The sequence below is a fragment of the Salvelinus namaycush genome, chromosome 19 (assembly GCF_016432855.1).
Source record: "Salvelinus namaycush isolate Seneca chromosome 19, SaNama_1.0, whole genome shotgun sequence".
NCBI classification, from domain to species: Eukaryota; Metazoa; Chordata; class Actinopteri; order Salmoniformes; family Salmonidae; genus Salvelinus; species Salvelinus namaycush.
In genome coordinates this window covers 40,918,450-40,990,538 of record NC_052325.1, presented here as the reverse complement: position 1 = coordinate 40,990,538, position 72,089 = coordinate 40,918,450, and the positions used below count along the sequence as shown (strand labels likewise).

General features: G+C 42.3%; 2 protein-coding genes and 1 pseudogene across 3 annotated transcripts; 2 read left to right on the top strand and 1 right to left on the bottom strand.

The window, feature by feature from the left end:
• The first annotated feature begins 11,502 nt into the window (after positions 1–11,502).
• LOC120063847 (C-X-C chemokine receptor type 4-like) lies at positions 11,503–13,475 on the top strand. Of its 2 annotated transcripts, none has more exons than XM_039014162.1 (2): positions 11,503–11,574; positions 11,908–13,475. In XM_039014162.1, exons 1-2 carry the CDS (start codon positions 11,557–11,559, stop codon positions 12,964–12,966), a joined length of 1,077 nt encoding a protein of 358 aa, XP_038870090.1. In that variant the 5' UTR covers positions 11,503–11,556; the 3' UTR covers positions 12,967–13,475. The 2 variants fall into 2 exon arrangements, with proteins under 2 accessions (XP_038870090.1, XP_038870092.1); XM_039014164.1 differs by having other exon boundaries at positions 11,508–11,574; positions 11,911–13,475.
• Positions 13,476–24,768: 11,293 nt separating this feature from the next.
• On the top strand, positions 24,769–52,603 carry LOC120064423 (aspartate--tRNA ligase, cytoplasmic-like). Its single transcript, XM_039014997.1, has 18 exons — positions 24,769–24,932; positions 33,166–33,268; positions 33,480–33,509; positions 33,669–33,726; positions 34,380–34,472; positions 38,362–38,464; positions 41,703–41,805; positions 42,089–42,169; positions 45,133–45,192; positions 47,172–47,283; positions 49,178–49,312; positions 50,059–50,206; positions 50,437–50,583; positions 50,752–50,794; positions 51,421–51,501; positions 51,599–51,710; positions 51,864–51,935; positions 52,066–52,603. Exons 1-18 carry the CDS (start codon positions 24,910–24,912, stop codon positions 52,155–52,157), a joined length of 1,596 nt encoding a protein of 531 aa, XP_038870925.1. The 5' UTR covers positions 24,769–24,909; the 3' UTR covers positions 52,158–52,603.
• A 1,001-nt stretch (positions 52,604–53,604) lies between these two features.
• LOC120064025 lies at positions 53,605–57,403 on the bottom strand (annotated as a pseudogene).
• Positions 57,404–72,089: the final 14,686 nt, after the last annotated feature.

Genomic DNA, 72,089 nt, shown 5'->3' with positions numbered 1-72,089 from the left:
TTTATGTGCTTGTTTGGGCCAAGATTAAAGGGTACTTGGACGACTGTTGGAGCATGACCTGTACGTCAAGGCTGAGAAATGCCTGTTCTTTCACCAGGCTGTCTCCTTCCTAGGGTATCGCATTTCCACATTAGGGGTGGAGATGGAGAGTGACCGCATTTCAGCCGTGCGTAATTGGCCGACTCCCACCACGGTAAAGGAGGTGCAGCAATTTTTAGGGTTTTCCAATTACTACCGGAGATTTATCCGGGGTTTTGTCCAGGTGGCTGCTCCCATTACCTCACTGCTGAAGGGGGGTCCCGTACGGTTGTAGTGGTCGGCTGAGGCGGACAGGGCTTTTGGGCAGCTAAGAGCTCTGTTTACTTTGGCTCCCGTGCTGGCCCATCCGGATCCCTCTCTGGCGTTCATAGTGGAGGTGGACGCATCCGAGACTGGGATAGGAGCCGTGCTCTCACAGCGCTCGGGTACACCACCAAAACTCCGCCCCTGTGCTTTCTTCTCGAAGAAGCTCAGCCCAGCGGAGCGTAACTATGATGTGGGGGACCGGGAGCTGTTGGCTGTGGTTAAAGCGTTGAAGGTGTGAAGACATTGGTTTGAGAGGGCTAGACACCCTTTCCTTATCTGGACTGACCACCGCAACCTGGAGTACATCTGGGCAGCGAGGAGACTGAATCCTCGTCAGACAAGGTGTGCCATGTTCTTTACCCGTTTTGTATTTACCCTGTCCTACAGACCAGGTTCTCAGAATACGAAGGCAGACGCACTGTCCCTGCTGTATGACACAGAGGAGCGGCCCATGGATCAGACTCCCATACTCCCGGCCTCTTGCCTGGTAGCGCCGGTCGTGTGGGAGTTGGACGCGGACATTGAGCAGGTGTTGCGTACAGAACCCGCTCCCCTCCAGTGTCCAGTCGGGCGTATGTACGTTCCGTCTGCTGTCCGTGACCAGTTGATTTATTGGGCCCACACGTCACCCTCCTCTGGTCATCCGGGGATCGGTCGGACGGTGCGCTGTCTGACTGGGAAGTACTGGTGGCCCACCTTGGCTAAGGACTTGAGGATCTATGTTTCCTCCTGCTCGGTGTGTGCCCAGAGTAAGGCTCCGAGACACCTGCCAAGAGGTAAGCTACACCCCTTACCCGTTCCACAACGACCTTGGTCACACCTGTCTGTGGATTTTCACAACTGGTCATTGTGGATCATTTCTCTAAGTCCTTTCGTCTCCTCTCTCTGCCCGGTCTTCCTACGGCCCTACAGACTGCGGAAGCCCTGTTTACTCATGTCATCCGGCACTACGGGGTGCATGAGGATATAGTGTCTGATCCGGGTCCCCAGTTCATGTCGAGAGTCTGGAAGGCGTTCATGGAACGTCTGGGGGTCTCGATCAGCCTTACCTCGGGTTTTCACCCCGAGAGTAACGGGCAGGTAGAGAGAGTCAATCAGGATGTGGGCAGGTTTCTGCGGTCCTATTGCCAGGACCGGCCGGGGGAGTGGGCGGCGTTCGTGCCCTGGGCCGAGATGGCACAGAACTCGCTTCGCCACTCCTCCACTAACCTCTCCCCCTTTCAGTGCGTATTGGGGTACCAGCCGGTTCTGGCACCGTGGCATCAGGGTCAGACAGAGGCTCCTGCGGTGGACGACTGGTTCAGGCGCGCGGAGAAGACATGGGAGGCCGTACATGTACACCTCCAGCGAGCCGCGCTTCGCCAGAAAACCAGCACGGACTGTCACCGCAATGAGACCCCGGTGTTCGCACCGGGGGACCGGGTCTGGCTCTCGACCCGAAACCTGCCCCTCCGCCTGCCCTGCCGGAAGCTGGGTCCGCGGTTTGTGGGGCCCTTCAAAGTCCTGAGGAGGGTGAACGAGCTATGTTATAGATTACAGCTTCCCTCTGATTATCGTATTAACCCCTCGTTCCATGTGTCTCTCCTCAGGCCGGTGGTGGCTGGTCCGCTCCAGGAATCTGAGGTGCGGGAGGTCCCTCCGCCCCTTTTGGACATCGAGGGTGCCCCGGCATACATCGTTCGTTCCATCCTGGATTTGAGGCGTCCGGGCGGGGGGCCTTCAGTACCTCGTGGAGTGGGAGGGGTACGGTCCGGAGGAGAGGTGCTGGGTTCCGTTTGCGGATGTTTTGGATCCCGAACTGCTGCGGGAGTTTCACCGTCGTCGGCCGAATCGCCCTGCGCCTCGGCCCTCCGGGTCGTCCCCGAGGCCGGTGTCGGCGCGCCGCTGGAGCCGCGTTTCAAGGGAGGTGTACTGTCACGACTTCCGCCGAAGTCGGCTCCTCTCCTTGTTCGGGAGGCGTTCGGCGATCAACGTCACCGGCTTTCTAGCCATCGCCGCTCTATTTTTCATATGTCCATTTGTTTTGTCTTGTTCCATACACACCTGGTTTTCATTCCCCAATCAATCTACATGTATTTAGTCCTCTGTTCCCCATCATGTCTTTGTGTGTAATTGTTCATTGTTAATGGTGTATGTTCACGCACGATACTTTTATAGTTTATGTTCCGTGTTTTTGGGCACTTATGTCATTTTTTGTACCTATTGTTGAGTGGAATAAAAGTGTGCCTGTTTACTCTACTCTGCTCTCCTGCACCTGACTTCGCCTCCCTTACACAGCCATAACACTTCCTGGATTGGATTTTTTGGATTTTCTCCCTCTGAAATAAAGATGGACCTTGTGTTTGGATGGAATGAGATATTGCCGCACTGATCCTACATTAAACAACTAGAAGATCATTTTTGCAGCAGTAGAATAAGTTAAATAGTTGTCTGAGACCCAACATTACAGTATATAACTGACTGCAAAGTGTATTAATTTTATGATGTGACTTATTGTATTCATCTTACTCTCAGTTACAAAGGGAATATGCCATCACAATCCCTTTGGAGAGAATGCCCTGAAGTGGCCGGAGATAAATTATGATTTACTAAACAACCTTTCTTTTGCCTATTATGAAAACCTGCCCGTGGGCACTAAAAGTACCACATTCAATGAATCATGACTAAGAGAATAGCTTGGAAATGGGAGACTGTTGTCTTGAGGGAGAGGCACAGGCGGTGAGTCTGTGATTGAGTAACTCTTTTTGGACATTGTTAGGCGAGTAAGACTGATGTACTGACTGACATACTGGGGTGTTGGAGGTCACAGGAGAGGACACAAGCAAGTATTATTTGAAATACATAAAAGATCACCTTTGGATCATAATCACAATAATTTAATAACGTCTAAGGACTACTTGATATGCACTGAGAATCTCCACTAAGACACAGAAGACAGTTCTGATATATAAAATGAAATAATACAAAAATATTATTTCACCTTTATTTAAATAGGCAAGTCAGTTTAAAACACATTCTTATTTACGATTACAGCCTAGTGGGGAACAGTGGGTTAACTGCCTTGTTCAGGGGTAGAAGGACAGAGTTTTACCTAGTCAGCTCAGGGAGACGATCCACCAACCTTTCGGTTACTGGCCCAAAGCTCTAACCACTAGGCTACCTGTCGCCCCATATATCTTCTAATCACCTAATATTGTCAGATACATATGAAACCATATGGAAATATCCCAAGGGAGCGTGCTACCCCTGATAATTCAATTAGTCTATAGACACACGTGCCTCAGTCCCAGATATAAGCAGCTAGCTAGTGAACAGACATCACCCTGCAAGACAATACCCTGCAGATTGATCCTAACTAGCCCCTGAAGCAATGGGGCTCCATGATGGAACAGACATTGATTTGATTTGAAGGAAGAGTGAAAGCCGACGTCTGTGCCCTCTGTTGGAGAGGTGAACGATGATTGAATGATGAGTGTCCAGAGGTTTCACTGCAATACTGTAAGTTGGCAGGCAGCCTGTTCTGAACAATCACCTTTGATACAAATGAGTGTGAAATATAAAGGAATCTCTGCTTCATGAACATGGCTATAACTACATATGTACAATTTCTGTGCGATTCCTGACCAAACAGGACCCATTTGGATCATTGAGCTTAAAACAGGCACACAAATGTTTTTACATTACGTTTTGATACAAGATATTTCTACTATGGGAATGACACAGATGTATAGCGTATGTGGTAGCTACAGTATATTAATGTATTATAAAACAACCAAATATACAAGGCTTATCTTGATACAGGACCAAAGTAAACATATGACCACTGTAGACAAAGATAACTGAAGGACCCAATTCTTACAGCCATGTAGATGCAGCTGATAACCGAGAGTGTCTGCTGCTGACACTTGATAAGCCTGTGGTCTGCCTTAGATGCCTATAGCCCAAAACAAATATCAAAGTGTCCGGGTCCTTGACAGATGACAATCAGTCAAAACAGTATCAGTTTATACGTGGCTGCTAACAAGCTCTGTAAAATCCTTGATTATCTCGAGGTTGGAAGATAGAAAAAAGATTATTTAATTCTTGCCGTAAGCTCAGGAGTCTTATGAGAGAGTTCAACAAACATCTCTACAGAGACATATGGGACATTTCCAGACAGTCCTATTTTCCTTCTCAAAATACCTGCACGTCACATCTAATGAGTAAAAACAGACTTACTTCAGAAATACATTTCACACAAATATTGCCAATATAACTGAGCTGAGTTTTCAACAAATTGCACCTCGTGAAACAATTAACCAACCAAAGAAGAAGCTCTGACTCATTAAAGGGCTATGTTTGTGTTCCATAAAAAGAGATGTTGATGTTCAATGTTGCAGTAAACCATAATTTACCTCCTGTTTTAAATGGCCTAACATATCACTATTAAATAATCAAGAAGGTAGACAGGACACTGGTCAATGAGCAGTAAACTCAAATGTATTATTTACACCAGATCTATATTTAGTCAAAAACAATCCTCTAAGGATTCAGGGGAGAAAGAAAGGAAAATAAACCCTCCATATCAGCAAAGGGATCTTAAGTATTTAGCAAGAAAATATTTCTATTGTGCCTCAAACTCTGGGAAAATAAACCAAAAGCCAGCAGATTACAAAGCCCTCGGGCCCAGAGTGAGATCCTTTAGGATCTGTCCACAGAGACTACACAAGGAGGAAACTATACCACTGGGGGAGGGAGGGTTGTTTACTTTGCTTTAAAACCCACCAATTGTATTATTCTCATGGGAAACTACCTTAATCTTCCGGAATACAACAAAAAAGTGTTGTATCATACCACTGTGCATTTCTGCTAGTTTGAGTTCTAAAGAGGACGCCTAAATCAACTGTCGCATTCACGTCAAAAAAAAATTGAGTGAAATAATGAACATTACCAATAATCAGTGTGAGAAACTGCTTTTGTTCCTACTCAAACACAAACCCCAGCTGGCAACCCATTCATACTGGCTCCTTGGGAGCACCAGACGACTGAACGCACTATAATTAGGAGTACAGTTTCACTTGGGGGCTCATAAATATTGCTCACTTCCTGTGAAAGAGAGCAAAAACAAACCAGGTGCCTGTTTTACTTTCTATTACCCTTTCCTAGAGACAACAGGAAGATAAAAATAAAACAACTATTTGTTTTGTTCTCGCTTCAGGCAAGAAGGACCCTCTGTGTCGCCTTTTAGACTTCAAGGCACCAGAGCAGAAGTAAAAAGTGTCTCTCTAGCTGGGCTGATATCCATCCATTGGTTCTTTGTTTTCTAGTGTTTGGGACAGATCCATGCCATAACATAGTATATTCCAACTATCTACTCATTGAAAGGGTCATGCCTTGACAGGAATGATCATATATGTTGTATTTCCATCAGAGTTAAATAGTTAATGGGCTCGGTCCGACCGTGATGATTGGAGCTATAAATCAGGCCTAAAAGCAAATGCCAGAGGTGACAGATCTGATGTAACGTTGTGTCTTTGCAGAGAGGATGTTAAAAATGCTCCATCTACGTAACATTTATAAAGCTAATGAAGACCTCATCTTATTGTGAAACAATGTGCTAATAGTCAGATGTATCCATGCTCACCACATGATTCCCATGTTTTAAAGCTATTTTTGTTCTCATCCGAGAGAAAGGAAAGTGACAAGCAATTTTAAATCAAAACACTTTTTTAAATTAAAAATGTTCACTCTGCTATACTGAAATACATCTATTCCCTTTTCAATTAATAAAGCATAATTTGATATATTCTGTAACAATACACCAATTAATAATGAAGATATGAATGTGTTCAATAGTGAGGCTTATCCGCATGTTGATGTCTCACTGAGTGCTAATGCAGGGGATTTGAATTAAGTCTGGATTAACAGCAGGTTTATGACTTGATCTCCTCAGACTGTCTATAAACCTTATCTACTGTCATCTGGACTATTGTTCCTCTTATCTAAGTAGATCAGGGCAGTGCTGACCTGCCTATACATTGGATGGGGCCTTCCCTCTCCTCTAAAAGCTACCCGGGCCATATGGATGTCTCAGACCAGTGAAAGCTTGAAAGGCAACCTGTGGTGATCCCTTTCATTGCCTTCTGTCACAAATAGGTGCTGCAAAGAGCTCTCCTGCTGCCCATGGAAAGAGGAGCACTGAAGGAGAATCACTCAGACTGACGGGGAGCTATTGAATTATATGCTAAATCACCTGTCCTTCATTAAACATTGAAGCAGAAAAGAGTTATCTTCTAGAGCAGTGGTTCTCAATCCTGGTCCTGGGGACCCAGAGGGGTGCACATTTTTGTTTTTGCCCTAGCACAACAAACCTGATTCAAATCATCAAAGCCTCATGATGAGTTTTTAATTTGAATCAGCTGTGTAGGGCTAGGGCAAAAACAAAAATGTGCAGCCCCAGGACCAGGATTGAGAACCAGTGTTCTAGAGCACAAAAATAACTAAATTAGAATTATTTTATAAACCACTGAAATTAATGTTTACATTGAGAGGGGTAGGCCTAAATGCAGAATTCTTTGAGCTGCATGGTCTATTTTTGTAATATCAACTGTAGTATTTGAGATCTCACAAAAGAAGACTGGGTGTTTGTTAAGGCTATTGCACACCGCAAACCACAATTTAGCCGTTATAAACAAAGGAAAGGGAACCCGTGTTGCATTCATCATGGACACACATAAAAAACACCCTTCCCTTATACAACATAACACTACGTTTCTCAACCACTGCTGTGGCTTATACTTGGGCTCCAAGCCAGTTGGATATACACTTCCCCAACAGCCTCACGGAAAGTGTCACCTATTTCAATTTTATTGGCTCATGCCTTTTTTTCAAGCTTCTACTACTGAGTGAACCCATGTCAGGTCACACAGTGGCAGGATTTGTGTCATCAGGGTTTAGTTTATTAGGACCCATTAGCTACAACACATGCAGCAGCTACTCTTACTGGGGTTCACATAAAACGTACAAATACATTTCAAAGTACAGAACAGTAATAGACAAGAACAACATACGATATTACACAAAATTCAATAAAAAAATAAAAAAATAAGACTTAGGTATAGGAAAGATAGCAAGAGACAACAAAAATACTATTTACACAGTATTCATATACACATATTCATATTCTTATATACAGTACAGTTACATTAGATATTTAGAAAGAGGAGTGGCACTGTGATACAATATATTTTTTATTTGTTTTTTTAAACCTAAACTTGCTTTTTGCCTGAGTAACCTCTGGTGGCAGAGCATTCCACAATGACTTGGCTCTATACAGAACTGATAGATGTAGAGATAGGTAGAGGAAGAGATGTTCTGAAAACCTACCACTTCCTGTTTGACCCCACCTTCACAGAGGAAGTTGTGTTTGCTGACCTTACACAGGTCTCTTTATATTTCTGTATGAGAAGCGCTAAATGACCGCTTATAAGCATGAAGTGAAGGATGGACACAGTCATCACTTGTACTTTCACTGCCAGTTCTGATGTAGGCAACTGCTATCACAGCAAAATGCAATAACACAGTACTTTTCAACAGTGAGTTACGCCGACTGTGTTAGTTTATTCCCAATGAGCACTTTCACCAATATGTTGCATATTACTGATTTATAGATTTAAACAATGAATCAGAGCCAGTCTTTGATTTGAAGTAGACTGTCAACTCTGTGACAGGAACCATGCCAAACATCAGCTAAGAGTCTGTCTGGCTGTTCCTTGGCCAGAGCAACAACGAGCTGGCTTGTAAGAATTATATACTGTAGACAGGTCTCACCCTAAACAGGTGGTGAAACCAAAACCTCTTTGTTCAGACAAGTTTGGGTGCGTTCCTCCTGTCACAAATAGGCTGCTGTTCATAAAACAGCAGAATACAGCAGAATACATATTTTTTTCTAAAGAGAATCTGCTCTATTGATAAAACAGAACTTCACACGCAGAGTCTGTGATGTAGCTGTAAACACTCCCCAGCTCTAACCACACATATGCATCTCCCCACCGGAGACCAGGGTTCTTCTATCCTCATCCTCCCACTATTTCTCCCACCTGCCCGTCTCCCCCTCTTGTTTCACAACTGTCTGAAACATTCCAATTCATACCTAAGTTTTAAGTTGTTGTTTTTCTTCAACAGAACTTCAGAAATAAGTGATATTTCTGACAGACAGGTGATTCCTATACTGCAAAGGCCCTGCTGACCAGCGTATTGTGACCAATGATGTCAGTGGAGGAGCTTTCCTAAGGTCAATACAGTCACCCCACACCCAAGTAGGACGTTTCTGAAGGTGCCTTTCTCAGATAAGGACAACCTTTGTCCTTAAAGCGGGTCTATTGTTTACATAGTTAGGGCTTTCTATAAACACAAGCATTCAAACATGCATTCCGGAAGCTTTCTGAACAACAACAAAAAATCTACACAAGAAGAATGTAATCTTTAAGATTTTTCAAAGTGCCAATTTAATGAGGAATTACATTTTTTTGTTGGCACCCTCCTACATTAATTCCGATTAACTTCAGCTACTCATGTTTGTTTTTATGACTAATTGTCAACATCACCACTGTTCATATGGGTGAGGTGTCACCTACTCAGGTGTTATGTTCAATTCACCTCATCCCTCTTTACAGGAGACAAACTTTGCACAAAGGCACAGGGAGCAGGCCAAAACAAGCATGAGGGATCTCTCATCCCTACTACCTCCTACTGGATGGCAAACAGCTTCCCCTCCCCCAAGACTCCACAGACCATGAAGAACAGTAGTACCCCGATAAAATCACTTTAGATACTGGAGTTGTACATTCCAATATGAATACTGAGAATACCTTAATGTTCAGACATGTTGAAGCAAACAACAAAATAAACCAGAGTCTTTGACAGATATTTTACGTCGGTAAATCAACCTTTCGGCAAAGAGAACACAATAAACAGAGAGAAAATGAAAAGCTCTGTAAACCAGACTGTATTCCTAATTTTTCAGTATAGGATTCAAATGGGTATGCACTTGCATTCAAGACAAATATCCATAGAAGAACCATATTGTGTAATTAATCAAAACACTTTTATTGAAGACCCACCCATTTAAATATGCTGCAACCAGTTGGCATTCCTTACAGACAGATGAAAAGCATATTTCAAAAACACTTTATTTTGGGGGAAACCCAAAAGTCAAAAACATAGGGTGTATCTCATTTTCTATGTGGTAACAGAAATGTGAAGGTGATATTGGAGTGCTTCAATCATGATGAAAATGTTCTCTGCTAACTTGCTGTGGGCCATGGATGAGTTGTGACTGGAAAACAACCATTGTTGACTCAACCTCTACAAGACTCTGCTTATTCTTCTCTTTATCTCCCCTGCATTCTTACTTCATTTTAATACCCATTCTTGACTGAAGAGCCCTCTTACGGCTGTTCACACTTCTGATTTGTATTGTAAGTAGCTCATAGTTATTTGGTATTCTGAGTGCCGAATGCCATCTGCAATCTCCTGCAGTTTACACTGGGGTTTGCAGACCTGCAGACTTTTTCTGCAGTCATTTGGAAGAGAAAAACATTAGAGATTGTGCAAAAAAAGAAAAGTACATGCCAATGAAAACAACAAAGAGAGTGAAAATATCAAGTACATTTATATTTTTTAAATTATCTCCACAAACATTATATCTCTCAATCTAGCATTAGGGTCTCTAAAACCAAAGTGGGTTGATTTACATGCAAGGGTCACTAGAAACAATGTGGGCAAGACTAATGTATTTTACAGTAATTTCTGTGTTGTTCCATGCATGGTGGATTATCTACTAAAACAGGAGTGTACATAAAATGCAATGAATAGTTGGGTAAACATTTGTACTGAAGGTACAAAACGTGTTTGTAATGGTCTTCTTTACCTTCTATGAGCCCTAGAACAAGGTTTTCAAGTCTGCATTCACTTCCTCCCAAACTGTCAGATTCACTATTTTTGTCTGATGGTATGCTTTTGCAATAAAAATCTCTGCAATCTCTATTCGTCATTGCGTGTGGCGTGAAGTGGTTTTAGAGTGTGGGGTTCTATGTAGGAAGACACTACTTCTACATTTAATCCATCAGCACTTCTTCAACCACAGCTTTTGATTTCAAAGGGACAGAAAACAACTGTTTGCCAGTGGCTAGCTTTGATAAGGGCAGCACATCCATTCCCATACACTGGGCATTCTCTCTCTCTCCGGCCCTCTCCTCGGGTGTCCAGGACCTGCAGAAAACAGAGTGGAGCCAAAGTGCAAAGAAATAGTTAGAAGTGTTCCTAATAAAACTGCTTCCTCTTCTCCTCCTATCCACATCAACTGGTGGTCTGCACTCTGCACTATGTAGAGTATCTGATGGGATTAGTGTGGTGCATAAAAACACTTGCTTTACAACCCACATACATTGAACTGGTGAAGTGGGTGGAGTCATTCAATCAATAAATCATATCAAATTTCAAAGAGGATAACTTCGCTATACTCAGCTATTTGGTTACAGAGTGACCATTTTTTTTCACAAAAGATCGTAGTGACCTGCCCCCCTTGTCATCACCCAACCCTTGCTGGAGATTACTTCAACTGAAATAAGAGATGGTGAGAGTACTTTGTTTGAAAAAGGGCGAGAAGAATGGAGTTCGGGGTTATGATCTGTCTTGGGAATGAGTACATAAGGGAGAGAGGGATATTTCAAAAGCGTTGGGTCAATCAGCACTTGGAAAGTGTAGACACAACAGTAGCCTACTTAGAAAGTGACAACCTGTGGAAAGAGTCGCGGCTGGGTTTGGAGAAAACTGCTATCAGACAAATCACATCACAGCAAATGCGTGACAGCACTCCAAATCAATGTTGAGAGGAACGTCGTTGATTTATTGTGAGAAAAAATACATAGCTGCACCGTGCACGGAGATTCCAAACCCAATTTAGGCGTCATTCAAAATCATGCGTCGAATCGGTCCAGTGTAAAATACGGGCTACTTAGATTTCTCATAGACTACGCATTTAGGGGGCGTCGGCCACTTCTGTGATAACCCTAAAAACGGCATGGTGTCACACGCGACCAAGGGCTCCGCCTTTGGGAGGAGCGCAAGGGGGTATTGCAAGGGGAGTAGGCTATTTAGGCGCATTCGAATCTTCAGGTCACCAAAGTTGCTCATACACCCGCGGAGAAACAGTGCTCTCTTTCTGTCACGATGTCTACTTATTACGATGTGAGTTTACCATTTCAGTCATTCAAAAACGTAGCTAATACTCTCTATAGATGTAATATAGGGATAGGGCTATATATCGTTTTTCTGTAGAATCAATTAGACAATGTTTCTCAGATTATATCGTCAATAATTGACCACAATTTTTGTGTGTATTTAATTTTCTCCAAGTGAATTATGGAAGTTTCTCAAATAGAGCAGATGTAGCCCTATAATAGGCATACATTATTCCATGATAACTGTCTTCGTTTTATATTTTCACAAACAGCAATTTATTAGATTTAATATATATATTATAAACGATTATAAACTTATACTTTCTCCCTCCTTTTTTAGCAGACCATCATTTTTTACAACGACAACAGCTCGGAAGAATCAGGGGATTATGACTTGTGCTATGAGGAGCCGTGCAACAGAGTCAGTGGTGATGATTTTCAACGGATCTTCTTACCGACAGTTTACGGAATAATATTCCTGTTAGGAATCGTCGGGAATGGACTGGTATTGATAGTGATGGGCTACCAGAAAAAGGTCAAAACGATGACTGATAAATACAGGCTGCATCTCTCGGTGGCTGACCTCCTATTCGTCCTCACTCTACCTTTCTGGGCGGTGGATGCGGCCAGCAGTTGGTACTTTGGCGGTTTGCTCTGTACCAGTGTGCATGTGATTTACACCATCAACCTGTATAGCAGCGTCCTCATTCTGGCCTTTATCAGTGTGGACAGGTACCTGGCAGTGGTGCATGCCACCAATAGTCAAACCACCAGGAAGTTTCTTGCAGACAGAGTGATCTATGTAGCTGTATGGCTACCTGCTGTGATTCTCACTGTGCCTGACATAGTGTTTGCCACAGCTCAGAATAGAGTCTCCAGAACCATCTGTCAACGCATCTACCCCCAGGAAACTAGCTTCTACTGGATGGCGGGGTTCCGTTTCCAGCACATTCTGGTAGGCTTTGTCCTTCCCGGGTTGGTCATCCTCACCTGCTACTGCATCATCATCGCCAAGCTGTCCCAGGGGTCCAAGGGTCAGGTGTTGAAGAGAAAGGCTCTCAAGACCACTGTCATCCTCGTCCTGTGCTTCTTCAGCTGCTGGCTGCCTTACTGTGTGGGGATCTTCGTGGACACCCTGATGTTGCTCAATGTGATCTCCCATAGCTGTGCCCTGGAGCAGAGTCTGCAGACTTGGATCTCAATCACAGAGGCTCTGGCATACTTTCACTGCTGTCTCAACCCCATCCTTTATGCTTTCCTGGGTGTAAAGTTTAAGAAATCTGCCCGGAATGCACTGAATGTCAGCAGTAGATCAAGTCATAAGATACTGACAAAAAAGAGAGGACCCATTTCATCTGTGTCTACTGAATCTGAGTCTTCAAGTGCCCTGTCCAGTTAACAGTCACCAACCAATGACTTTTAACTTTCAGGTTAAAACCAAGCTATATTTTCAGGGACTAACTACATTTTGTACAGTTTTTAAAGATTTGTCTATTTGTAGTTGCCACTTGAGTTTTTGTTCTCGGTAAATCAAATTGTTGTATGTACATAGATGATTTAAATCTACAGGCAGAGCCTGGTGGCCATTGACTTGTCAAATGTATATATTACTCCTGCTACATTTCCTTGCAGATCATTATAAAGGATGCATTGTTCTAGCAATATGCTGGGACATACAATTCTTCTTCATACCTGCTATAGGATACTATCTGTTTTCTTTTAAAGATCTGTACATAGTTGTTTGCCTTTGTGTTCGCACTTAAGTTGTGCGATAAGAAGTTATTATTTATTGCTGTCGCTCATGCTGAACGTTTTTTAATATTTTTTTTGTATTTTGTTATTAAGTGTTTGTATCATTTCATTGCATTTTTGTTCAAGTATTCTAAAATAAAAATTTGAGAAAGGACATGTAATGGCTGTGTGGTGTTAATTTCTTCCCAAAAAATGTTCTTCCAAGTGGGTGATTGATGTCCCCTGGGGGGCAAGGAGAGGTCTGAGTAGAGGGGGGAGGTGTGTCAGGTCTCCAACACAAATGCCTCCACCTTATCTGACTGAGGAGGACTGACCAGAGAGCCTTGTAATTGCAAGGACATCTGTGCACTTTTACATCTTAATCAGCCGCGGCAGTACAAACGCTCTGAGGTTGAGTCAGAACGAGCACCCATGTGGCTTCTGCTGGAGTAAGAGAATAATGGGTGTTTAGTTTAGTTAGCCTAAAATGTTTTTATAAGACCGACTGCACCCCTCCCCCAATAATGTCCTGAGAGCGTAATGGCCCAGTGTGTTTCGACTCAATGATGTCATTTTTAAACTATCTGAGTTTATGATTAGAGATGCTGAACGATGTCCACCAACCAATCCCAGATTGGTGCTTTGTTGATGTTGACGAACAAAGATTGAGATTAATAATTGATTTCTTGAAATCTAAAGGCTAAAGAAAAATTGTGATAATAATACAATAGGAAACACACTGATTATTTTTCATGGACTTCATGCAGGCCCATAGAATTTGAAACGAATAAGCAGACAGACACGTTAATTGTTCCTAAGCCATTGGTGAATGGTGAATGTATTCATTTGTAATGATGAAAGGCTGATGATCAAGTTGGAGACTGGAGGCAGCCACAACAAAGGATGCCATGGCGAATTAAGTAGCTGTATGGCTTCAATGCATTGTGGTGTTCACAGTCATTTCACCAGAGTCCAACTAGGAGGCTTTACCATATCTTTACATTAAAAAAGGTATAAAGTACCCCCATCAGTCCCAGAAGTTTATGCTTATTTTTTGGTCTAGGTTCTTATAGTCTGCTCACAATAAAACAGGATGAAATAAGAAGTGCTTTTTCATTTGTTAATGTGTTGGAATGGTCCACCTATTAGCATAATGAGCTGAAGGAGACCTGTGCCATTCACACTCCATTGAGTTCAGATGGGCTCACCACTTCTGCCTCTTAACCTTCACCTGGAAACCTCTATATCAGTGGTTCCCAAACTGTGGGGCGAGGGGTGGACAGGAGGGCCCCCCCCCCCAACAAAAAAAAGATACATATTTTTTAAAGGAACTCAGTCTGGCTTTAAACTTACTCTTGAAAATTGTAATAGTGGAATGCACAAAGTGCAATTTCGAAATTGGGTAGTTTATCTTGTCATGTTAGCCATTGCATACCTTAGAGAGATATTTATAACTTGTCAGAAATGTCCAGATCAACTAGCCCATGTCAGCTAATGTTTTTATATTTAGGATTTTTAGCCCATAGATATTGCTGTCATTTTTTTGTCACTTAAATATCACATCAATTCACATTAGACATGGCAAAATGTAGAGAATTGCAGGAAATAAGCTTTAAACCTGCAACATTCTCTCCACCAACAAGAGGGGTGTGAACAGTTTGTGTCATGAACAGTGTTTCCCAATGCTGGAAGGGGAACCGAGTTAAAAAGTTTAGGAACCCCTGCTCTATATGACAGATGGGAGGCTTCCAGACTACTTTAGAGGATACCCCAACTTCATACCATTGTACAAAGCTTGTCACTGATCAAGCACTTCTGTTTATACACCATCTAAACATTTTGGTGATGGAATATCAATTCCTTTGATATGTGATCGAAAATGTATTGTATTGAAATGATACAGAAATGATTTGCTTATTTTGTCAGAAAAACAATTCAGTTTTAATGTGACCATCACAATCATCACTATCCTCTAATTTAGACGGAATAATTTAGATGTACCTTGATTACAACACAAATCAATGATTTGAAATTCAAATATTTTTTGTTTTAAGGTAAACATTTGACAAAATACTTTGAGTCAACATTTGGATAGGATGCTTTGCCCTTTTGAGGGGTTAAAGGCTGAAGCTGTTGACATGCACAGGACATTGTGTCTAACCTGGGTTCATTATCAATATGCATTCAACTGTTGATAGGTTCCAATCGATGGACATACTGTATAAAAATCTATTCCATTGCAAGATTTTATCCTTAGCTATGGTGAAACTTGTGGGATGACATTATTGGGGAATAGCAAGACCACCTTCATATTAACCTTATGGAAGTGTCACATAGTGTTGTGAGTTGGGGGCTTTGGTAAAACAAACAGACAAGGTACCTCTGGGGCGTTAACCTATTATTAAACGGTTACATTGTTTTAGTTGGGAAGTGACCAACAGGAAGACTGTTTCCTGCATCAGGAGCTCCTGTGGCCAACAGCCTGTGAAAATACTCATGCTCCCCCAGCAGGGGTGTCAAAGTAATTTAGTTGTCGAGGCCATTAATGTAAAAGAAAATATCAGCGGGGTCACACACTGGGGGAAAACAGTGCTGTGTACATCTTTGTGTATCGGACCTGGGTCAAACACATAAACTACTTGATACTAATTTATTTCAAATACTTGAGCTGTACCTGATTTAATAATATGACTGGTACAATAGATGTGTTAGCTGACAACGCCACAAAGACAATGTGCACCTTCAATGGGGCAGAAGTCCGTATGTTGTTGTGATTCTGGTTCGCCAGATAGCTACCAACAATGACAAAAAATGCAATGTAGGGAATCTTAAGTGAGTCGTTTCAGATAGTTTCATCTTGTTTTTGATTCCATGTCTTGTTTCCAGGTGTTTTGACTGATTTCATGTTAATGCTAATTTGGCTAAAATTTGCTAGCTAGCTAACTAATAACTGTAGTGATGTATTTGAGAGACAACAAGTGCTCATTGTGCAAATGTATTTGTTTTCAAAAAACATTGGAGATGAAATATATCCTGCATGACAATTGCGCATGGTGATCTTAGGCTTGTGTGCGGCTGATCGGCCATGTAAACCCATTTCATGAAGCTCCCTACGAACAGTTCTTGTGCAGACATTGCTTCCAGAGGCACTTTGGAACTTGGTAGTGTATTGCAACCGATGACAACCGATGACAGACTATTTTTACACACTAACACTACGCACTTTGCACTGCTTTGCTTTATCTTGGCCAGGTCACAGTTGTAAATGAGAACTTGTTCTCAACTGGCCTACCTGGTTAAATAAAGGTGGGGGGAAAAAAAGAAAAAAAAATTCAGAGGTCTCGTTCTGTGAGCTTGTGTGGCCTACTACTTAGTGGCTTAGTGTTGCTGCTCCTAAAAGTTTCCAGTTGACCGGGGCAGATCTGACAGGGCATAAATTATACTGTCAATGTTTGTCTATGAAGATTGCATGGCTGTGTGCTCGATTTTATACACCTGTCAGCAACGGGTGTGGCTGAAATAGTCGAATCCCAAAATTTGAAGGGGTGACCACATACTTTTGTATATATTGTGTGGATCACATGTTCAAATCAAATTGTACTGGTCACATACACATATTTAGCAGATGTTTGTGTTCCAAGCTCCAACAGTGCAGTAGTATCTAACAATTTACAACAATACACACAAATCTAAAAGTAAAATAATTACTTATTAAATATTAGGACGAGCAATGGCGGAGTGACATTGACTAAAATACAGTAGAATAGAATACAGCATAGTCGGAAGTTTACATACACTTATGTTGGAGTCATTAAAACTAGTTTTTCAACTACTCCACAAATTTCTTGTTAACAAACTATAGTTTTGGGAAGTCGGTTAGGACATCTACTTTGTGCATGACAAGTAATTTCCGGTCCGGTTCATCTTTGGGAGCAATTTCCAAACGCCTGAAGGTACCATGTTCATCTGTACAAACAATAGTACGCAAGTATAAACATCATGGGACCATGCAGCTGTCGTAACGCTCAGGAAGAAGACACGTTCTGTCTCCTAGAGATGAACGTACTTTGGTGCGAAAAGTGCAAATCAATCCCAGAACAACAGCAAAGGACCTCCTGAAGATGCTGGAGGAAACAGGTACAAAAGTATCTATATCCACAGTAAAACGAGTCTTATATCGACATAACCTGAAAGGCCGCTCAGCAAGGAAGAAGCCACTGCTTCAAAACCGCCATAAAAAAGCCAGACTACGGTTTTCAACTGCACATGTGGACAAAGAGCATACTTTTTGGAGAAATGTCCTCTGGTCTGATGAAACAAAAATAGAACTGTTTGGCCATAATGACCATCGTTCTGTTTGGAGGAAAAAAGGGGGAGGCTTGCAAGCCGAAGAATACCATCCCAACTGTGAAGCACGGGGGTGGCAGCATCATGTTGTGGGGGTGCTTTTCTGCAGGAGGGACTGGTGCACTTCACAAAATAGATGGCATCATGAGGAAGGAAAATTATGTGGATATATTGAAGCAACTTCAAGACATCAGTCTGGAAGATAAATCTTGGTCGCAATGTTAAAGCTTGGTCGTAGTATAGCTTGGTCGCTTGGACACAATGGTCGCAAATTCCAAATGGACAATGACCCCAAGCATACTTCCAAAGTTGTGGCAAAATGGCAGGACAACAAAGTCAAGGTATTGGAGTGGCCATCACAAAGCCCTGACCTCAACCCTATAGAACATTTGTGGGCAGAACTGAAAAAAACGTGTGCGAGCAAGGAGGCCTACAAACCTGACTCAGTTACACCAGCTCTGTCAGGAGGAAGGGGCCAAAATCGCCCAACTTATTGTGGGAAGCTTGTGGAAGGCTATCCGAAACATTTGACCCAAGTTAAACAATTTAAAGGCAATGCAACCAAATACTAATTGAGTGTATGTAGATTTCTGACCCACTGGGAATGTGATGAAAGAAATTCAAGCTGAAATTAATAATTTTCTCTACTGTTATTCTGACATTTCACATTCCCAAAATAAAGTGGTGATCCTAACTGACCTAAGACAGGGAATTTTTACTGGGATTAAATGTCAGGAATTTGGAAAAACTGAGTATAAATGTATTTGGCTAAGGTATATGTAAACTTCCGACTTCAACTCTACATATGAAATGAGTAAAGCAGTATGTAAACATTATTAAAGTGAGTAGTGTTCCATTATTAAAGTGACCAATGATTTCATGTCTATGTACATAGGGCAGCAGCCTCTAAGGTGCAGGTTTGAGTAACCGGGTGGTAGTCAGCTAGTGATGGCTATTTAACAGTCTGATGGCCTTAAGATAGAATTTTTTTTTCAGTCTCTCGGTCCCAGCTTTGATGCACCTGTACTGACCTCGCCTTCTGGATGGTAGCGGTGTGAACAGGCCGTGGTTAACAGTGGGGGTTAATATAAGCCGCACTGTCTGCCTGTCAGACCTCAGAAACAATGTTTAACTTTTGAATTTCAATCTCTGTAGTACCATACAGTGAATGGTGCCCAGACAAGATGAGACAACTTTTTCTGAGCCAGTCGAAATCACGCATCAATGTCATTATCATGGACATATCCAAGTGAATGCCAAAAGAAAAAAAGCTTAAACAAACAAAAATTCAGCTAGTGTACTGTCGTACTGTCATTCCATGTTCAATATTTGATATGACTGACTTAACTGAAGTTGGCTAGATAGCTAGCAAGTGACAAGAAGTTAACCAAACCTGCATAGCAACCATTTTGTTCAGAACAGACGAACGGTGCTTTTGCATAGCAACTAAGCCAAATGAATGAAAGACCGGGTTGGGTCTGTAGCAACATGACCAAAAGAACTAACAACCATCTTCTGGTGGAAGAATTAAATTGTATAAGTTGACTTAAAATAAATACGTGATAATGGGGCTATGCGTTCTATGGAAAATAATGAATGACATGGAAGGTGTGTTCCAAGAGGAACTGACCTTCCATGGAGTTGCATTATTTTCCAGAGAATACATATTACCCCAAGTTGATTATCCCTTTATACCATGCCTATAATTGAACACATTTGTACTAGAAATGTGTTCAATTGCAGGTAGAAATGTGTTCAACATCCATTGAAGTAGCTACCAAGTTTACTAGAGAGCTACAGTAGTTGCCATGGTAACCAAACAAACATAATTTCTAGTTTAGCTAAGCAAACCATCGGTCCTAGCTTGCCATTATGAAAATCAAATTCAACAATGCCAATAATGTTTTCAATTCAACTTTTGCTTTTAAAAGCAGCTCAAACGTCACCACAAATACCCTAGTTCGAATCCAGGCTGTATTATATAGGATGGCGCCGGAGGGGATGGCTGCCGTCTAATCGTCACTAAACCAACCATGCAATTTTGTTTGTTTTTTGCGTTGTTCATAGCTTGTTTTGTACATAATGTTGCTGCTACCGTCTCTTATGACCGAAAAGAGCTTATGTACATAGGAACTGCGATTATTTACCTCAGATTAGACAAAGAGTTTTTCTTCAATGAGTCGGGCGGGAAGGATATACTACAGACACCCGACCAGGGCCAGATCTGCGTCATTCGCTGGAGAAGGAAACGGAGATTTCGCGAAAAAAGATCAGGGTGCCTTGTGAGGATCAGGCGACGAGTGACTAATCTGCCTTTGCCTTCCGTCCTGCTAGCTAACGTTCAATCGCTGTAAAATAAATGGGACGAACTGAAAGCACATATATCCTACCAACGGGAACTTAAAAACTATAATATCTTATGTTTCACAGAGTTGTGGCTGAATGACGACATTACGAATATACAGCTGACGGGTTATACACTCTATCGGCAGGATAGAACAGTAGCTTCTGGTAAGACACGGGGCGGGGGCCTATGCATATAGGTAAAAACAGCTGGTGCACGATATCTAAGGAAGTCTCGAGGCTTTGCTCGCCTGAGGTAGAGTATCTCATCATAAGCTGTAGACCACACTATCTACCGGAAGTTTATAAGAAATCCCGCTATGCCCTCTGACGAACCATCAAACAGGCAAAGCCTCAATACAGGACTAAGATCGAATTGTACTACACTGGCTTCGACGCTTATCGGATGTGGCAGGGCTTGCAAACTATTACACACTACAAAGGGAAGCACAGCTGAGAGCTGCCTAGTGACACGAGCCTACCAGATGCCTCGCTTCGAGGCAAGTAACACTGAAACATGCATGAGAGCATCAGCTGTTCCGGACAACTGTGTGACCACGCTCTCCGCAGCCGATGTGAGTAAGACCTTTAAACAGGTCAACATTCACAAGGCCGTAAGGCCAGACGGGTTACCAGAACGTGTACTCCGTGCATACGCTGGCATGTGTCTTCACTGACATTTTCAACCTCTCTCTGTCTGAGTCTGTAATACCAACATGTCTCAAGCAGACCACCATAGTCCCTGTGCCCAACACTAAGGTAAACTGCCTAAATGATTACCGACCCGTAGAACTCACGTCTGTAGCCATGAAATGCTTTGAAAGGCTGGTCATGGCTCACATCAACACCATTATCCCAGAAACCCTAGACCCATTCCAATTTGCATACCGCACCAACAGATCCACAGATGATGCAATCTCTATTGCACTCCACACTGCCCTTTCATATCTGGACAAAAGGAACACCTACAGTTGAAGTCGGAAGTTTACATACACTTAGGTTGGAGTCATTAAAACTTGTTTTTCAACCACTCCACAAATTTCTTGTTAACAAACTATAGTTTTGGCAAGTCGGTTAGGACATCTACTTTGTGCATGACACAAGCAATTTTTCCAACAATTGTTTACAGACAGATTATTTCACTTATAATTCGCTGTATAACAATTCCAGTGCGTCAGAAGTTTACATACGCTAAGTTGACTGTGCCTTTAAACAGCTTGGAAAATTTCAGAAAATTATTTCATGGCTTTAGAAGCTTCTGATAGGATAATTGACATAATTTGAGTCAATTGGAGATGTACCTATGGATTTATTTCAAGGCCTGCCTTCAAACTCAGTGCCTCTTTGCTTGACATCATGGGAAAATCAAAAGAAATCAGCCAAGACCTCAGAAAAAAAATTGTAGACCTCCACAAGTCTGGTTCATCCTTGGGAGCAATTTACAAACGCCTGAAGGTTCCACGTTCATCTTTACAAACAATAGTATGCAAGTGTAAACACCATGGGACCACGCAGCCATCATAACGCCAGGAAGAAGACACATTCTGTCTCCTAGAGATGAACGTACTTTGGTGCGTAAAGGGAAGCATCATGCTATGGGGGTGCTTTGCTGCAGGAGGGACTGGTGCACTTCACAAAATAGATGGCATCATGAGGTAGGAAAATTATGTGGATATATTGAAGCAACATCTCAAGACATCAGTCAGGAAGTTAAAGCTTGGTCGCAAATGGGTCTTCCAAATGGACAATGACCCCAGGCATACTTCCAAAGTTGTGGCAAAGTCACGGTATTAGAGTGGCCATCACAAAGCCCTGACCTCAAACCTATAGAAAATTTGTGGGCAGAACTGAAAAAGTGTGTGCGAGCAAGGAGGCCAATAAACCTGACTCAGTTACACAGAGCTCTGTCAGGAGGAATGAGCCAAAATGTGATGAAAGAAATAAAGGCTTGTCACGCCCTGGCCTTAGTATTCTTTGTTTTCTTAATTATTTTAGTTAGGTCAGGGTGTGACATGGGGAATGTATGTGTTTTTTGTAGTGTCTAGGGTGGTTGTAAGGTTTAGGGGGTTTATTAGAGTAGTTGGGTTTATGTTTAGTATAGTAGTCTAGCTGTGTCTATGGTTGAGTGTAGGTATCTAGGAAAGTCTATGGTTGCCTGAATTGGGTCTCAATTAGAGACAGCTGGTTATTGTTGTCTCTGATTGGGAGCCATATTTAAGGCAACCATAGGCTTTAGCTGTTTGTGGGGAATTGTCTATGTCGAAGTGTTTTGTGTCAGCACTTATGTTTGATAGCTTCACGTTTGTTTGTTGTTTTGTTTTTTCCTTCTTGAAATAAAAAGAAGATGTACTTTCCACGCGCTGCGCCTTGGTCCTCTCTCAGTCCCGTTGACGATCGTGACAAGGCTGAAATAAATAATTCTCTCTACTATTATTCTGACATTTCACATTCTTAAAATAAAGTGGTGATCCGAATGGACCTTAAGCAGGGAATTTTTACTAGGATTAAATGTCAGGAATTTAAATATATTTGGCTAAGGTTTATGTAATCTTCCGACTTCAACTGTATGTAAGAATGCTGTTAATTGACGACAGCTCAGCATTCAACACCATAGTACCCTCCAAGCTCATTATCAAGCTGGAGGCCCTGGGTCTCAACCCCGCCCTGTGCAATTGGGTCCTAGACTTTCTGACGGCCGCCCCCAGGTGGTGAAGGTTGGAAACAACATCTCCACTTCGCTGACCCTCAACACTGGAGCCCCACAAGGGCGCGTGCTCAGCCCCCTCCTGTACTCCCTGTTCACCCACGACTGCGTGGCCATGCACGTCTCCAACTCAATTATCAAGTTTGCAGATGACACAACAGTAGTGGGCTTGATAACCAACAACTACGAGACAGCCTACAGGGAGGAGGTGAGGGCACTCGGAGTGTGGTGTCAGGAAAACAACCTCTCACTCAACGTCAACAAAACAAAGGAGATGATCGTGGACTTCAGGAAACAGCCGAGGGATCAACCCCCTATCCACATTGAAGGGACAGCAGTGGAGAAGGTGGAACGTTTTAAGTTCCTCGGCGTACACATCACAGACAAACTGAAATGGTCCACTCACACAGACAGTGTGGTGAAGGAGGTTGGAGAAATGTGGCTTGCCACCCAAAACCCTGACAAACTCAAACGCAAGGCTCTCCAGAGGGTGGTGCGGTCTGCACAACGCATCACCAGGGGCAAACTACCTGCCCTCCAGGACACCTACAGCACCCGATGTCACAGGAAGGTCAAAAAGGACATCAACCACCCGAGCCACTGCCTGTTCACACCGCTACCATCCAGAAGGCGAGGTCAGTACAGGTGCATCAAAGCTGGGACCGAGAGACTGAAAAACAGCTTCTATCTCAAGGCCATCACACTGCTAAGCAGAAATCACTATCTCAGAGAGGCTGCTGCCTACATTGAGACCCAATCACTGGCCACTTTAATAAATGGATCACTAGTCACTTTATACAATGCACTCTAAATAATTTCACTTTAATAATGTTTACATATCTTACATTACTCATATAACATGTATACATTGTATTTTATACCATCTATTGCACCATGCCTATGCTGCTCGGCCAGCGTTCATCCATATACTTACATGTACTGTACATATTCTCATTCACCCTTTTATTATTGTGTGTATTAGGTAGTTGTTGGGGAATTGTTAGATTACTTGTTAGATATTAGTGCACTGTCGGAACTAGAAGCACAAGCATTTCGCTACACTCGCATTAACATCTGCTAACCATGTGTATGTGACAAAATAAAATTTGATTTGATTTGAAATACACTGTGTGTTATAGGGAAATATATGATTATAAACTGGGTGTTTCGAGCCCTGAATGCTAAAAGCCGTGGAATTTCAGACCGTATATACCATGGGTATGACAAAACATTTATTTTTACTGCTCTAATTACATTGGTAACCAGTTCATAATAGCAATAAGGCCCCTCGGGGGTTTGTGGTATATGACCAATATACCACGGCTAAGGGCTGTATCCAGACACTCTGCGTTGAGTCGTGCATAAGAACAGCCCTTAGCCGTGGTATATTTTCCATATACCACACCCCCTCTGGCCTTATTGCTTAAATATACCACAAGTATGACAAAACATTTATTTGTATTAATATAATTATGTTGTTAAGCAGTTTATAATAGCATGATGGGTGTTTATGGTATATTGTCATTATACCATGGCTAAGGGCTGTATCCAGGCACTCCGCGTTGTAGTGTGCGTAAGAACAGCCCTTAGACGTGGTATATTGGCATTTTCATATGACCTATAGCCATTGAATTCTATCGTGCAAATATACTGTGTGTTATATGGAAATAATGCACGCTCCAGAATGACCTTCAAGCCAATCAGAAACAACTATTCAACAATGCCATGGTATAACGTTAATTAAAATATGTAAATCATTGTTATTTAAATATGTTGGTAACAGTTTAAAACAAGCAATAGGGCATGTGAGGCAGTGCTATCATGAATACAGTCACAGGTCAATTGGTTGACTGGCCCTCACAGGTAAATGGGTTGACTGCTCTGGCGCGACAATGCCATTTACCTGTGACTGTATTTATGATATAGCACTGCCTCTCGTGCCTTATTGCTTAAATAAAAAGTGTAAACATCCATATTATCGATCTTTCATTATCATTTAAAAAAAAAGAAGAGATTTCCACAGCTCTGGCGGAACTATTGTTCTTTGCCACAGTTTCTACCCGGATTGAGTGAAACTCCTTTCCTGTGCATCAGGTCTTTCTACTACCACCAATGCATGCTCTGTGAACAGATGATGTGGTGACTCTGTCAGTGAATAATAGTCAAGAAACGTTTGATATCTAGCCACCTTAACTTCCCAAAATAACGATAAGTGTCATGACTAAAGACGCTGTCCAAGGGTAAGAGAAAATGATCAGCGTTCTCATTTCTCAATGTGTTTACGTTAATTGCTAACGTTAGCATCTGGCTTGCTAATGCAGGTGATTTCTAAAGCAATTGAATTGATCCGTTTTCTACCAATAAATAAACTGACGTTAGTTTGCTAGCTAGGCAATTGAAAACATATAACTGGCCATTTTTACATAGAAAAAGTCAAGAATAGCAGCTACAGTTAAAGTTTGACAGCTAGCTAACGTTAGCAGCTAACGACAGTGAACTAACTTGTTAGTAGGAGCTAGCTAGCATTAGCAAACTAACCATGCATGCATGCCAATGTCTTCTGACTGTGCCATCATGTACCAAATCAAGTTTTTCACATAGACGTGTTTAGCAGATGTTATTGCTGGTGGAGCGAAATGCTTGTGTTTCTAGCTTCAACAGTGTCATAATATCTAACAATTTCACATTAATACACACAAATCTAAAGTAAAGGAATGAAATTAAGAATATATAAATATTTGGACGGGCAATGTCAGAGCGGCATAGACTAAGATCCAGTAGAATAGAATAGAATACAGTATATAAATTAAGCAAAAAAAGAAACGTCCTCTCACTGTCAACTGTGTTTATTTTCAGCAAACTTATCATGTAAATATTTGTATGAACATAAGATTCAACAACTGAGACATAAGCTGAACAAGTTCCACAGACATGTGACTAACATAATTGGAATAATGTGTCCCTGAACGAAGGTGGGGTCAAAATCAAAAGTAACAGTCAATTTCTGGTGTGGCCACCAGCTGCATTAAGTACTGCTGTGCATCTCCTCCTCATGGACTGCACCAGATTTGCCAGTTCTTGCTGTGAGATGTTACTCCACTCTTCCACCAAGGCACCTGCAAGTTCCTGGGCATTTCTTGGGGCATTTCTCACCCTCTGATCCAACAGGTCCCAGACGTGCTCAATGGGGTTGAGATCCGGGCTCTTCGCTGGCCATGGAAGAACACTGACATTCCTGTCTTGCAGGAAATCACACACAGAATGAGCAGTATGGCTGGTGGCATTGTCATGCTGGAGGGTCATGTCAGGATGAGCCTGTAGGAAGGGTACCACATGAGGGAGGAGGATGTCTTCCCTGTAACGCACAGCGTTGAGATTGCCTGCAATGACAACAAGCTCAGTCCAATGATGCACACACCGCCCCAGACCATGACGGTCCCTCCACCTCCAAATTGATTCCGCTCCAGAGTACAGGCCCCGGTGCAACGCTCATTTTTTTGACGATAAACGTGAATCCGACCATCACCCCTGGTGAGACAAAACCGCAACTCGTCAGTGAAGAGCACTTTTTGCCAGTCCTATCTGGTCCAGCGACGGCGGGTTTGTGCCCATTGGCAACGTTAGTTGCCGGTGATGTCTGTTGAGGACCTGCCATACAACAGGCCTACAAGCCCTCAGTTCAGCCTCTCTCAACCTATTGCGGACAGTCTGAGCACTGATGGAGGGATTGTGCGTTCCTGGTGTAACTCGGGCAGTTGTTGTTGCCATCCTGTACCTGTCCCGCAGGTGTGATGTTCAGATGTACCGATCCTGTGTAGGTGTTGTTACACGTGGTCTGTCACTGTGAGAATGATCAGCTGTCCGTCCTGTCTCCCTGTAGCGCTCTTAGAGTGTGCAAAGCTGTCATCAAGGCAAAGGGTGGCTACTTTGAATAATCTCAAATTTAATTTGATTAGTTTAACACTTTTTTGGATACTACATGATTCGAAAATAGTCAAAATAAAGAAAAACCCTTGAATGAGTAGGTGTGTTCAAACTTTTGACTGGTACTGTATATATTTGCATTTACTGTGCATTAAACAACTACAATTGGCGGTGTTAATGTAATGAAGACCATGCTCACAACAGGTGTAGGCTAGTCCAGAAGTGATTTGACAGCAGAGGGAAGGTGTCATGAGGGCAGCAGCAGTCCCAAAAAAGTGGAAATACTGTAATAATGAGTGAAAGTTAGCCTAGGCCTATGTGTACAGTAGCCCAGGCCTGTTCATGATGAAAGTTAAGAATGAGTAATGTGCCTAATGAATCAGTTAATGACATTTTACTTTAACTTATTAAATTCTTTGTTTTCTGTTAATGATTAGTACTATATTCGTCTGTGCATGATGGCACCTGTTAACATATTTAGACTGACTCCCTGAGTCTTCCGTTTGGAGGAATATGTCATCTGTGAAGCTAGATGGCATTAACTGTATTGCAGCCTGGTCAGGGTTCCTACCACCAATTTCCTCCTCTCATTGTGTTTTAATGCCACTGAATATGTAGATGGGTGTGAATGTGCTTAATTCCCCTCACTCATCCTGGCTATATTGTCTATTGACATAATCGTATGGTTCCCAGAGGTTGCTATGATCGTATTACAGAATATAAGGATTTGCCACATAATTCAATGTCAGGAATTTTGTGTTTTGGTGAAAGATTGCCTAATGGTCATTTCCATGTAAAAGACCCCATGAGCACCAATGTGAAGTTTATAGGAGCATATCCATTTTGGTATTAAATGAATTCTAAGAGTCTATATTTTTGGGAAATTAAGGCATGGTTACGTTTTTCAACCATTTTTCTATCCTAAAAATTATTAATAAAGCAAGGCTTTGATATCTGGTCACACAGATGGTAAAGGGGTCTGAAAAAAACATCTACTAGAAAAAGTCTTGAGGTATTAGAAAGTACATCAAACCACAATAATGTTGAAGTAAAGCCCCCTGCCAACTAATATCAACATATATTTATTTTTGCGGAAGTTATTTCCCTTCGTTAGTTTAGGAATTATTGCCTAGTGTCTTGTCATTCTGTTATCAACAGAATGAGAAGACACTTTCTCTCCCCCATTAGGAGGGAGGATTATGAAAGTTCACAGAAGTAACTGGTAGACCTACCAATTAGTTAAATTGTATCAGTAAAAACTTTGGTCATGAATTATTAAAGCACCCAAGCAGTCTTTTTAAATCACTGTATATCGAATAAATCAATGTGTGTTTATTTAATGAAAAATAATTCCAAAATATATAGTTTTAATTATTTCCCTGAGCCTCCTTTGTCCATTGAAATGCTCAGTCTGATTTGTGTGGGTTATGAAACAAATGTAAAGATATTTACATACAAAGCTCTGATTGGTTGATAGGGTGGTCAAGAGCCCAGTCCCTTACCCGTAGGAACAGTCATTGGTCTATTATAATCTGATCACATTGCGACGTCATGATGTGGCCAAAAGTTCCATCCCACCTGAACAGGCTGAAATTCCAGGCATTTATTTCAAACAGCCCTTACACAAAAAGGACATTATCATAATTTTCACAATATCAGTATTATTTTGATCCCATAGTGTGGAAATATCATTTTCTAAAAACTGCACTGCCCCTTCAAATGATTCAAACTCATCACCCTGTTACCAAATCGGTAGTGACTGAATAATCTGTAACAAAATTACTACATTTGAATTGGCCACAATGGGAAATCATAGTAGTTACAAACCACAGTTGGAGTAGAGCACAGTAAAGAAAAGTGTAGTTCATTACAGTAGAGCCCACATGAGTAGAGTACAGTATAATGTAATGTACTCTAATGATGGGGGTGAAAAATCGCTACAATTACATATATTTAATTTAAAAAAATGCTACTGTATGTAGCGTTAGCTAGCGCTAGTTGGCTGTACCTGCGACACAACTCAGGTATTCTTCATCCTATAGCTTGTTCTCCATCTTTTTAATTGTGAGCCAACATGTTTTCAGCACTTTTTTTATCCCCTGACTTATTATGTTTTGTCATGCTCTCTCTTGTCTCCCTGCAGCAGACATACACTGAGTATACCAAACAAGAACAAAATGGTGCCGACAGATATGGCAGCTCTGCTTCTAGTTCCTAAGCAACTTTGCTGTGTTTGGTTTTTTTGTGCGTTATTCCTTACATTATTAGCCCGGAACATTTTTTGTACACGCATTTCGCTACACCTGCAAATACATCTGCTAAATATGTGTATGTGACCAATAACTTTTGATTTGATTTTGATTAGGAACCCCTTCCTAATATTGATTTGCAACCCCCCTTTTGCCCCCAGAACAGCCTCAATTTGTTGGGGCATGAACTTTACTAGGTGTCAAAAGTGTTCCACAGGGATGCTGGCTAGGGTAGCACATTTTGGGGAATATTCAGAGGTGGAAACTTTCCATGGGAATTAATGGGAATTAACAGAAATGTATGCAAATTATTATTAATACCATTTAAATGTAGATGTTTTTTTGCGTTGATTATTTTTACCATGTCAAGTGGAGACTGAAACGTAAACCTTTTACCTTATAAGTAGACATAATTGCAAATTATTAAATCCTTCCAATAGAATATTTTTTTAAATATAATTTAGTTACAAATTGAATTAAACGAGTTGACTCTTCACATGGGATGATTTCACTGAACAACAAAATAAAGAGAATATTGAATGATCCCCAATGATCCATGGCATCTCCCAAAAATGTTTTCAACATACATCTGTAAAATGATAGTCTAGAAAGTAAAGCTTTGGTTGTCTTCCTCTCAGACTTCCATGTCTTCTCCCTGGACCTCCTCAATGTCCACCTCTTGAACATCAGACTCTGAGGCCTCATCTTCACTATCACTTTCCAACCTTGTTGAGGATGGCTTGTTGTAAGGCTCAAAAAGCCTCAAATTTGCCTGGATGGCCACCAATTTTTCAACCCTTGTATTGGTCAGCCTGTTGAGTGCTTTGGTGTGTGTGTTCCCAAATAAGGACCAGTTGCGCTCTGAGCCGGCTAATGTTGGTGGGATTTGGAGGATGATGTAGGCAACAGGGGAAAGAGCCTCAGATCCACAAAGATCCTTCCACCAGGTGGCTGATGAGATATGTTGGCACGACTGCCATATTGCATCTCCATCCCAAAGCACTTGCTTGGAAGTGTACTTTGCAAGACTGCCAAGAACCTCGCCCTCATCCAGGCCAAGGTGGCGAGACACGGTAGTGATGACTCCATAAGCCTTGTTGATCTCTGCACCAGACAGGATGCTTTTGCCAGCATACTTAGGGTCCAACATGTACGCTGCGGCATGTATGGGCTTCAGGCAGAAGTCTTCACGCTTTTTGATGTATTTCAGAACTGCAGTTTCATCTGCTTGGAGCAACAGTGAAGTAGGCAGGGCAGTACGGTTTTCTTCTCTTACATCTGCAAGCAGAGTCTGAACATCAGACAGGATGGCATTGTCTCCCTCAATCCGTGCAATGGCTACTGCTATAGGTTTCAGGAGTTTCGGGCTGCTTACCACTCTCTCCCAAAATACTAATGGGGCTGTCCATATCGGCAGACTGTGATATGGCTATTTCTTGGAGAGACTGTCAAAGATGATGATATCACCACCCCAATGGGTGTTGCTGGGCAGCTTCAATGTGGTGCTCTTATTCTTCTCACTTTGCTTGGTGAAGTAGATTGCTGCTATAACTTGATGACCCTTCGCATACCTAACCATTTCCTTGGCTCTCTTGTAGAGTGTATCCATTGTTTTCAGTGCCATGATGTTCTTGAGCAGATTCAATGCATGAGCAACACAGCCAATGGGTGTGATGTGATGGTTGGACTCCTTAACTTTAAACCAAGCAGCCTTCATGTTCGCAGCATTGTCTGTCACCAGTGCAAATAAATTCTGTGGTCCAAGGTCATTGATGAATGCCTTCAGCTCATCTGCAATGTAGAGACCAGTGTGTCTGTTGTCCCTTGTATCTGTGCTCTTGTAGAATACTGGTTGAGGGGTGGAGATGATGTAGTTAATTATTCCTTGCCCACGAACATTCGACCACCCATCAGAGATGATTGCAATACAGTCTGCTTTCTCTATGATTTGTTTGACCTTCACTTGAAATCTGTTGAACTCTGCATCCAGCAAATGAGTAGATAAAGCATGTCTGGTTGGAGGGGTGTATGCTGGGCGAAGAACATTCAGAAATGTCTTCCAATACACATTGCCTGTGAACATCAGAGGTGAACAAGTTGCATACACAGCTCGAGCAAGACATTCATCAGCATTTTTCTGACTACGTTCCTCCACTGAGTCAAAAATACTTCTGATTCCAGGAGGACCATGAGCTGTTGCTTTCGATAAGGTGTCTGATTCATCATTTTCACTTCGACTAGAAGTAGAGGACTTTTGTCAGAGGTTGCTTGTTGTGAGGGAACTTTATGCACTTGGCCAGATGATTCTGCATCTTTGTTGTATTCTTCACATATGATTTGGCACAGTAGTTGCAATGTACACAGCTTTTCCTTCTACATTAGCTGCAGTGAAATGTCTCCACACATCAGATAGTGCCCGTGGCATTTTCCTGTAAAAACCAAATACAATTCCATGTATAGATAAATAGTTAAGCAGTTAGATTAAACAACTCCTTTGTAAGACAAATGTTTTAAAATGAAATATGTATGGAAACAGGTGAATTAACACTCCTCAGTGAGCAGGCTCAAGCAAGCTAAAACCCACATGGTAGCAAAAATTAACTAGCGGAAATTGCTAACAAGTTGATTTAAACACACTTTGCTGTAGGCTACTATTTACTAGTAAACAAAAAATCATGTATGTCATATCAAATATATTCACCCCAATCAAAACTTACCAGAAAGCATGTAGTCATTGGCTCAGTCAGTGTAATAGTGTGGGCTCAATAGAATCTCATTAGTGTGCAAGATCTTGAGAATCAGCTGTACTTGTGATGGAATAGTGCACTGCACATGTGCATGCAGAGGGTTGCAATTCCATTGAATGGGGATAGTTTAACCAAAATATGCTACAAGACCTAGGATTGCCTTGTGTATCCCACAAAAAAGGTTCATTGTTATAAGCTAACCTTTTTGATGAATTTAAGCAAAATTCCCCAAATTCCTGTGCTTAACTTCCCATGAAAGAAACATTTTGGAAATTTACCAGAAAGTTTCCGACCCTTTGCAACCCTAATGCTGGCCCATGTTTACTCCACTGCTGCCCACAGTTGTGTCAAGTTGACTGGATGTCCTTTGGGTGGTGGACCATTCTTGATACACACAGGAAACTGTTGAGCTTGAAAAACCTAACAGCGCTGAAGTTTTTGACACAAACCGGTGCGCCTGGCACGTACTACCATACCCTTTTCAAAAGCACTTAAATCTTTTGTTTTCCCCATTTACCCTCTGAATGGCACACACACACAATCCATGTCTCAAGGCTTAAAAATACTGCTTTAACTTGTCTCCTCCCCTTCATCTACATCTTGAAGTGAATTTATCAAGTGACCTCAATAACTTTTAAGAAGGCACACCTGTTAATTGAAATTCATTCCACCTCATGAAGTTGGTTGAGAGAATGCCGAGAGTGTGCAAAAAGCTGTCATCAAGGCAAAGGGTGGCTATTTGAAGAATATAAAATATAGTTTGATTTTTTTGAACACTTTTTTTGGTTACAACATGATTCCATATGTGTTATTTCATAGTTTTGATGTCTTCACTATTATTCTACAATGTAGATAATAGTCAAAATAAAGAAAAACCCTTGAATGAGTAGGTGTTCCGACTTCAACTGTAGGCTTGACACCCTTGTAGTCCTTATTAATCCCATTGACCTAGAATTTGAAGCAACCTATTAGTTCCCTAATAGCTGCGTCCATTGTTAGGTTGGTGAGCCATGTTGCTGTCCAGGCTATGTCGTTAGCAAATAATGTCCACGTCCTTATTTGTCTTCACTGTAGACTGATTGTATTCTGCCCAGCTCCCCTTGAGTTATTGAATTGTCAGCATTACACATTGTTTGCAAATAAAGGCACCACTAGTTATCCAGATGAATGCTATCATAACAAGGTTATCCGTATTTACTATTCATTTTGAGGGCTTTTCTCCTTTGAGGGGATTAGAGAGGAATAGTAAAAGCATTGTTCTACTCCCCAGCTCATACCTGCTTTGTGTTTCTCCAGCTAATCTCACTGTGTGACAGTGTAAACACCTTTCCCCCGCTCCATCCCAGAGTTCACATGCTAAATGCTGTGTTTTGAAAGCATGTGAAAACAATAGGATTAAAGGTAGACAAACTTAAAAGCCTGTCATTGGGACAGCAAGCCAGAGGTGGTGATGGCTTGAATTAACCAGTCAAAAACTTCCTACAGGAAGCTGGAAAAATAGACCTAGGAAGTTGACTTAAATGTTTTGCGTTGTTCTGGACTTCCTGTTGCAGAGCCGCGGAGGAGGCGGACCAGGCCCAGTCGAAGAAAGGCTTGAAGAAACAGCAGAAGGAAGCGGAGAAAGCGGCGAAGAAAGCTGAGAAGCAGGCCAAACTGGTCAGTGGGTTTTCTCTGCCTCTCTGCCCCTCACAGCTGTTGATGTGACGTGCGGAGGGCACAATCGGGCAAGGGAGGAGGGTTCCATTGTTTATCAGTTATATTTGTCATAATATCAGTCCACTAGCTTTTTCCAATACAAGGCCCTTTATCAGGATTTATCAGGATGTCCCGTTGCATTAACTAACTGTTTTGCCTCTATTGTTTTCAGGCTGCTGACTCACAAAGCACAGATGAAGATGTAAATATCCTGGAGGATCAGTTTTCAGATATTACTTATTGATTTACACCTTTTCTATATGGTGGAATGTTAAAGGAATATTACATTTTATGCACCTCTGATGTTTCCTATAATGCTATTATATTTAAATGCTTAGCAGATTATTTCTTATTTGTGCAGGACTTTGCCAAGGATCGGTACGGTATCCCCCAGATGGTCCAGTCCCAGCAGAAACTGGGTCAGTACAGTCAGCAACTTCCTCCTCTTCTTTGTTCTTCAAAACAAACATTATATACAGAGGATATCTCCATTTCAACAACCATGTTTACTACTACTTGTTAAGTAATATAGACAACGTGATTATATCTGAGTGACTCAGGGACATGGCGTCAGTAGTGGCAGTAGTAGTAGAGACGGCCTCGATATCAAAGATGATTGTGGTGACTAATAGCCTGCCATTGCTCCCAGATAAACGTGAAAGAAACTATGTCGTCCACCTGTCTGCCTGCTCTTTCAGCTCCAATGGCAGAGAACAAAGTTTGCTTCTCACCTGCATGCCTGTCCTCGGGGATAAAGAACGATAGAGACAGCCAGCCTGCCTTTCATGTGGGTGGAATCAGGTTCAGCCAAATGGGCGGCTCACAGCCGTCGGGGCGCATGAGGCCGTTCTCTCTAGCTGATCATAATAACGTTAAGCATGCCTCAGAGTGACACGGCGAAGCCGAGTCCATTTGTCATAAGGCACAGAGAATGGGGCAACTTCTATGCAGTGTTTCATATTTATGACTTTTGTTCTCGTAATATGAGTGTGTGTGTGTGTGTGGGGGGGGGGGGGGGTATATGGTCTTTTAAGTTGTATTGAAAGGTGTTCTTTTCTGCCCTGTGAGCCAGACAGGGTGTTGGTGCGTGTCCAGAAGCTGACACCTGAGAAGGCTGACCAGCTGATCTGGGTGCGTGCCAGGATTCACACCAGCAGAGCTAAAGGTGAGATTCTCCATCTTTGTCCAGCTTCATAACACACTTCCTCAGGCCACAGCCAGGTTTCTTATCAGTGGTGGGAAAAGTCCCCAATTCTCATACTTAATTAAAAGTATAGATACCTTAATAGAAAGCTACTCAAGTAAAAGTCAGCCCCTAAAATACTACTTGAGTAAAAGTCAAAGTATTTGGTTTTAAATATACTAAAGTATCAAAAGTAAATGTAATTGCTAAAATATACTTAAGTAAAAGTATATCATTTAAAATTCCTTATATTAAGCAAAGCAGACGGCATAATGTTTGTTTTTAAAATGTACGGATAGCCAAGGGCACACTCCAACACTCAAGACATTATTTACAAAATATACATTTGTGTGTTTGAGTCCGCCAGCCCAGAGGCAGTAGGGAGGGATGACCAAGTGTTATCTTGATAAGTGTGTGAATTTGACAATTTCCTGTCCTGCTATGCATTCAAAATGTAACACGTGCTTTTGGTTGTCAGGAAAAATGTATGGAGTAAAAAGTACAATATTTTCTTTAAGAATGGAGTGAAGTAAAAGTTGTCAATAATTTAAGCAAAGTACAGATACAAAAAAAAACGACTTTAGTACTTTTAAAGTATTTTTACTTAAGTACTTTAAACCACTGCTTCTAATCTAAATGGCTCTGTAACTGAACCTTAGGGTTTACCAAACTGGTAAACTGGGTTTACCAAATCACCAACTGTCCTTGGGCCAAATATCAGAGCCTAAAATTAACTATTTGGTCCACCAGTCACTGTGGCAGGTAGATCAAAAATCTACCTGCCACAGAAAAAAATCAAAGATCTTTAACCAAAAAAAATGTTTATTTGCCATAATTACATTAAAAAATCACAAAAGAACAGATGACCATGCTTTCTAATGTTTCTTAAACAAGAAATGTATTCGTAAGAAGTAATGTGCTAAATTGTTCAATTTAATTTCAGTTTTTGTTACTGGAGTCTTTTAACCAAAAAGTTCAGCTGCCCCTTTAAGGGCGTGCGGTTTCCGTGGTAATGGGTCCACTCCAGTCATTGTGTGTGTGAGAGATTTGAGTTCTGACTAGGGCGTCTCTTCACTATCAGTTGAAGCAGCAGACTCAAACTAACGTTGAAAAACAACCAAGCTTGTGAACAAACAATGTACATTTTCAATGCGTTGGGCCAGTAACCGATAGGTCACTCGTTCGAATCCCCGAGCCGACTAGGTGAAAAATCTGTCTGTGCCCTTGAGCAAGGCATTTTAACCCTAATTGCTCCTGTAAGTCGCTCTGGATAAGAGTATCTGTTAAATGTAAATAGCCAAGAAACACGAGGACAAAGTTTCACTTTGTAAATGTTCAAGTAAATTAGACCAACTTTTATGCCTGTGCGCAGCGCCTCCAAAAATGAATCTATCAGCTCTTCACTCAGTGCGCACAGCTTTCCTGCCAAGCAGTGTTACTTTGCGAGGTGGGTTATAGGATTCCTATTTCTTTGTGCGATTAGCAGCTTTGAAACAGAACAGCGGAAATACTTTGAAAACAGCTACTGCAGCTTTTTTCTAACCCTGACTTCCACATACTTGACTTTTGACCATTGTTATTCTCAAATGTAACCCTGACACTGTAGAGCCCTGCAAGTTGACCACCCGCCAACGTGGCTGGTGAAATAGACATTATTTTCAGTCAACTCTCCTCAGGTTGGCAAATGTGGTCAACAGCTACTAGAAATGTACACAATTTAGGAAAATAACTGCATGGTACCAGAATTGAGTTTTTCACCTTATTTGCAGCCCGGGTGGTGAGGGACCTAGGGGATTTGGGTCGCAGAGTGCAAAGTTTTATATAACTCGCAGAGTTATCGTTCATAAAAGGAAATCAGTCATTTAAAATAAATTCATTAGGCCCTAAATTCATTAGGCCCTAATGGATTTCCCATGACTGGGAATACAGATTTGCATCTGTTGGTCACAGATACCTTTAAAAAAAGGTAGAGGTGTAGATCAGCAAACCAGTCAGTATCTGGTGTGACCACCCTTGGCTTCATGCTGCACGACACATCTCCTTCGCATAGAGTTGATCAGGCTGTTGACATGGGGCCGTGCATTATTATGCTGAAACATGAGGTGATGGCGGCGGATGAATGGCACGACAATGGGCCTCAGGATCTCGTCACAGTATCTTTGTGCATTCAAATTGCCATAGATAAAATGCAATTCTGTTCATTGTCCGTAGCTTATGCCTGCCATACCGTAACCCCACCACCACCATGGGGCACTCTGTTCACAACGTTGACGTCCGCAAACAGCTCGCCCACACGACGCGATACACACTGTCTGCCATCTGCCCCGTACAGTTGAAACCAGGATTCATCCATGAAAAGCACACTTCTCCAGCATGCCAGTGGCCATCGAAGGTGAACATTTTCCCACTGAAGTCGGTTACGACGCCGAACTGCTGTCAGGTCATGACCCTGGTGAGGACGACGAGCACGCAGTAGAGCTTCACTGAGACAGTTTGTGCAGACATTCTTCAGTTGTTTAAACCCACAGTTTCATCAACTGTCTGGATGGCTGGTCTCAGACGAACCGCAGGTGAAGAAGCCGGATGTGGAGGTCCTGGGCTGGTGTGGTTACACTTGGTCTGCGGTTGTGAGGCCGGTTGGACGTACTGCCAAATTCTCTAAAATGACGTTGGAGGTGGCTTATGGTAATGAGAAATGAACATTAAATTCTCTGGCAACAGCTCTAGTGGACATTCCTGCAGTCAGCATGCCAATTACACCCCCCTTTAAAACTTGAGACATCTGTGGCCTGTTGTGTGACAAAACTGCACATTTTAGAGTGGCCTTTTATTGTCCCCAGCATAAGGTGCACCTGTGTAATGAATGGTCATGCTGTTTAATCAGCTTCTTGATATGTCACACCTGTCAGGTGGATGGATTATCTTTGCAAAGGAGAAAAGCTCACTAACAAGGATGTAAACACATTTTTGCACAACATTTTAGAGAAATAAGCTTTTTGTGCATATGGAACACTTCTGGGATCTTTTATTTCACCTCATGAAACTTGGGATCAACACTTGTTGATGTTTACATGTTATGTTTATATTTTTGTTCAGTACAGATTCCTCTGTGGGTATTACACAGGCACATGCAAGTTCCTTTTTGAAAAGTTAGAAAACTCAGACCAAAGCTCAGTTGTTTAAACGGCACCACAAATTTGGATTAAATGTAGTCTTTTTCCGAGCTTGAGGTTCTAATACCATGAACTCAGTGAGCCTTGCCTTAGTCGGATCCCATCCAGAATAATTCGAAACATCGAGCACGTACACATCTGCTACAATATGCTAATCAATAAACCATCGTATTGTGGTGATCTCGCGGCGGCTTCCTTCCAGGAAAACCCCTCCGTTCATTCATTCAGCTCTACAGTGAAGGATGTCCTTGAGAGCAGAATAACATCCTGATTTACACTGGGATGAAGTGAATGTTTTTTTTGTAATCGCCCCCCCCCCCAGTCAATGAACAGAGGAAACCACATCAAAGCACTTGGGTGGTCTCTGATGTTGGTATGATAGTTGATAAACTTCGTTTAACTTGGTCTCAAGGTGTGTGGTTGGGAATTGGCTCTCAACATCCCCCCCATACACCTTTCTTCAAAGGGTCGTCTGTTCACTGCTCTCTGACAGTTACCTGGAAATGCATTGAAAATGTTTATTTGTATGGGCGAGAGGTGGTATCTAAAGCAGGTAGGACCTCTGCCATGTTGGCCTGAGATAGTGACCTGGCATTGTGTAGAACCATGGCTCCTGTTTTTGACACGTGCATTAGGAGTTGCTAGACCCAATTAGAGGTACCCAGCTGATGTCTATTGTGTTGTTGTGGTCATTATAGGGAAGCAGTGCTTCTTGGTCCTGCGTCAGCAGCAGTTTAACGTACAAGCCCTAGTCGCCGTGGGGGAGCGTGCCAGCAAGCAGATGGTGAAGTTTGCCGCCAAGTGAGTACAAGACTGCATTTCCTGGTGGCCCCCGACAAACAATGGTGGGAAAAGCTGGATCCTAATGGGCTCCCGATTTTCATTTTCACACATTCTGAAAGAATTCATTTTTCAGCTCCCGACAAAAGGGTCCACTTTCAGATGGGATACAGTACAGAAGTGTTTGATGGAGCCGTTCCTGCCCAGATAACAGAGTAAATACAATATATACAGTACATCAAAGTTGAAGAGGTAGTTAAGAGCCTGAGCATAATTAGTCATTCTGCGGTCAGAGTCAAATTAGTCCATTACTGGAGCTTTTTATGAAAAGCATAGCATTAAGAGGATACTGTACTTTTCCATACCAAGCATGTGATATGTTCTCATCTCTTTCAGTTGACTTGATTGCACCTGACAGTAATGAATGACTCTTTAACACTCGTTATGAAGTGTAAACGGGAGGACGAGATAGGTCAAACGCCACTTGTTTTGTGATCAGTAAATCAGTCCAATACGCTTGGAAAGTGGAGACAAACGTCAAAACGTTAACATTACTGGAGACACCTTGCGGTTTGGAGACACCTTGCGGTTTGGAGACACCTTGCGGTTTGGAGACACCTTGCGGTTTGGAGACAGTTGGCTAGCAAAGAGATTTGTAGTGGCTAATTAACGGTAAATAAGTTAATTGTTTAAAGTTAGACCCACATTTAGCCAGCATTTTTTACAATTAACAATCACTCCTACACTCTTATTCTAGCTACAATAGCGCTGCTTTGCCAATAAAATAAAGTAAAATTTGATTTGATTTGATTTGATAACATGTCTCCAAAAATGGCGGTGTCTCCAGTTGTTTACATGTAGCGATTGGGACGCACCTTCCATGCGTATTTGGGGCGGCAGGTAGCCTAGTGGTTAGAGCGTTGGACTAGTAACCGAAAGGTTGCAAGATCGAATCCCCGAGCTGACAAGGTAAAAATCTGCCTTTCTGCCCTTGAACAAGGAAGTTAATCCACTGTTCCTAGGCCGTCATTGAAAATAAGAATTTATCCTTAACTGACTTGCCTAGTTAAATAAAGGTAATAAAAATTAATTCCACTTAATGTCACATGTTTGCCAGACCCCAGAAAAGCTCTTACCAGGTCTCAGCCACTTGTTGGTTTCCTGCTGAACTAGGACTACTGAACTAGGAAACTGACCACAAATAAAGGCCACACAAATATTTAGGCCAAGGCCCAAGTCACACTGGTCCACCTCATTGACGGAAACTTCTGACCAACCTTGTAAGTTGTATCAGAGTGGTTTGACCACTGTTTCCTCTCGACCTTTTGTGTGTAATGATACAATCTGAAGGTTGCTTCAGAGCTGGCTCGTATTCATTAGTGCAGGCCGAAGCAAAACTCTTTGCATCCGACAACAAAAACAAGCGTTTCTTATTGGACAAATTCAGCAAGGCCCCTGTTTTGGCCCATTTGTTTCCGCTTGGTTCCTAGTGAATACGACCCTGGTTTTTACTTCTTTAAGGACAATAATGCTCTGGCTTGATCTTGTCTATCAGATCGTGTGTTTCGTAGAAATCCTGTGGCGCGATTCCTCCAAACTGATTTGGTTCCTTTTTCCTTTGCTTGTGTAATGTCATGTGGTTTGATTTGGCAGTTGATTGTATTGCACTTATTGCATGCAACCACTTACCCCATGGATGGCTCCTTCCCAAATAGCACTCTGTTCCCTGCATAATGTACTACTTTTGACTGCTCTGATCAAAAGTAGTGCACTATATAGGGAATAGGGTGCCATTTGGGATACTACCCATTGATCCATGACTAAGCATCAGTCACAAACCAGCTTCTATCAAAGCACACCCAAGACAAATGTATAGTCAGGGTTGAGGCCCGCAGCTTCTGCACTAAATCCACAGAGGTCTAAACATCCTGCCCCCAATCTTAACAATCCACACAATGCATTTTGCACTCTGCCCAACATAATTTGACCTGCAAAACTATTGGCCCTAACAAGTTGTTCAAATCAAGCCTCCTAATGTTCTATGTTCCTTGAATTCTATGGACGCTTAGTAAGCTTTGCATGAGAGCAGTCCTTTCATATTCATCAAGGTTGATTCAGGTTAGTGGTGACATATAGAGAAGAGCTTGCCACACCTGTCACATATAGTATTTCAACTTCACCATACAGAGTTAAATTAGGGTTAGGGTATCCTCTGCGTCCCCGTCAACAATTTCCTCTACGTATCTCGTTTTACTTTCTCTTACTAGAGCGCGTTAAACAATGCATTGAAAGGTTTCACATATCTTTATAATACATAGTCCGTTGTTCGCTAAGAGTATAGTAAGCCTTGTCTGAGCAAGAGCGGTCCATAGGATTTCCTTTTTCTGTATTGTAAGGCAGCTTGATGTACAAGTACAGCCCGTGGACAAGACACTAGTCCGGTCAATCAAAAGCGTTACTTGTATGACTCATTAGTTGATGGGCAGTGTTTATTGTCCCCAGGCAGGCTGGCAGGGTGTTTGAGGGAGGAGGTTATTCATGTGGGCTTTATTTGTCTAGCTGATCCTCGTAGTGGATGTCTGTGACTGAGGCAGCTGCAGAGGACTGACTGGGATCACCATTCACCACTGTCCTGTCTCTCGTTACTGCTTTTTAATGAGAAGAGGTGAAGGATTACACTGGGCTTGTTCCCTCTGGCCCCATGTTATGTGACAATTGGTATTGCCAGTTCATCATATTTCTACAAGGCTCTGTTGGATCTAGAACAGTGAGAAAGGACAGCGGTGGCCTATTCTGGTGTTCTCTCAACATGTCTTTCTGATAGTTGATTAACCTCTGTCTTACTGTTGTGTGTCCACTGGTGTTTTACTGTAGTTCATATCGGTGTCACATGATGTTTGTTTTTTACACGTTGTCCCAATAGACTGATTCAATCAAAAGAAAATAGGAAATATATCTGTCAAGATGGTCATATTGAAACCATCCGAACAACGTGATCCTGTGACATTTTACCTCAGGAAGAGTAGTGTCAGTGTTATGATTTGTTTTCTTTTTTTTGTTTATTTCCAAGGTTACCCCCCTCCCCCCACACACACACACACAATTTTCACAGGTCTTGAAACACCTCTGTGACTGTTTGAAATTCACTCAGGGTTTTGAATGGAAACTTTCAGTTCTCAGCTAGCCTCCCACTCGTTTGACTTCAATTGAACTGTGTAGACTTCTAAGTGCTGTGCTTCTCATCCCCCCCCGTCTGTAGCATCAATAAGGAGAGCATCGTGGACGTGGAGGCGATGGTGAGGAATGTGGAGCAGAAGATCGAGAGCTGCTCTCAGCAGGATGTGGAGCTGCACATTGAGAGGGTAGGGCTGTCTGATGCTCTGACCACACCACAGACCAACAGACTTACTGTGACGAAGGGACAGCCATTGACTTTCATTATTAACCAGAGAAACTACTGGTTAAAAGATAACTGTATGAGACTTTATTTGCTTTCTGATTTTGGAATTGTGGTACTTTCCTTTCCACTCAGAAGTTCAAATTGGAAAGTACCGTGAATTTAGAGGTAATCTAACTGTAAATCTATTTGAACCAACATCTCTCTTCTAAATTTTTTTAAAAAATCACATTTTTTCCCTGTCTCAGATTTTTGTGATCAGCCAGGCCGAGCCTCGTCTGCCCCTGCAGCTGGAGGATTGTGTGAGGCCGGAAGGAGAGGGGGATGAGGTGAGGATGAGGGCCAGGGCTCCTGGGCCTCCCGCAGGCAGCCCTTTGTAGCTAATCAAATGTCAAACTCATTGCATTCAGAGATGATCCTCTCTTCTAATGCTGTTCCAGTTCAACACAGACACTGGATGAAAAATACATGACTTGGTCCCCACAATCAAGGCCTGTCGCTGTTGTTTTGGAGTTGTGTTGGTTCTATACCGCCATGTTCTCGGTCGGTGTCTGTCTAAAGGGTCGTCTCTCTCTAGTATGGTTCAGTTCAGAGACAGCTGAAGGATGTCAGTGTTTATGCAATAAGCCAAACCCAGCTGCAGATGCGGCCCAGGTGTTGTCTGTCCGTCACTAAGTTACAGCACCTGCCGTTGGGGAGGAGACTGGGCTGGGCCTGTCTGCCTGTCTGTCCGTTACAGCACCTGCCGTTGGGGAGGAGACTGGGCTGGGCCTGTCTGCCTGTCTGTCCGTTACAGCACCTGCCGTTGGGGAGGAGATTGGGCTGGGCCTGTCTGCCTGTCTGTCCGTTACAGGGAGGGCTGGCTCTATGTCTCCCTGTCTGAGCAGGATGTGTGAACCGTGTTCACAGGCCGTTTTAACCCCACGTGAGTTCCAGGAAGCCTGACAGCCTTGGGCATATTTAGGAGCTTCTGTGCTCTTTTAATCTTTTATATGATTGGAATTGGTCGTATTCAATGCAGTTCAATGGTGATTGCATTGTCTGTGTATCTGTTGGGGCGGTATGCAAATTGTAGTGCATCTAGTGTGTTGGGTAAGATCTAGGTAATATAGTCCCTAAATAGCCTCTCAAAGCACTTCATGATTACAGAAGTGAGTGCTACGGGGCAAAAGTAATTTAGTTCAGTTACCTTCTCTTTTCTTGGGTACAGGGACGATGTCGGACATCTTGAAGCAAGTGGGGAAAACGGGAAGACATATACAAGTGAACGTGAACGAGAGACATTGTGCTAATGAACAAAGTTTTGACACATGCTTGTCTGAAGGAAGAACAGTACTGTGTACACGCTTTGTCTGTGTGGAGTATGGAGTCGCTAGGGCAACGGGCCTGCCGGCTCTGCTCGGAGAAGAGGGGGGAGGAGCAGACAGGCCGAGAACAGAGGAGAAAAAAACTCAAGGAAATCAGCTGTACAGATAACTCGTCCAATGAGCTTGGACTTCTCAAATACAGCAGAAAGTGAACACTATATAATGCCCCGTCACCTTATTTATTCAGCCACTTGCTTCAACTTGCTTCAACTTAGAGGTCATGTTAACGCAGAGTTGTGTTTTTTTCCACACAGGAAAAACAAAATATAAAACGCAGATCTTAAATGCTTCTTGTAATTTCTGCTCGGCATCAGACTCATTTTGGGCTTCAGTTGCACTTCTCCACTCGGTTGAGAATTCACAAACGGGCATTCGATAAGCAGACAGCGCTCCGGCTAATGTGTAGCTACTTTTCTCCGGTACTTTTGTCAGTGTAGCCAACCTACTTTTTTCTGGTAAAATGAAAGATTAACTTTAAGCAAAACATTGGAAATGTAGCTGGGAACATTCTTTCTATGATAAACATTAGAAATATGATGGCCATGCATGTGGCTGCCAGCTAAATACCGTGGCGTACGGTAACAAACACCACAACCACGCTGATCCTCAACACGGGAGCCCCACAAGGGTGTGTGCTCAGCCCCCTCCTGTACTCCCTGTTCATCCATGACTGCGTGGCCACACACGTCTCCAGCTCAATCATCAAGCTTGCTGATTACACAACAGTGGTAGGGGTGATTACCAACAACGATGAGACAGCCTACAGGGAGGAGGTGAGTGCCTTGGTGGAGTGGTGCCAGGAAAATAATCTCTCCCTTCACGTCAACAAAACGAAGGAGCTGATCGTGGACTACAGGAGACAGTAGAGAGAGCACGTCCCATCCACATCGACTCGGACGCAGTAGAGGGTCACAAGCTTCAAGTTCTTCGTTGTTCACGTCACTGTGGACCTGAAATGGTCCCTTCACACAACAGTGTGGTGAAGGCGCAACACCGCCTCTTCAACCTCAGGAGGCTGAACAAATTTGACTTGTTCCCTAAAACCCTCACCAACTCCTACAGATGCACCATTGAGAGCATCCTGTCGGGCTGTATCACTGCCTGGTACAGCATTTGCACCGTCCGCAACCGCAGGGCTCTCCAGAGGGTGGTGCGGTCTGCCCAACGCACCATCATAAGGCACACTGCCTGCCCTCCAGGTCAACTTCTGCACCCGGTGTCACAGGAAGGTCAAGAAGATCATCAAGGACCTCAGCCACCCGAGTCATGGCCTGTTTACCCCACTACCATCTAGAAGGCGGCAACAGTACAGGTGCTTCAAAGCTGGGACCGAGAGACTGATAAACAGCTTCCACCCCCAGGCCATCAGACTTTTAAACAGCCATCACATGACGGCCTCTGCCCAGTACCCTACTCTGCTCCTTAGTCACTGTCAATAGCCGGCTACCACCGGGTACTCTATCCTGCACCTTAGAGACTGCTGCTCCATGAACATAGTCTTTGAACACTGGTCACTTTAGTAATGTTTACATACTATTTGTATATTTACTGCTGTACTACATTTTATTATAATATATTTTTTGGTGTGCTACCCTGTTCTATTTTTAAACCTTATAGACCTGCTTTGTTTATAAACAAACAGACATAGATATACACTGAGTGTACAAAACATTAAGTACACTTTTTCTTTCTATGAATGGTCAGGTGATACCAGGGTGCGCAACTCAGTATTAGGAAGGTGTTCCTAATGTTTGGTTCACTCAGTGTACGTATACTGTAGGACACATTTTATACATTTAAATATCATACTGTAGGTACAGCTTTCTCACTTGTCTAATTGAATAGCTTGTTCCAATGTTCTTCAGATGTCTTAAATACTTCAATGTTTTGTAATATGGTGAAATTATGGTTGTGTCTCTCCTCAGGATGGAAGAGCGACGGTCAACCAGGACACCAGACTGGACAACCGAGTCATTGATCTCAGAGTAAGTTCTACACTATCACTCTTAAGCCAGTGTTACCTTCTTCGATGACAAATGAATTACACCAAAAATAAATATAATGATTTTATTGGGTTTGAAGACATTACATTTGCATCAAAAAATATTGTAATGATGAGATGCCATTTGTGACAGAATCATGGCATATGTCCCTTTTCGCAGGCAGGCACCGAGTTAGCCTGCTTGTAGAGTGCAGTATAGAACTGCAGGGATTCAGAGAGGAAAGGAGAGGTTTGCTAGAGGTCTCATTGTTGTGCTCTGTTCTGAGGCGCCCACACTGATGTGGCAGCAGCAGGAAAACAGCTCTAGCGCTCGCCTCAGACTGGCTTTGTCACGACACCTGTTTCTACACAATGTCTCTTTGAGCTCATGGACTTGGGCCTGTTATCACAACCACACTTAAATGAACAGTAAACCCGTAAACAGGTTTTCACACACACCCCAAACCCGGCTCAACAATCAAGGGTCAAAAGTAATGAAACGGCTCCTAACACACCAGGCTCGGTTTTCCAAGTTGTTGTGAAAATGGAAGGATTAGTTCACAGACTTTGTTTGGGAACTCCCTTTGAGAAATAGATATATTAGCTAGACATTTTGATGAAAATAAATTTGCTGCACTCTAATGAAAGACAATAGCAGTAAGTCACAATCTGAGTGGTGGTGGTGGTGGCAGGTGACAAACCACAAGCCATGGCCCGTTAGAGACTTGTTTTGAGAGCTTGAATGTCAACGAGAGTGACGCACTGAGCTATTTTGCTCTCACTCTCTTTTATACCCTCCACCCTGGTGTGAGGATGTCGAAAGAGAAGTGATGACACCACAGCCCGCCCATCTGCTCACAGTAGAGAGGTGTTTTACACAGGAAATCACAAGAGTTATGTAAATACTTTTGATATGTCAGTTCCTACTCAGGCTATCATAGCAGTTGGTTGGCTCGCTGGGTATTTGTCTGGTGTTTTTTTCTAGGGTTCCTCAGAAGTGTTTTTATTCATCAGAGCAGTAGTTATTTTCCGACCTATGTCAAACTATACATATAATCCATGAGCTGGGGGGGGGGGGGGGGGGGGGTCAGTTTCATGGACTAAAATATCAGTTGACCATTTCTAACAGGGCCCTGGACTAAAGTCTGACTGGACCAGAGTCATTGTCTGCAGATTCATTGTCTGACAATAGGATAGTCACACAGAAAACTCCCGGGAAAGTCTAGAAGATAGAAATGTGAGCCTTTTTTCAATTCAGGATGTTGAGCTTTTTGTATTCATCAAAGTGCCCGGCCCTGGCTTTATGTAGATGCATGAAACCAGATAGAACTGGTTGAATAAATAAATAAATCCTAACACCAGTCATATTAAGAAATGAGTCAACTGAGAACTAAGAAAGAACACACCTATTCACAATGCTGTTTGTAGCCCAACGGTCACAGGGGTTGGGGGGTTTTCAACTGTTCCTCTGCTCTTTCCCAGTTGTTCTGTGTGATACCCAGCTCATTGACGTGCCTCATCACGAGTTGTTTTGATGATTGGGTTCTTTTTCTATGCAACTAAGTTGACCTCTGTATACAACCAGATTGCTCAAAGCTGGTTTTATATGTGACTGTATATTTGTATGTGAATAGGGAATTTCAGATGAACTTGTTTGCCAATGTTAGGTTTTAAAAAGAGAACAAAGCTTGATATCTCATGTTTATTTTCTAAAGGCTTACATTAGTGTGAAATGCACCCTACTCTTTAACTCGAATCAACGGCAAAAAGTCCAATTTGAAAAAGTCAAATAAAAAGGTAAAATTGAGTTTTCCATTTGGAAATAGGCCAAGCCTTTACTATTTCCACTCCCTTTAATGAAATTAAAGGTGTCGAGACTGTATGAGGCAAGATGTGACACAAAGCAGTGTTATTGACTCATCTTTGGCATTGTGTAATACCTCTGTTGACTCTTGTTGTTTATGCTTGTTTCTCCGCTGGTAGACAACGACCAGCCAGGCCATCTTCCGCCTGCAGGCTGGAGTTTGCCAGCTCTTTAGAGACACCCTGACCAACAAGGGCTTTGTGGAGATCCAGACCCCCAAAATCATATCAGGTACCACCAACGTGCCCCTGTGTCTTAGACTGGACATTATTTGTCAATTAAAAGTTTAAAGGCGAACAATATTGGCCTTTAGATGACTACTTGACTTCTATTAAGTACAGGTAGTAGGAAGACGAGGTACTTTTCCACTATTTTGGTTGCAAAGTGCAAACTGTCTCAAGGATACATGCTCTTTCATGTTCAGATGGGTTTGGGTAATGGAGGGTGGGGAGTAGAGTAGAAATTCAAGCTCAAAAGGCCATTTATTCCTCTATTGCTGATAGGGTCTCTAGTTCACATAACCTTGAGATAATTCACAGTAGGATTCTGTCTACCAGTTATCTTATGGAGCAGTGCAGGCTCGACTTTGTCTGGTCATTCGTGCTCTTATTGATGAGCTAAACTGCACTTCACAAGTGTGAGCACCTAATGACTGAGCATGTGTCGTATTTTGTAGCGATAGAAATAAGCTTTAAACTAATGTAAGACATAACAGTGTTGTTTACTGCTGTACATTCCACCACAGCACAACATGTACTACCTCGTGTAGTGTACTGAGCTGTGGTGTAACACGTGTTCCTTTCACTTCCTCAACTGTAGGAGCCAATGAAATGAGCCCAGCCTGTCATTGACACATTTAAAATTGCTGCCTTTTAGATGCAAGCAGCTGTGTATCAACAGTGTGTACTACTCAAAAAAACATATTTTCCTCTGCCAACACCCATCACACGTACACTGTACAAAATGTACTCTGTGACCACCCTTCTGTAAAGGACAACACCTATCACAGGATCTACTATGATGTGAATGTCAAATATGGCTCATACGTAAGTTAGAGACATGCTCCAGAAATGTGGCGCCTACTATGTATTTTTTTAAACCTCCCGCTTTGGCTGGATGTGTCAATGTTAGTGCTTTTTTGAGGTTGGTTTGGTTACAGTTAGATTCTACAAAAATAACCACGGGTTTCGGTTTCAATCTTCTTACATTAAATACAGGTTTTTTTTTAAATCTAAAATTAAGGGTATTGACTGCCCATTACTGCTTATCATTTATTAACCATAATTTATTCACATGACTTTATTATTTAATTCCAAGTCATCTCATCTCTATAAAGCTGCTGCCTATGCTGTCTGACAAAATCACACGTTTCAGAAGTAAAAGGCATACTTTTATGACTGCTGAATACCAACTATCAATCACTTAGATCAGGTATTTTCAGGTAGTGATAGCTCACGAAGCAACTGCTTTCTATCTCTCTTGATCGCAAGTTTTCTCCTCCTGTCTCCATGTCTTCCCACACTGTTCTTATTATAGCTCAATACAGACCGTACAAGTAGGCAAACGTGCAATGGATTATGGTCATTGTTGTTAATTACCACGTTTCCTGCACTAAACTATGTAGAATATTGGCCTGTTGGAAACGACAACATCGCACAGTTTAGGCTTGATCTGATTTATCGCTACAGAAACTGCACATTGAGCTCACAGAAAGGAAAAAAACATAATGGAATAAAAATAATTGAACCGAAGTCGGTAAATTAGTTTAAAAAACACAAACATATACAACATTTTAAAGAGTGAGAGTGCAATGAAGTGGGGCACATATCTGCTGTGAACTAATACACAATTTCCCGGGGACCACTTTTGGCCGTGACCACTACTTTTAGAACTACTAGCTAAAAGTGCTGTAGAATCTCTTTTAATGGTTAATAATTGGAATCAAAATTGAATCAAATTGTATTTGTCACATGCTTCGTAAACAGCAGCTGTAGATTAACAGTGAAATGCTTACATTGGTAGGAAATTGAATTATCACATAGGTTAGTTCAAAAATATTATTTTGGGTCATGTGTTGCTTCTCTTCTGGGATAGTTTGACTAAAAGGTATCTTTCTCCTCGCTAGCTGCCAGTGAGGGTGGTGCGAACGTCTTCACTGTGTCCTACTTCAAAACCAGCGCCTACCTGGCCCAGTCTCCCCAGCTCTACAAACAGATGTGTATCTGTGCTGACTTTGACAAGGTGTTCTGTGTGGGACCAGGTAAGGCAATATCTAGTGCAGAACCTGTGGTCTGGCTGTAATGCTTCCCGCCAGGTACATATACTTTACTCCCCACCGGAGACCAGGGTTCAATCCTCGCGTCCTCCCTTACTTCTGTGCTCCTGCTTGACTGTCTCCCCTTTTGTTTCAAGCCATCTGAATAAAGTGTCAAATATAAAAAGATATATATATTGAAAAGACAACATCTCTAAGCCCTTCACCTAACCCCTTTTCACTCCCCAATGAACGCTATCCAATAATGGGAATTAATGAAATTGTTGTGTTGAATATATCAGTCGCTAGTTATGTAGTCAACAAACAAACAGTATTCAGGAAAAGTGACCTACACAATATTAAACCTGGGCGGATTACCACATATACACAGATTATTTGATACATATGTAGATGGTGTTGTGACTACGCACATGTTGAGCAATAGGAAACATTTATCTCACTGGCTTGTGCTTGGTTGCATAATGTCCCCAGTCTCTTCTCTGTGAGGTAGCTCAACAGGGCCATCACCTGGCCAGATCCACACATAACCAGGGGAGTAATGACTTCTTCCCCCACTGCAGTCTCATATGTCTGGTCAATGAGCCCTGGTCGAAATAGTGCACTGTAAAGGGAATAGGGTGCTATTTGAGACGCTGCCTCCGATGTCTATGTTTACCTCTGGGGTGATGGATCTAATCCTCTTCGTGAAATACAGTGGTGCTGATACTAACTGAAGATGTTTTCCATTCCAGTGTTCAGAGCAGAGGACTCCAACACCCATCGTCATCTGACAGAGTTTGTAGGTCTGGATATTGAGTTGGCGTTCAACTACCACTACCACGAAGTGATCGAGTCCATCACCGACACTATGGTGCAGATCTTCAAAGGGCTCAGAGACAAGTAAGATGTGATGCACTTCTAACCCATATTTGCAAGCAAAGTGAATGAGTACGGTTTAATCTTTAGAAGGCCTATTACAGGGCTATAACTGAACACATGGATGACGCTCTATAGAAAGTACACCGCTGGAAGGGCACGGCATCTGTGCTGAGGTAGCAGGTGTCCGTTGAATGACTCGGCGATGTGTATGTGCACTCGCTTGTTTGTTTAACTGTGTGTGTGTTGTCCAGGTTCCAGACTGAGATCCAGACGGTGGGGAAGCAGTACTCCAGTGAGCCCTTCAAGTTCCTGGAGCCCACTCTGAGGCTGGAGTACACGGAAGGCGTGGCCATGCTCCGGGAGGCCGGGGTGGACATGGGAGACGAGGAGGACCTCAGGTCTGTGGCAGGTCAAGAGTTTGCAGCAGTGTTACGTTTACACCTGTTGTTGATAACACCTGAAAGTAAAGTTCAAATACAGACAGCTTTGTTTTTAAGTCGGGAACTGATGTTTTTCTCGTTTATCTTTTAATTGATCTAAAGTAAATTGTTGAACGTTTTTCACAGCACTCCAAATGAGAAGTTGCTCGGTCGTCTGGTGAAAGAAAAGGTATGTTATCATGCCATTGACTTCTTGGGGTGACAACAAATGTAGTTATATTACTCTTTGTATCTACAGGTAACTGCCCAAATATTGGAAACACTTGAAAAAACAAGGGATACAAAGTATATTGAAAGCAGGTGCTTCCACACAGGTGTGGTTTCTGAGTTAATCATGTGTAAAAATGCTGGGTAGGCCATTATTTTGGCTACCATGGCTGTGCCCCCATAGGATAACAAATCACAGGGCACGAGTGGTCACTGAATGGTTTGATGAGCATGAAAATGATGTAAACCATATGCCATGGCTGTCTCAGTCACCAGATCTCAACACAATTGAACACTTATGGGAGATTCTGGAGCGGCGCCTGAGACAGCATTTCCCACCACCAGCAAAACACCAAATTATGGAATTTCTTGTGGAAGAATGGCGTTACATCCCTCCAATAGAGTTCCAGATACTTGTAGAATCTATGCCAAGGTGCATCGAAGCTGTTCTGGCTCGTGGTTTCCCTATAACCTATTAAGACACTAAAGTTGGTGTTTCCTTTATTTTTGGCAGTTACTTATAGGTACACATGCAGGTCTTTTCTGGCTGTAATTTGGACTAACTCATCTCTGTTTCCTTTCTGTTAGTATGACACTGACTTCTATGTGCTCGACAAGTACCCCCTGGCAGTGAGGCCCTTCTACACCATGCCTGACCCCAATGACAAAGTATGCGCGTCACTAAACACACACACACACAACACATGCTCATGACACCATTGTGGCATTCATTGAACTGGTTATACGACTGATGTTTCCTCCTCAGAAATACTCCAACTCCTACGACATGTTCATGAGAGGAGAGGAGATCCTCTCCGGCGCTCAGAGGATCCACGATGCCCAGCTGCTCACTGAGAGGGCCATTCACCACAACATCGGTAATTAGACAACTCTGCCTTGTTATTCAAGGCGGCAATATTTGTCACTCAAATGCTTCCTTCCCTCTCAAGCGATTGCTAGAGAATAAGCATATTTTTACTATGTTACAAATAAACTGGTGGCTGGTGCTGATATGTAAAGTGTTGATGCAGATCTGGAGAAGATCAAGTCCTACATCGACTCTTTCCGTTACGGAGCTCCCCCACACGGAGGTGGTGGCATTGGTAAGACATTAAATGCTTATTCTAAATCCATACCCTCTCAATATGAAATCCATTGTAAATATAGTCGTTATGAAAAAAAAATAAAGGTACTCATCGTAAGTGTACGGTGACGGTGAGTTCTCTCCCTCAGGGCTGGAAAGAGTCTGCATGCTCTACCTGGGTCTTCACAATATCCGCCAGGTCTCCATGTTCCCCCGTGATCCCAAACGCTTGACCCCCTGAACGTCCATCGCCACTGGAGACAGATGCAGGACATGGGAATCTATATTCATCTCCAATACACCAGACAGATTTGAGAAATTAGTGCCACGACACTGAAGTGCTACTGCGATTAACAAATAGAGAACCAAGCCAGGGTACTACGGTCAACAGTATTCAGTAATAGAAAATGACACATGAAGAAATAGATTGATAATATAAGGTAGAAAGAGTCTTAATACACAATACAGAAGTGGAATATGATTAAGGGATGTGTTGGCTTAGGCTCACCTATGGATTACTAAACATGTGTTGTATTTCTTAACACTTTTCTATGGGGTTGATCAACTTTGATACCAGTCTTCGTCACACTACAGAGGTATGACTAATAAATAATCATGGTCTGTTGACATTTAAGTTGTAATTGTTTGATGTTTTTAAAGTAAAAAGTATTAAGAACTTCAAAAGCACATTTCACTTTCTTTGCGTTCTTTTATGGGAGAAACAACCCCTATCGTATTCCACACATTCTTTGCTATAGACAATGTGCCAAGGAGCTTGCTTTTCTCCACTGATTCATTCTGGCGTTTTTATCACTACAAGCCTGGTTACTTGAGAAACAATGTAGAAGTCTTTTGATTACCTGTGGGGACGGCTGATGTCATGTTTGAAACATATTTCAGGGTTAATTATACTTTTTATAATTGGTGGACATGATAAAGCGCTTTTTGTCAGGAAAAGCACCATGGTGAAATGGCACCTGAAAGGAATAGTGTCTGAAATCAACTCAAGGGAAGAACTCATCAGTAGGCTCATAATTGGAAAAGTCCCTACACTGATAAGCTGTATATGAGAACATGCTTTTTTCATTACACCCCCCCTCTATTCCATCCTAAATCAGTTAGGTTGGTGATTGGGTTGTAATTAAGTCCCCATGGAATAATTGCTTTTTCACAGACCGAACTGCAGAACTACAGGATCCTTCTGATATATACTTGTCTCGATTAAGGAGGGGTTCTGATCATCAGAAATGTATATCTCAAGGAAACTTCATCCCTTTCTACAGTGTATCACATACAATTTCTAAGAGAAGCGATGTTAGAATACACTGTCATTTGTAATATAGTATCAATGGATGCATACAAGCGCACAGTTGATTGAGCTATTTTAACATTTAATGTATTGACAATATTTAATTATGTTTTAAATGTGTACTGTTTCAGGCAAAAAGGCAACGTAAGGACAAAGTTTTTGAAAAAAATACATAGGTCAAGTCATGTCATTCAGACAAGCCTGTTGCATTCATAACATCCATTCTGGGAATAATAAATATACATTTCATCTTAATTGAAAGTGTGCAGCACTCATAAGGTTACCATGTTAATGGTGTCAGAAGACAAAAAAAAAAAATTGTTTAGGAGCAGCGACAGATTGAGTGAATAAATACAATAGAAGGATGATCCACACCAGGTCAAATGTCATCCTCCTGCCTTTGTTCTGTGGAAGCGCCAACTAGTTGCAAGAGGAAAATGAAGATCTGGACGATGTCAACATAAAGTGAAAGTGCTCCAAAAACACTCCTCTGGGGTGATGGAAAGCTCACGTTTTCCGATGAGTAGCTAGGTGCTAAAATGTCAAAATAAAAATGGTTAATTCCATACAGGTTGGTTCAAGAGAAATGTCAATTTCTCCAATTCCCTCTGAAATACTGAGGGTTTTCAATGAACTCAACCAGTGTGTAAACGACAGCTCCGATTACAGCATATAGCATGTGAAGCCGTGGGACCTGCGAGTAGAAGAAAACACAGGACCTTCTGTACTGTATGTATAGGCCTACATTTATCAGATACACAACATGACCAGAAGTATGTGGATTCCTGCTTGTCAAACACGGGCTCCCGGTGGTGCAGCGGTCTAAGGCACTGCATCTTAGTGCTAGAGGCATCACTACAGACACCCTGGTTTGAATCCAGGCTGTATCACAACCAGCCGTGATTGGGAGTCCCATAGGGCGGCGCACAATTGGCCCAGCATCGTAAATAAGAATTTGTTCTTAACTGACTTGCCTAGTTAAATAAAAATAAAACATCTCATTACAAAATCATGGGCATTAATATGGAGTTTGTCCCCCTTTTGCTGCCTAACAGCCTCCACTCTTCTGGGAAGGCTTTCCACTAGATGTTGGGACATTGCTGCAGGGACTTTATTCCATTAAGCTACAAGAGCATTAGTGAGGTTGGGAACTGATGTTGGGTGATAGGCCTGGCTCGCAGTTGGCGTTCCAATTCATACCAAAGATGTTCGATGAGGTTGGGGTCAGGGCTCTGTGCAGGCCAGTCAAGTTCTTCCACACCGATCTCAACAAACCATTTCTGTATGGACTTCAATTTGCACACGGGGGCATTGTCATGCTAAAACAGGAAAGGGCCTTCCCCAAACTGTTGCCACAAAGTTGGAAGCACAGAATGGTCTAGAATGTCATTGTATGCTGTAGCATTAAGATCTCCCGTCACTGGAACTAAGGGGCCTAGCCCGAACCATGAAAAACAGTCCCAGACCATTATTCCTTCTCCACCAAACTTTACAGTTGGCACCATGCATTCGGGCAGGTAGCGTTCTCCTGGCATCCACCAAACCCAGATTCGTTAGTCGGACTGCCAGATGGTGAAGCGTGATTCATCACTCCAGGGAATGCGTTTCCACTGTTCCATAGTCCAATGGTGGTGAGCTTTACACCACTCCATCCGATGCTTAGCATTGCACATGGTGATCTTAGTCTTGTGTGCGGCTGCTCGGCCATGGAAACCCATTTCATGGAGCTCCCGACAAACAGTTCTTGTGCTGACGTTGCTTCCAGAACAGTTTGGAACTTGGTAGTGAGTGTTGCAACCGAGGACAGATGATGTTTACGCGCTTCAGCACTTGGAAGTCCTTTTCTGTGAGCTTGTGTGGCCTACCACTTCCCGACTGAGCCGTTGTTGCTCCTAGACGTTTCCACTTCACATTAACAGCCCTTACAGTTGACCGGGGCAGCTCTAGCAGGGCAGAAATTTGATGAACTTGTTGGAATGGTGGCATCCTATGACGGTGCCACATTGAAAATCACTGAGCTCTTCGGTAAGGCCATTCTACTGTCAATGGTTGTCTACGGAGATTGCATGGCTGTGTGCTCGATTTAATACACCTGTCAGCAGCGGGTGTGGCTGAAATAGCCGAATCCACTAATTTTAAGGGGTGTCCACCTACTTTTGTATATATAGTGTACTTACAAATAGAGATACACCTTACTATTGAAGTGCATTTGATGTGAAAAAGATGCATGCATATTATTATTTCTGCTTTTTTTTCAGTAGTTCAACATTTTACCACACCGAGGCACTTACATACGTGAAGGATAGTACTATGGCGGTGATTATCCCAGTAACTAAGACTACGATGGCAAGAATACCGAAAAGTCCCCCACAAGATGTAAAATCCACCTGCCGTGAGCATAGACATAGCTACATGTTATTCACATCCTTGGTCATACGACAATAAGGTCAAATTGTTGGAATGTTTCATAAGATGGCACATGAATGGGCTATGAACTAACTTCATATAGAAGGTCTAAAAAAAATAAACCGTGGAATGTGTAACAGTACAATAAGCATACATTTATGCTATTTAGATCATTGGTTTCATAAGGAGGAATTGCGCAAGATCTTACCCAACACGTCTTAAAAACAGTCGCCCGTTGTAATCCTAGACAAAGGAGGCATTTGACACTGACAACAAAGACACTCTCACAAACAACGCTGTCGGTTCTAAAGAGGCAGGGTTATTACAACATGTACCTTAGTTTGAATGCAGAAGATACTGACAATTATACGCACAATTGTTGTTATTCCATCGGTCAGAAACACTGCTTTTGTGTCATAGTAACTGCAAGAAATTCAAAGTAGATTGAGTGACAAAACAAAAATTACACTGCACCTTACATGAGTATTTCTAGTAGCATTATGTAAAAAAAATATATAAAAATATTAAAACGCTATTACAAACCTTGATATTGTTCCTGTCATGTAGGACATGGCCACTTTCTAAAATATGAAATATAAAACAATAAAGTCTTAAAATATCTATACTGTAGATATATTTCCATTATGTATTGTCATCGGTTAAAACATGAGATTATTTTGTGCAATCAATACTGACAAAAATGGCCAGCAGCACGAAGTTCAAAGGAAAGCGCCTCCTAAACACAGATTATTAAGATCAAATATCAATCTCCGATGTTTAACACTGTACTGTTGTGTATATACAGTATGAAAAGGGCATGGATAATATTATATTGGCCCTTTGCAGCAGACAACAATACAGTAGGTGACAAAAAAAAATGTGCTGTAAGAAAAACAAGCTATTACTATGATAGGTAAAAAATATTTCAACCTCAAAGTTTCTCATGTAAAAATGTGTTACGATATTATATAATTCAGTAATAATTAATGAGTAATGAATGTAGTAAGGCCTTAATGAAGGCTAAATTAAATATGAAGTACTTACAATGATGTCCAATACACAACTGGGTTTTTAATTACAAAAACACGTACTTCCTCACTGTAAAATAGATTAAATGTTAAAATGTTACCATTACACAAATACAAAAAAATGTATGAAAACACAAACAGAAAACAGCTCACATTAATATGAAATGGTAAGACAGAAACAATACAGTACATTGTTGACACTTACACAAATGTTAACACAGCCACAATTGATACAGTGACGGAATATATACCTGATAAAGATAATGATCACAGCAAGTATAAGTAGATATGAGTTTAATGTGTAAAAGGTATAAGGTCTCATACTTTTCAGATGAATGCATCTCGAATAGAAGTGCTTTCCCATGCAGTAGAATATGCAAATTCATCATATTCCACTGCATTAGAAATAAGTGAGTTAAGACATGAAGTCAGTAATGACCAAGTAAAACTATTTAGGCAAACTTCACATATCAACAGTATTTCTTTGTGCTACATAGCTCCAGAACCTGGGTTGGAGGTGGGCATTCCTAGAGGAATGGAATAGGGCCTCCAGGATGGAGGGTAGCCCAGATGGTACCCTGCTTGTCCTGGGTATTGAGCTGAGGACTGAGCTGGGTATGGTCCATCAGATGGTGGTGTTTGGGGTGCAGGTAACCCGTATCCTGGTCGGGGCTGTGGGTAGTTCCCATGCCTGGGGCCATGTAGTGCATCTTCATAGGCTAGAGGGAAATCCGACTTTGACATTATGATACGATATGGGCACCTTTATAAGACAGAGGGGTAAGAGGAAAACACTACGACAATGACATCACATAATTACAAATGACAGGTGGGGCATTTGGGGTTTAAAATACAAAGTCGCAGTAACTTCTTATCAAATAGGTTATGGGATTCTTGCATAGTTGACATGACATGTTTGATAACATATTTTCCACAATACCCAGCAGATCACAGAGTTCAAGTAACAGACACATCTCAACATCAACTGTTCAGAGGAGACTATGTGAATCAGGCCTTCGTGATCAAATTGCTGCAAAGAAACCACTACTAAAGGACACCAATAAGAAGAGACTTGCTTGGGCCAAGAAATACACATGCGGAGATCATCCGTTCACCCACACCGCGTCTCACAAAAACACGGCGGTTGGAACCAAAAATCTCAAATTTGGACTCCAGACCAAATTACAAATTTCCACTGGTCTAATGTCCATTGCTCGTGTTTCTTGGCCCAAGCAAGTCTCTTCTTATTGGTGTCCTTTAGTAGTGGTTTCTTTGCAGCAATTTGACCATGAAGGCCTGATTCACACAGTCTCCTCTGAACAGTTGATGTGGAGATGTGTCTGTTATTTGAACTCTGTGAAGAATCTATTTGGCCTGCAATTTCTGAGGCTGGCAACTCTAATGAACTTATCCAAAGTTCTTGAAATTTTCTGTATTGACTGACCTTCATGTCTTAAAGTAATGGACTGTCGTTTCTCTTTGCTAATTTGATATGTTCTTGCCATAATATGGACTTGGTCTTTTACCAAATAGGGCTATCTTCTGTATACCTCTACCCCCCCCCCCTTGTCGCAACACAACTGATTGGCTCAAACGCATTCAGAAGGAAAGAAATTCCACCAAATTAACTTTTAACAAGGCACACCAGTTAATTAAAATGCATTCCAGGTGACTACCTCATGAAGCTGGTTGAGAGAATGCCAAGAGTGTGCAAAGCTGTCATCAAGGCAAAGGGTGGCTATTTGAAGGATCTCAAATATAAAATATATTTTGATTTGTTTAACACGTTTTTGGTTACATGATTCCATATGTGATATTTCATAGTTTTGATGTCTTCACTATTATTCTAGAAAATATCAAAAATAAGGAAAAACCCTTGAATGAGTAGGTGTTCTAAAACTTTTGACCGGTAGTGTATACCGGTATACCAATATATTATCCATCTGAATAACCCAGCTTTCAACTAGAAACCTTTGAATTAGTCACTACAAAATAGTTACATTTCCCCTTAATCTGTAAGAATGTGTCAACAATGTTTCATAGTTTGATAGCCTACAATATTACTTACATTTCATACACTACCAGTAGATATCACTTCACTGTAGAAGTGGAGGCATAGGGGTATAGTGACCGAAATGGATCTGGGCTAATTACCTAACACCACATTGGCGGACCCTTGGGTGGGTTAGCTAGTTTTCCGTTTCTTTGCTTGTAGACTCTCACTTGACAGCGCTAAACTGTATGTGCAATCAATATTTAATTAATATAAGTGTATAAATGGGAATTCAGACTTTGCTATGGTTCGTGGTTGGCATGGACAACACAGCATGACTAGGAGGAGGGGAAAGGGTAGCACAGATGACGGAAGCGGATGTTTTGTTTGATACTGATGGCGGAGATGAGCGTGAGAAGGAATGGATTACAGCAGCAAACAAATTGCAGATGGGTTGTATACGCTTGTGTCAGAGGTTAAGAAGAAGTGGACGTATTTTTATTTTGTGCGTCCAAGGAGCAGAAGGAGTGTGCTTTGCACCTGCAAAATATCAGATTGGAATGTGTCATGTGTGGATATGGGAAGCAGGGTGCCTATCAATAGGGTTATCTCTGGAGTGGCACTAGAATTGGGTGCAAAGGATGTAACTGAAGACGTAGATACAGTGGTTGATACATGCCAACTGACCCGGAAGCCCACGCCATCCATTCTATTGTTCTTTGAAGAGTCTCTCCATTCACACGTATATTTGGGTTATGTAAGATACCCTGTATGAGTCTTCATGCCCATCTGATGTAGTGTGATAAATGTAAAATATTTGGGCATGTGTCAAGTGTATGTAGATGGAGGAGTATCGTATACCAGTTGAGGTGGAATGCTGCAATTGTGGTGGCGAACATGCACACAAATTCCTGAAGTACCCTGTTAGGTTGAAGGACAGAGGTAGCAAGAGTAAGGGCTGTCTAGCGGGCTGTCCAGAGGTCCTGAGAAGAGTGGAAGGAGGGAGAAAAGTTGAAGAAACCATGGTAGTTGGATAAGAGACACCAGTAAATGTACCTCGCCAACAGAATCCTGTTATGTTGCATGTTAAAAGGATGGATGTGTTTAGTTTATTGCATCGGTTATAAACAACTAGATGTAGCTTTAAGTATTACTTACTAAAGAATTTGTAAATAAAAACAGATTAAAAGGATTTTAACACACTTGTGTGAAACCCTATGCCGTAATCTTCTACCGGGGACCAGTTACCCCATGAGGGGTGGGGGCTACCCCAAGGGGGGGGGGGGGGGGGGCTTGTACCCCGTACCCAAAAATACAGCCCTTTTCTAAAAACAACATTTCACAAAATAGCTAAATGCATTTATTTCCCTAAGCATGACCTTCATCCACATACCATTTTTTTTTCTTCCATCAACGTCCCACCAAACATACACAGAACATGACTGCCATGTTCTCAGAATATAAGATAATGTTCTAGACACGTTTCATGGGAACGTTGCAAGAACATTCCTGTGTGTCAGTCATCAGGTCCTTTCCAGACGGTCCCAAAGAAATAGGATGTTTTTGCAACATTCCCATGAAACATGTCTAAAACATTAATATGACGCCTGGGTCGCATACAAAGCCCTCCCCCGCCCTCCTTTTGGAAAATCTGACCACGACACCCTTTTGTTGCTCCCAGCCTATAGACAGAAACTAAAACAGGAAACGCCCGTGCTCAGGTCTGTTCAACGCTGGTTCGGATACCAATCGGATTCCACGCTTCAAAATTGCCTCGATCACGATAGCGTCGGACAAAAACATTGTTGAATACGCTGATTCGGTGAGTGAGTTAATTAGCATGTAATAAGACTTAAGATTTCCTGGGGTAACAATGTAAGAAATAATAAAATAAAAAAATACTGCATAGTTTCCTAGGGACGCGAAGCGAAAAGGCCATCTGTTGGCTACGGAAGAGCTCTTGAAATTGAGCTCAGGTGCATCCTGTTTCCGTTGATCATCCTTGAGATGTTTCTACAATTTCATTGGAGTCCACCTATGGAAAATTAAATTAAATTCTACAGAAGCCAATTCCTTTGACCTCATGGCTTAGTTGTTGCTCTAACATGCACAGTCAACTGTGGGACATTATATAGACAGGTGTGTACCTTTCCAAATCATGTCCAATCAATTGAATTTACCACAGGTGGACTCAATCAAGTTGTAGAAACATCTCAAGGAAGATCACTGGAAACAGGATGCACCTGAGCTCAATTTCCCTTTTGTTGTTATGGGTGTGTAGATTGATGAGGGGAAAAAATGTATTTAATACATTTTAAAATAAGGCTGTAATGTAACAAAATGTGGAAAAAGGGGTTGAATTCTTTCCAAATGCACTGTAAGTGTGTGAATTAGACAATTGTCGAAATGTAACGATTACTTTTGGGTGTCAGGGAATATATATGGAGTCAAAAGTACATTATGTTCTTTAGGAATGTAGTGAAATAAAAGTAAAGGTTGTCAAAAATAAATAGTAAAGTACAGATTCCCTAAAAAACTACTTAAGCTGAAGTTTCAAGTGTTTTTACACCACTGATATACAGTAGTTCATGTGGCCTAAATCTGAATAAATGGATTCATATTTACTGATTCACATGGTAAATACAAGCCAATGATACTGAGAAACTGTGATATCACAGTGAGTAATTGGACCTTTTACAGATTTTGTCATCGGAGAAGATATTATACTCCATATCTATAGAAGACCAATTAAAAGACAGTGGAATGGAAACTGCTGTTGACATTCTGTTTAGCAAGTGAAATGCATGTTTGCCCTCTGGATCAATATCAATGACACGTTCCAACTTCCTTTGACTTTGTATCACAGAATTGGGCATATTACATGCAATTTCCCATAGAAAAAGTTTGCCTTAACTAGAATTTTCACTACAACGTATGTTGTACAACAAAATGCAGTCGAAGATAGAATCATGATTTACTAAGCAGCTGTAGCCAAGACTTACTGTGTGAGGCCAGGAATGTATTCTGTTGCATTCCCATAAACACGACATGAGCTGTGGAGTTTAAGTCTTGTCACCCCCACTGTGGTCCCTAGGGTTAAAATGGAAAAATGTCAATAAAAAAAAAGTACTTTATATCCCATTATAAATGTGTGGAAATGAACCTAAACAGAACATGTGAACTTAATATCACATTGCATTTAATATTTGAATAGATCCATGGTAATTTGCATTAAAAGCAATGGTGCTCTCTGTTCTCACCAGTGTTTTTGTGTGCAGAGGATTAATTCTAAAATCATCCTTTCATCCTCAAGGACTGCCTAAAGGGTTAGAGAAGCATCAGTTATCATCAACAGGGTTGTCACAATCGTTATAAGGAGTGGACCAAGATGCAGCGTGGTATGTTTCCATCCTCTTTATTTTGAAGAGAAACTCAAAGAAAAAACAATAAATCGCAAAACGTTACGCTACAATAGTGCTCACAGGCAACTATACATAGTCAAGATCCCACAAAGCACAATGGGGAAATGGCTGCCTAAATATGATCCCCAATCAGAGACAACGATAAACAGCTGCCTCTGATTGGGAACCATACCAGGCCAACATAGATATATAAAACACCTAGATAACCCACCCTAGTCACACCCCGACCTAACCAACATAGAGAATAAAAAGCTCTCTATGGTCAGGGCGTGACAAGGGTAAACATCCATATCATATTAAATCACTAAATAGGCTACACTAGAACCATATATTAAGGGTGTGTTTGTAAATTCAATCTGGAGTGCCAGAGTGCGCTCAGAGTGCGCTTTGAGCGTTTGTAACTTCAGAGCATTGTCAGATTGTCCATTGGTAAATTCGATCGTTTCGATCTCCGAACGTTCTGAGCCACACTGGATACTCTGGGCGAGGAGTAGGGTTGATCAGAGCGTTCTGAACTCACAACGGCAGTCAAGCACCCAAGCTAACTGGCTAACGTTGGCTAGCTTGCTAGCTACTTCCAGACACAAATGAGAGACCACCTCACTCTGACCATTTCACTCACCCTAGCAGAGTTGGTTAGGCTGTTTTTATGTTATCCAGAGCCTTGGTGACTATCACTGTGCTGCTGGCAACAATTTAATTACTTTCTTTTGTAGACGTTTACTGACACAGGCCATATTCAACGGGTGTTGAGCGTTCGTAAACTCATCAGTTATTCTGCGCTCTGGCGAACTCTGAGGAGAGTGCTCTGAAATCAGAGTAGATGGCAAGAATTAAATTATGAACGCACCATAGGGGTGCCTTCTTAAATTCACTCTGGCTATCTACTATGATTTCAGAGCACTCTCATCTGACTGTGCCAGAGCGCTGATGAATTTACGAGCACACAACACCCGTTGAATATGACCGGTGTCAGTGAACGTCGTAAAAAAACATAATTAAATTGTTGCCAGCAGCACAGTGACAGTCACCAACGCCCTAGATAACATGAAAACAGCCTAACCAGCTCTGCAAGGGCGAAAAAAATTATTAGAGTAAGGTGTTCTCTCGTTTGTGTCTGGAAGTACTAAAAATGGCGCCAGTCTTACTAGAAATGGCGCTGGAAGAAATGGCAGCAGTTTTACGGGCGCCCAACCAATTGTGCTATTATGTGTTTTTTTCTTATTTTGTACATAATGTTTCTGCAACCGTATCTTACAGCAAAATAGAGCTTCTGGATATCAGGACAGCGACCACTCACCTCGGATTAGACTAAGATGTTTTCTACAACAAGGAGGACATTCTCCGAACACCGCACAGAGGAAGTGACGCAGGTACAGAGGACAAAGAGCCGGATGGCTCGTCAGGACCCGGAGAAGGCGAGTGGGAAAGCTGCCGTTACCGTCAATACTACTCTCCAACGTGCAATCATTGGACAATAAATTAGACGAAGTACGATCACAAATATCCTACCAACGGGACATCGAAAACTGTAATATCCTATGTTTCACGGAATTTGTGGCTGAATGACAACATGGATATTCAGCTAACGGGATATACGCTGCACCGGCAAGATAGATCAGCACACTCCGGTAAGACGAGGGGGGGGCGGTCTGTGCATATTTGTAAACAACAGCTGGTGCACGAAATCTAAGGAAGTCTCTAGATTTTGCTCGCCTGAAGTAGAGTATATTGTGATAAATTGCAGGCCACACTACTTGCCTAGAGATTTTTCAGATATACTTTTCGTGTCTGTTTATTTACCACCACAGACAGATGCTGGCACTAAGACCGCACTCAGTCAGCTGTATAAGGAAATAAGCAAACAGGAAACCACTCACCCAGAGGCGGCGCTCCTAGTGGCCTTTAATGCAGGGAAACTTAAATCAGTTCTACCAAATTTCTATCAAGATGTTAAATGTACAACCAGAGGGGAAAAAATTCTAGATCACCTGTACTCCACACACAGAGACGCGTACAAAGCTCTCCCTGGCCCTCCATTTGGTAAATCCGACCACAACTCTATCCTCCTGATTCCTGCTTACAAGCAAAAATTAAAGCAGGAAGCACCAGTGACTCGGTCTATAAATAAGCGGTCAGATGAAGCAGATGCTAAACTACAGGACTGCTTTGCTATCACAGACTGGAATATGTTCCGTGATTCTTCCAATGGCATTGAGGAGTACACCACATCAGTCACTGGCTTTATCAATAAGTGCATCGAGGACGGCATCCCCACAGTGACTGTACGTACATACCCCAACCAGAAGCTATGGATTACAGGCAACATTCGCACTGAGCTAAAGGGTAGAGCTGCCGCTTTCAAGGTGCGGGACTCTAACCTAGGAGCTTACAAGAAATCCTGTTATGCCCTGCGACGAACCATCAAACAGGCAATGCGTCAATACACGGCTAAGATTGAATCATACTACACCGGCTCCGACGCTCGTCTTATGTGGCAGGGCTTGCAAACTATTACAGACTACAAAGGGAAGCACAGCCCCGAGCTGCCCAGTGACACGAGCCTACCAGACGAGCTAAATCACTTCTATGCTTGCTTCGAGGCAAACCACACTGAGGCATGCATGAGAGCATCAGCTGTTCCGGACGACTGTGTGATCACGCTCTCCGTAGCCGACGTGAGTAAGACCTTTAAACAGGTCAACATACACAAGGTTGCGGGGCCAGACGGATTACCAGGACGTGTGCTCCGGGCATGTGCTGACCAACTGGCAGGTGTCTTCACTGACATTTTCAACATGTCCCTAATTGAGTCTGTAATACCAACATGTTTCAAGCAGTCCACCATAGTCCCTGTGCCCAAGAACACAAAGGCAACCTGCCTAAATGACTACAGACCCGTAGCACTCACGCCCATAGCCAAAGAAGTGCTTTGAAAGGTAGGTAATGGCTCACAACAACACCATCAACACCATTATCCGAGAAACCCTTGACCCACTCCAATTTGCATACCGACCAAACAGATCCACAGATGATGCAATCTCTATTGCACCCCACACTGCCCTTTCCCACCTGGACAAAAGGAACACTTATGTGAGAATGCTATTCATTGACTACAGCTCAGCGTTCAACACCATAGTACCCTCAAAGCTCATCACTAAGCGAAGGATCCTGGGACCTCCCTTTGCAATTGGATCCTGGACTTCCTGACGGGCCGCCCCCAGGTGTTGAGGGTAGGTAGCAACACATCTGCCAAGCTTATCCTCAACACTGGAGCTCCCCAGGGGTGCGTGCTCAGTCCCCTCCTGTACTCCCTGTTCACCCATGACTGCATGGCCAGGCATGACTCCAACACCATTATTAAGTTTGCAGATGACACAGCAGTGTAGGCCTGATCACTGACAACGACGAGACAGCCTATAGGGAGGAGGTCAGAGACCTGGCCGGGTGGTGCCAGAATAACAACCTATCCCTCAACGTCACCAAGACTAAGGAGATGATTGTGGACTACTGGAAAAGGATGACCGAGCACGCCCCCATTCTCATCGACCGGGCTGTAGTGGAGCAGGTTGAGAGCTTCAAGTTCCTTGGTGTCCACATCAACAACAAACTAAAATGGTCCAAACACACCAAGACAGTCATGAAGAGGGCATGACAAAATCTATTCCCCCTCAAGAAACTAAAAAGATTTGTCATGGGTCCTGAGATCCTCAAAAGGTTCTACAGCTGCAACATCGAGAGCAATCTGACTGGTTGCATCACTGCCTGGTACGGCAATTGCTGGGCCTCTGACTGCAAGGCACTACAGAGGGTAGTGCTGGGGCTAAGCTGCCTGCCATCCAGGACCTCTACACCAGGCGGTGTCAGAGGAAGGCCATAAAAATGGTCAAAGACCCCAGCCACCCCAGTCATAGACTGTTCTCTCTACTACCGGCCAGCGGTACCGGAGTGCCAAGTCTGGGGCAAAAAGGCTTCTCAACAGTTTTTACCCCCAAGCCATAAGACTCCTGAACAGGTAAACAAATGGCTACCCGGACTATTTTCATTGTGTGCCCCCCCCCAACCCCTCTTTTTACGCTGCTGCTACTCTCTGTTTATCATATATGCATAGTCACTTTAACTATACATTCATGTACATACTACCTCAATTGGGCCGACCAACCAGTGCTCCTGCACATTGGCTAACTGGGCTATCTGCGTTGTGTCCCGCCACCCACCACCCGCCAACCCCTCTTTTACGCTACTGCTACTCTCTGTTCATCATATATGCATAGTCACTTTAATCATATCTACATGTACATACTACCTCAATCAGCCTGACTAACCAGTGTCTGTATGTAGCCTCGCTACTTTTATAGCCTCGCTACTGTATATAGCCTGTCTTTTTACTGATGTATTTATTTCTTTACTTACCTTTTGTTCACCAAATACCTTTTTTGCACTATTGGTTAGAACCTGTAAGTAAGCATTTCACTGCATTGTATTTGGCGCACGTGACAAATAAACATTGATTTGATTTGAAGTAGCTAGCAAGCAAGCCAACTTTATTTAGCCAGTTAGTTTCATCAGCTGTCCGGGTAGCTCGTCTCAGACAATCCCACAGCTCAAGAAGCTAGATCTGGAGGTCCTGGGGTGGCGTGGTTACACGTGGTCTGCGGTTGTGAGGCCGGTTGGATGTACTGCCAAATTCTCTAAAACTACATTGGCGGCGGCTTATGGTAGAGAAATTAACATTCAATTATCTGGCAACAGCTCTGGTGGACATTCATGTAGTCAGCATGCCAATTGCACTTTCCCTCAAAAGTTGAGACATCTGTGTTGTGTGACAAAACTGCCCATTTTAGAGTGGCCTTTTATTGTCCCCAGAACAAGGTGCACCTGTGATAATGCAGTGATCATGCCTTTTAGTCAGCTTCTTGATATGCCACACCTGTCAGGTGGATAGATTATCTTGGCAAATGAGAAATGCTCACTAACAGGGATGTAAAAAAGAAGTGTGAACAAAATTTGAGAGAAATACGATTTTTGTGCATATGGAACATTTCTGGAATCTTTTATTTCAGCTCATGAAACATGGGACCAACACTTTACATGTTGAGTTGCGTTTATGTTTTTGTTTAGTATAATTGCAGGAAATTAGCTTTAAAACGGCCAAATTATCTGTCACGCCCTGACCATAGTAAGTTGTTTATTCTCTGTGTTGGTTGGGGCGTGATAGTGACTTGGGTGGGTCATCTAGGTGTTTTGTATTTCTATGGTGGCCTGATATGGTTCCGAATCAGAGGCAGCTGTTTATCGTTGTCTCTGATTGGGGATCATATTTAGGTAGCCATTTTCCTCATTTGTGTTTTTGTGATCTTGTCTATGTTTAGTTGCCTGTCTGCAATATTTGTATAGCTTCACGTTTCGTTCGTTGATTTTGTTGTTTTTGTTCAGTGTATCATTCATTAAAAGAGAATGTACGCATACCACGCTGTGCCTTGGTCTCACTCATACAACGATCGTGACATTATCTCTCTGCTCCATGCCAAACAGTGTTAAATGACTGGAAATTACCTTAAAAAGTGCAGCAACAAAAAAATGCTCAATTCAATGGAAATATGTGTAGAATTGCTGAAAATGTGCTTTACAACAGGAACATTCTCTACGCTGCCAAGACTCTTTTCTAGCTAATACACTATGTTAGAGTTTACACTTCCTCTTCCAATGAACTGTGGGGAGGTATAAATAATGAAACTGTCTACCAAATGTATTCATTTTAAAACGTTGATTACTTCTACTTGCCAGTATTATTCACCTAATGACAAGACAAGACGTGACTCTTTTTTTCTTGCTGACATGATGGGGGTCCTGGGTCACTGGTTTGCCTGTGCTGGGGTCTCTGGGCAAGAAAAGTTTGAAAATCCCTGGCCTAATCCTGACTAAGCAATCATTGTATGCATATGGGACAGAGGCCAGATTGGCACCAGAGCTGGCTACATCCAATCAAAGAGGGTCTTATTTCGGCAAAGAGGAAGTGCCACATGAGATAATGAGCCATTATGACAGTCAGTAAAAGCACTTTCAGAGGCTCATCCATAAATTTACATCTAAAAGTGTATTGCTCTGGGTTGCATCAATCGCCCCCAAATAACCTTGTGGATAGTGACTTATTTACTGAAATCCACTGTATAGCCTGTAGTATTCCTACCTCACCATATGTGTTGTTTATTAACATGATATAGACTTCATAGTGTCCCAACTATTTCAAGAGGGAGTATTATTTCAAGAGAGAAAAAGTAATATTTACAAAGTAGGCATAACCATGACCCATCACCCACCTCAACTCTCTGTGGGTCTGCAGAGTCTATGACCACTGCAACGCTAGAGGCGGTGTCAATTAGGATTGAATGGCGGGAACACGGTTACCAAGATTTACCGCCCAAAACCACTCCCTTTTCCTGAGATAAATAACTGCGAGAAACCTGTAAATTATTTACATGAACACCATGGCGTGAAATGAAATTAGTTTCTCTACGGCCTCTGTATGATGAATCAACACTCAGGGTGGGGACAGCCAGCGCAGTTCACAATGCATGTAGACTTATCATCTCATCATGGAATCTTTTATTATTGTGACATGTAGGCCTACATTTGCTGCAGCATAGCCTATGCTACAGTAATATAATTAATGTCTAATTTACCCATCTCCATCTGGCTTTTGGGGGTCAGTTTGAAAACCCCTGGCCTCACCTTTATTTTTACTTGTGAAGATGTTTTATTTTTAATTGTAGCTGCAAAGTTTTAAAAAAGCCCATCACTCGAATATCGTTGCTTTAAATCAGTGCATGCTTGAGCACTCTCTCTCCATCAACTCCATTAAAATTGCATCCAAAATAGATAATCCTGTTCTAGATTGATATATTGCCATATATATAGATGTCCTAGCCTACCATTTTCAGGTAATAAATTCAATGGAATATTAGCCTGATATGTATTGAATTAAACGATGGGTTATGCATAATAAGCTTTTAACTTATAGCCTCTGTCTCTTGTGCAATACGTAAGGATCTGTGCTCTGCTGGCCTCTTTAAAAAAACGCTCCTTAGCTCTTGTAGTGCCATGCAGGAAAAGCTAGACTAGAATAGCTTGCTGGACATTTTTTTGACATTTCTTATACCAATAGACTATTCCAGGAGGGACGCAAGCTCTTTGTTGCTGAATGTTAAATACAGCAGCCAATGTCAGAGCAAAAACCAAGCCGTGAGGTCAAAGGAATTGTCCACAGAGCTCTGAGATAGGATTGTGTCGAGGCACAGATTGGGGGAAGGGTACCAAAACATTTCTGCAGCATTGAAGGTCGCCAAGAACACAGTGGCCTCCATCATTCTTAAATGGAAGAAGTTTAGAACCACCAAGACTCTTCCTAGAGGTGGCTACCTGGGCAAACTGAGCAATCGGGGGAGAAGGGCCTTGGTCAGGGAGGTGACCAAGAAACCGATGGTCAAGTGAAAGAGCTCCATAGTTCCTCTGTGGAGATAGGAGAACCTTCCAGAAGGACAACCAACTCTGCAGCACTCCACCACCAGACGGAAGCGACTCCTCAGTAAAAGGCACATGACAGCCCGCTTGAGGTTTGCCAAAAGGCACCTAAAGGACTCAGATCATGAGAAACAAGATTCTCTGGTCTGATGAAATCAAGATTCAACTCTTTGGCCTGTGCCAAGTGTTACCTGGCACCATCCCTACGGTGAAGCATGGTGGTGGCAGCATCATGCTGTGGGGATATTTTTCAGCGTCAGGGACTGGGAGCAAAGTACAGAGAGATCCTTGATGAAAATCTGTTCCAGAGCGCTCAGGACCTCAGACTGGGGCGAAGGTTCACCTTCCAATAGGACAATGACCCTTAACACACAGCCAAGACAACGCAGGAGTGGCTTCGGGACAGGTCTCTGAATGTCATTGAGTGGCCCAGCCAGAGCCCGGACTTGAACTTGATCAAACATCTCTGGAGAGACCTGGAAATAGATGTGCAGCGACGCCCCCTATCCAACATGACAGAGCTTGAGAGGATCTGCAGAGAAGAATGGGAGAAACTCCCCAAATACAGGTAGCGTCATACCCAAGAAGATTTGAGGCTGTAATCGCTTCCAAAGGTGCTTCAACAAAGTACTGAGTAAAGGTTCTGAATACTTATGTAAATGTTTTAACTAAGTCAGTTAACTAAGTCAAGAACAAATTCTTATTTACAATGATGGCCTACCGGGGAACAGTGCCTTGTTCATGGGCAGAACGACAGATTTTTACTTTGTCAGCTCTGGGATTTGATCCAGCAACCTTTCGGTTACTAGCCCAACGCTCTAACCACTAGGCTACCTGCCGCCCCATGTGTAGATTGATGAGGGAAAAAAAGAATGTAATCAATTTTAGAATAAGGCTGAAACGTAACAAAATGTGGAAAAAGTCAAGGGGTCTGAATACTTTCCACTGTATCAAAAGAACATCCCTGGTCATCCCTACTGCCTCTGATCTGGCGGACTCACTAAACACATGCTTTGTTTGTAAATGATGTCTGAGTGTTGGAGTATGCCCCTGGCTATCCTTAAATAAAGAAATAAAAATGGTGCCATCTGTTTTGCTTAATATAAGGAATTGGAAACGATTAATACTTTTACTTTTAATGCTTAAGTATATTTTAGAAATGACATTTACTTTTGATACTTAAGTATATTTAAAACCAAATATTTGAAGACTTTTAATCAAGTAGTATTTTACCAGGTTACTTTCACTTTTCCTTGAGTAATTTTAGGTATCTTTACTTTTACTCAAGTATGACAATTGGGTATTTTTTCCACCACTGCTGTATACAGTGTCAAGAAAAAGTATGTGAACCCTTTGGAATTACCTGGATTTCTGCATAAATTGGTCATCAAATTTGATCTGATCTCTTTTCTCTGTATATATCAACGATGTCGCTCTTGCTGCTGGTGATTCCCTGATCCACCTCTATGCAGATGACACCATTCTGTATACATCTGGCACTTCTGTGGACACTGTGTTAACTAACCTCCAAACGAGCTTCACTGCTATACAACACTCCTTCTGTGGCCTACAACTGCTCTTAAACGCTAGTAAAAACCAAATGCATGCTTTTCAACCATTCGCTGCCCGCACCCGCCCACCCGACTAGCATCACTACTCTGGACGGTTCTGACTTAGAATATGTGGACAACTATAAATACCTAGGTGTCTGGCTAGACTGTGAACTCTCCTTCCAGCCTCATATTAAACATCTCTAATCCAAAATTAAATCTAGAATCGGCTTCCTATTTCGCAACAAAGCCTCCTTCACTCACGCCGCCAAACATACCCTCGTAAAACTGGCTATCCTACCGATCCTCGACTTCGGCAATGTCATTTACAAAATAGCTTCCAATACTCTACTCAGCAAACTGGATGCAGTCTATCACAGTGCCATTTGTTTTGTCACCAAAGCCACTTATACCACCCACCACTGCAACCTGTATGCTCTAGTCGGCTGGCCCTCGCTACATATTCGTCGCCAGACCCACTGGCTCCAGGTCATCTATAAGTATATGCTAGGTAAAGCTCCGCCTTATCTCAGCTCACTGGTCACAATAACAACACCCACCCGTAGCACGCGCTCCAGCAGGTATATCTCAATGGTCATCCCCAAAGCCAACACCTAATTTGGCCGATTTTCCTTCCAGTTCTCTGCTGCCAATGACTGGAACGAATTGCAAAAATCGCTGAAGCTGGAGACTTATATTTCCCTCACTAACTTTAAACATCAGCTATCTGAGCAGCTAACAGATCGCTGCAGCTGTACACAGCCCATCTGTAAATAGCCCATCCAATCTACCTACCTCATCCCCATATTGTTTTGATTTACTTTTCTGCTCTTTTGCTCACCAGTATTTCTACTTGCACATCACCATCTGCTCATCTATCACTCCAGTGTTAATTTGCTAAATTGTAATTACTTCGCTACTATGGCCTATTTATTGCCTTACCT

What these genes read in the sequence shown, in the direction of transcription:
- LOC120064423 (XM_039014997.1), top strand. Translation starts at nt 24,910, where the DNA reads ATGACTAAAGACGCTGTCCAAGG. An exon ending in CACAAAGCACAGATGAAGAT is followed by an intron (nt 33,510 to 33,668) that starts GTAAATATCCTG and finishes TTATTTGTGCAG; the next exon opens with GACTTTGCCAAGGATCGGTA. An exon ending in GGTGTTCTGTGTGGGACCAG is followed by an intron (nt 49,313 to 50,058) that starts GTAAGGCAATAT and finishes TTTCCATTCCAG; the next exon opens with TGTTCAGAGCAGAGGACTCC.